Raw genomic sequence first — 60948 nt, forward strand, 5'->3', positions numbered from 1 at the left:
ACCAAGGAATGTCTTTCCATTTTCTGATATCATCTTCAATCTCCCTTTTCAGAGTGCTATAGTTTTCAGAGAAGAAGTCTTTGATTTCTTTTTTTAGGTTGGTTTCTCAGTATTTCAATTTTTTGAATGGTATTGTGAAAGGAATTGTTTTCCCTATTTCTCTTTCAGTGAGTCTGTTGTTCATGTAGAGGAAAGCTATTGAGTTTTGTGTGCTGACCTTGTATACAGCTACTTTACTGAATTTGGCTATTAAGTCTAGAAGACTTTTGGTAGAGTTCTTGGGGTCTTCTATATAGAGTATCATGTCATCTGCAAATAATGACAATTTGACTTCTTCATTTCCTATCTTTATTCCTTTTATTTCTTTCTCTTGTCTAATTGCTGTGGTTAATGGTTCCGAAACTATATTGAACAGGTGTGGTCATAGGGGACATCTTTGTCTTGTTCCTGCTTTTAATGTGAAGGATTTCCAGTTTTGACCATTTTAGTATGACATTGGCAGTTGGTTCTTCATAGATGGCTTTTATCAGATTGAGATAGAGACCATCTTTTCCAAATTTGTAGGGTTTTTATCATAAATGTGTGTTGGATTTTTGTCAAATGCTTTTTCTGCATCTATTGAGATGATCATGGGGTTTTTGTTTTGGCTCTATTGATATAGTGTATTGCATTGATTGATTTGCATTTGTTGAACCATCCCTGTACCCCTGGGATGAATCCCACTTGTTCAGGTTGTATGATCTTCTTGATGATCTTCTGCATTCTATTTGCCAGTATCTTATTGAGGAGTTTTGCATCTATGTTCATTAGTGAGATTGGCCTATAGTTCTCTTTTTTGGTTGTGTCTTTCTCTGCTTTGGGGATCAAGGTGATGCTTGCTTCCAGGAATGAATTTGGGAGTATTGCTTCCCTTTCAATTTCATTGAAGAGTTTAAAACAGTAGTGACAGTAGTTCCTCTCTAAATGTCTTGTAGAATTCAGCAGTGAAGCCATCAGGACCTGGGCTTTTCTTAGTTGATAAGTTTTTAATTACATTTTCAGTTTCATTGATTGATATTGGGTTGTTTAGAATTTTTAGGTCTTCTTCATTCAACTTTGGTAATTCATACATATCTAGGAATCTGTCCATTTCTTCTGTGTTTTCCCCCTTATTGGCGTATATGTTCTGGAAGTAGGTATTGATGATCCTCTGGATTTCTGCTGGGTCTGTTGTAATTTCACCTTTTTCATTCCTAATTGCATGGATTTGGGCCTTTTCTTTCCTTTTTCTGACAAGGTTGGCTAAAGGTTTGTCAATTTTGTTGATTCTTTCTAAGAACCAACTCTTGGCTTCACTGACTTTTTGTATCCTTCTCTTAGTCTCCATTGAATTAATTTCTGCTCTGATCTTTATAATGTCCTCCCTTGCATGAGCTTTGGGTTTCTCCTGCTCTTCCTTTTCCAGAAGCTTAAGGTTCAGCATCAGGTTGCTTAATTAGACTTGCTCTGTTTTCCTAATATTAGTATTCACTGCTATGAATTTCCCTTGTAAGACTGCTTTCACTGTCTCCCATAGATTCTGATATGTTGTATTGTCATTGCCATTTAATTGAAGGAACTGTCTGATTTCTGTAATTTCCTCTGTGACCCATTGGTTATTCAGAAGTGTGTTGTTCAATTTCCATGTGTTTATGAAATTTTTGCAGTTTCTTTTGCTATTGATGTGCAATTTCATCACACTATGGTCTGATAATATACAGGGGATAACTTTAATTCCTTTGCACTTACTTAAATATGTTCTATGAGTGAGTACGTGGTCTGTTTTGGAGAATGACCCATGTGCAGCTGAGAAGAATGTGTATTCTGATTTTGTGGGGTGGAACACTCTAAATATCTGTTAAATTTATTTGTTCAAGAGTTCGATTGCATTCTAGTATTTCATTACTTATTTTTTTGTCTAGTTGATCTATCTATTTGTGACAGTGGGGTACTGAGGTCTCCCACTACTATTGTAGAAGTGCATATATGACTTTTCACATACATAAGTATTTTTTTCATATAGTTGGGCACACTAGCATTTGGTGCATACATATTTATGATTGTCATCTCTTTCTCTTGGATTGTTCCCTTTCTTAGGATGTAGTGTTCTTCTTTGTTGCTCTTAATCAGTGTTGGTTTGAACTCCACTTGATCTGCAAAGAGGATAGCTACCCCTGCTTTTTTGGGGGGTTCCTGTTGCATGGAGTATTGTTTTCCACCCTATAACTTTCAGTCTATGAATTTCTTTTTCAATTAAGTGTGTTTCTTATATGCAGCATATTGTTGGATCTTGATTCTTGACCCATTTTGCCAGTCTATTTCTTTTGATTGTTGAATTGAGACCATTATCATTGATCCTTATAGCTGATACATATTGACTTATCATTGTCATGACTTTTTCTTCTTGTTGGATTCTCCCCCTTTGCATTTAATTTCTTGTCATGCCCACTGGATTCATTCTGCTGGGCTTCCTGGGGTTGTAATCCTCCTTGTCTTTTCCTAGGGTATTGTCTAAAATTTTTTGGAGTGCTGGTTTGGTATTTATGAATTTCCTAAGGTGCTCTTTGTCATGAAAGTATCTTATTTCTCCAACAATTTTGAAAGATAGTTTTGCAGGGTACATCAGTCTGGGTTGGAGGTTGTTTTCCTTTAGGGCTTGAAATATATCACTCCAAGCTCTTCTTCCCTTGAAGGTTTGCATTGAGAAGTCTACTGTGATTCTGATGTGCTTTCCTTTGTATGTGATTTGTTTCTTTTCTCTCACTGTTTGTAGAATTTTTTTTTGCTTAAATTATTTTATTGGGACATTTTAGGTATACAATACATTTACATTTATCATCAGGTGCTTGTACCTGTACATGATGTATCTTGGTTGTTATTTTTTCCCTGTTACATGTGCGCCCCTCACCCCTCCACCCTTCCCTATTTACATACTTTGTTTCCATTTTTTTTTTACTTTTCTCATAATTTTTCCTTTCCATGCTTTCCTTTCCCCATCTCCGCCCACCACCTCTATCCCTTTGGACCTTTTCCTATTTCAAAGTATCAGTTATTAGTTATTAGTCCTTTTAGTCCTTATTTACACTCTCAGATTCTCACACCAGAGAAACTATTCGGTATTTACATATGTGTGTCCTATTTATTTCACTTAAGAGTATGGCCTCAATATGCATATAAATGACTCTAGTTTCTCATTCTTTATGGCTAAGTAGTACTCCATTTTATAAAAAAAAAAATCTTCTTTATCCAGTTTCCTGTCGATGGGCACTTGGGCTGTTTCCAAGCTTTAGCTATTACAAAGTATGCCACAATAAACATGGGTACACATATATCTCTGTGGTATGATTCTTTTAATTGTTTTGGGAAAATGCCCAGCAGAGGGATAGCTGGGTCAAATGGTACCTCCACCCCTATTTCTTTGAGATATCTCCACACTGATTTCCATAGTGGTCGCACCAGTCTGCACTCCCACCAACAATGGAGAAGGGTTCCTTTCTCTCCACAACCCCGCCAGCATTTGTTATTGGTTGATTTCTTGATAGCAGCCATTCTTTGTGGAGTGAGGTGGAATCTCAGTGTTGTTTTCATCTGCATCTGTTGAATGACCAGTGATATTGAACATTTTTTCATATATTAATTTGCTGCTTTTACTTCTTTGTCTGAGAAATGTCTGTTCATTTCAGATGCCCATTTTTGAGTTGGGTCTTTGAATTTGGGGGGTCTGAATTTTTTCAGTTCTTTATATATTCTAGATAGTAACTGTTTGTCTGAGTTACAGCTGCTAAAAATTTTTTCCCATATTGTAGGTTGTCTCTTAGCTCTGTTGGTGGTTTCTCCTGCAGTGCAGAAGCTTTTTAATAAGATGTAGTCCCAGTTGTTGATTCTTTCTGCTAGTTCCTGTGCTACTGAGGTTTTGTTCATAAAGTCTTTTCCTATGCCAATATCTTCAAGAGTTCTACCTAACTTGTCTTCCAGCAAATTTAGTGTTTCTGTCTTAATATTTAGATCTTTAATCCACTTCGATCTTAGTTTAGTGCATGGTGAAAGATATGGGTCTAGTTTTAATCTTTGGCAGGTTGAAATCCAGTTTTTCCAACACCATTTATTAAATAGGCTCTATTTCCTCCAATGATGGTGGTTGGCTCCTTTGTCAAAGATGAGGTGGCTGAGTATGTCTGAAGTTGTTTCTGCATCTTCTAATCTATTCCACTGATCCTCGCACCTGTTTCTTTGCCAGTACCATGCTGTTTTTATCACAGTAGCTTTGTAGTACAGCTTCAAGTTGAGTATTGTCATACCCCCAGCTATGTCTCTGTTGCTTAGAATTGCTTTTGCTATTCTAGGTCTCTTCTTGTTCCAAATGAATTTTTGGATTGTTTTCTCCAGCTCTGTGAAGTATATTGTTGGAATTTCAATTGACATTGCATTAAATCTATATAGTAGTCATGGAAGTATGGCCATTTTCACTATATTGATTCTTCCTACCCAGGAACAAGGGATGTCTTTCCATTTTCTTATATTCTCCTAGATCTCGTTTTTAAGGGTGCTGTAGTTTTCAGTGTAGAGGTCTTTTGCTTCCTTTGTTAGACTGATTCCTAGATACTTCATTTGTTTGGATGCTATTGTAAAAGGAATTGTTTCCCTAATTTCTCTCTCAATGAGTCTGCTATTTGTGTATAAGAAGGCTATTATTTTTTGAGTGTGGACCTTATATCCAGCTACCCTACTGAATCTGTCAATTAAGTCTAGAAGTCTTTTGGTAGAGGTTTTTGGGTCTTCTATGTAAAGTATCATATCATCAGCAAATAATGAGAGTTTATCTTCTTCCTTTCCTATCTTTATTCCTTTTATTTCTTTCTCTTTTTTAATTGCTGTGGCTAATGTTTCCAGAACTATATTGAACAAGAGTGGTGATAGTGGGCATCCTTATCTTGTTCCTGATTTTCAAGTGAAAGTGTTCAATTTTTTACCATTTAGTATGATGTTGGCTGTTGGTTTTTCATAGATAGCCTTAATCAAGTTGAGATAAAGACCTTCTATTCCAATTTTCTGTAGGGTTTTTTTATCACAAATGGGTGTTGGATTTTGTCAAATTCCTTTTCTGCATCTATTGAGATGATCATATGGATTTTGTCCTTGACTCTGTTAATATAGTGCATTACATTTATTGATTTACGAATGTTGAACGATCCTTGCATCCCTGGGATAAATCCAACTTGGTCAGGGTGTATGATCTTCTTGGTGACCCTCTGTATTCTGTTTGCCAGTATCTTGTTGAGAATTTTTGCATCTATGTTCATTAGGGAGATTGGCCTGTAGTTCTCTTTTTGGATTGGGTCTTTCCCTAGTTTTGAAATCAAAGTCACACTTGCTTCCAGCAATGAGTTTGGAAGCCTTATATACCTTTCAAATTCCTTGATGAATTTAATGAGTAATGGCAATAGTCCTTCTTTAAATATCTTGTAGAATTCAGCAGTGAATCCATCAGGACCTGGGCTTTTCTTTGTTGGTAAATTTAAATCTTTTATTGCATTTTCAATTTCACTCACTGTAATTTGGGTGTTTAGAATTTCTATACCTTCTTCATTTAACATTAGCAATTCATATGTATCTAGAAATCTGTCCATTTCTTCTGTGTTTTCCATTTTATTAGAATACAGGTTCTCGAATTAGGTATTGATGATCCTCTGGATTTCTGCTGGTTCTGTTGTGACTACCCCTTTTTCGTTCTTAATTGCATGGGTTTGAGCCTTTTCTTTCCTTTTTTTGATAAGTTTGGCTATAGGTTTATTGATTTTATTTATTCTTTCAAAAAAACAACTCTTTGATTCATTGACTTTTTGTATCATTCTCTTAGTCTCCATTGCATTGATTTCTGCTCTGATCTTTATAATTTCCTCTCTTGTGTGAGCTTTGGGGTTGTCATTCTCTTCTTTTTCTAGGAGTTTGAGGTTCTGCATTAGGTTATTTATCTGAGTTCTCTCTGTTTTTCTTATATGGGCATTCACTGCTATGAATTTTCAACATAGAAGTGATTTCATTGTGTCCCACAGATTCCTGTATGTTGTACTGGCATTATCATTTACTTGTAGAAATGGTCTACTTTCTTCTTTAATTTCCTCTGTGACCCATTGGTTGTTCAGGAGGGTGTTATTCAATTTCCAGGTGTTTGCTGGAGTTTTGTAGTTTCTCATGTTATTGACCTCCAATTTTATTGCACTATGGTCTGATAATATATAGGGGGTAATTTCAATTCTTTTACATTGACTTAGACATGTCCTGTGAGATAGTATGTGGTCTATTTTGGAGAATGACCTGTGTGCAGCTGAAAAGAATGTGTATTCTGATTTCGTGGGGTGGAACACTCTGTATATATCTATGAAGTCCATTTGTTCAATAGCTTGGTTCAGTTCTAGAATTTCGTTGTTAATTTTTTGTCTAGATGATCTGTCTATTTGTGATAGTGGGGTATTGAGGTTCCCCACTACAACTGTATTAGTGCTTATTTGGTTTTTCATGTCCATTAATATTTGTTTTGTATAGTTCTGGGGATTTGTATTTGGTGCATATATGTTTAGGATTGTCATCTCTTCTTCTTGGATTGTTCCCTTCACAAGGATGTAATGACGATCTTTGTCTCTCTTAAATAGTTTTGGTTTGAAATCTACTTTGTCTACAAATAAGATTGCTACCCCTGCTTTTTTCTGGGTGCCTGTGGCATGGCAAGCCATTTTCCATCCTTTTACTTTCAATCTATGAATTTCTTTTTGAGTTAGGTGTGTTTCTTGTATACAGCATATTGCTGGATTTTGCTTCTTAATCCATTCTGTCAGTCTACTTCTCTTGATTGGTGAATTGAGGCCATTAACATTGATACTTATAATTGATAGATATTGACTCATCCTTGTCATGATGATTTACTGTTGTTGGCTCTTATTTCTTTTTCCCCCTTTCCCTTTAGTTTCTTACCTTGTCTGGTGGCTTCCCTCTATTGAGCCTCATGGAGTTGTGACCTTCATTGCCTTTTTCTAGGTATTGCTTAGAATTGTTTGGAGTGCTGGTGTGGTGTTCATGAAATTTCTCAGGTGTTCTTTGTCATGGACGTATCAAATTTCCCCATCGATTTTGAAAGATAGTTTTGCAGGATACAACAGTCTAGGTTGGAAGTTATTTTCTTTTAGGGCTTGAAATACTTCACTCCAGGCTCTTCTTGATTGGAGAGTTTGTGTTGAGAAGTCTGCCATGATTCTGATGGGCTTTCCTTCATAGGTGATTTGTTTCTTTTCTCTAACTGCCAATAGGAGTTTGTTCTTCTGTTGGGTTTCTGGTATCTTGACTATTATACGTCTAGGTGTAGACTTTTTTTTATCATGGATGGGTGGAGTTCTATATGCCTCACTTATCTGTATGTCCAATTCTCCACCTCTGTCTGGGAAGTTTTCTACTATTACTTCTGTGAACAGATTTTTTTATGTCAATTGTACTTTCTCCTATTTTTCCGTGGACTCCTATCAGTCTTATATTATTCTTCTTTGCATCATCTAGCAACTGCTGGATTGATTTCTCATGGTCCCTTACTATTTCTAAGAAATCTCTGTTTTCATGGTCCTTCACCACAATCCTGTCTTCTATACCTGATATTCTATCTCCAGATTCTCTTAATCTGCTCTGCATGCTTTCAATGGAGTTTTTAATCTCCTGAATATCTGTTTGAATCTGTTTCATGGATTCCATTTCTTTCTTATGCTGGGTATTCCTGACTTCCAGCATGTTTCTGAGCTCATCTATTTTTTTTTATCAGTTTCTGTGCTAGAGCCTCTAATCATGTCTTTCACTCTGCTCACCATCTCTGTAGTTATCTGGGAGCTTATTTCTGCTTTGAATTTTTCTAGAGCCTCATTCATCTGTTTTGTTACTTCCTGTGCTATCAGTTCAGGGTGTCCAGGTGGTTGATTATCAGACTTTTGCACCTCATCTCCCCCCAAAATTGCCTTTTGTGGGGTGGAAGTCTGGATTTGTGACTTGCTTAAATGCCTTCTCATTTTTATTTTTGTTACTGTCCTTGGTTTAGTTCCTGGGTTGATATTTTGAAGTTGTTTATTGTAAGTATCTTTGCTGATCTATTTAAAACCCTTATGGAATGATTGCTTCTCAGAGGTGTCTTCCAGATATAGCTGGTCTTTATGTTTTGAGTCTCCAATGACTCTGAGGCTATCTCATTTTTATTATACCAGGAAGGAAAACTGTTTAGATCAATCACAATACCTTAGCCCAAGTCATACAATCAGCAACACCCTAGCATCAAATATTTCTTAGAGAATGACAATTTGTGGTAGTTATTAATCTATCACCTTTAAAAAATAAAGGGCCTCCTTCAGGGTGTGTCTCTGCTGTCACAATAGACAACGTGGGCAGCAGTGTGCAATTATATGTCAATGAGTCTCAGTAAGCTAGTCCCGGACCTGTGAGATTCAGGCAGATTTCTGGTTGCAAGTCCCAAGTTGAGCTCCCTGTCCTCCTGCAGGGATGCACTCTGCAAGTTTCTACTGCAGGTTTCAGCTGCTTTTCCCCTGATGAAAGTCCAGTTTCCAATGGGAGCTAATGATCCCTCCAACTTACCAATCACGGTGGTCTGGTGTGCCTTTATTGCAGAGATTCCCTTCACTTTTCCAGTGGGCTTGTTTTCATCAGGGAGCCTGAGATAGGCGCTCTCTCTGTTGTTCACTTTTGGTGCTCAGGACAGTGGCTTTTATGTCCCCCTGCGCTTCTGCAGTGTGTAACCAAGTAGCTGCACAGCCAAAAGGCCAGAGGTTGGGATGTGGGGGAGTGTTCTTGGAGGCACCCGCGCAGCCAAGCTGTCAGCTAGTGGGCCTGCCCGGGGGGCGGGGGGTACTCCTCACCCTGTCCTGGTGGCAAGCTGGTGGAGCAAGCTGGAGCAAGTAGGTCCCGGTCAGCCTGCAACCCCTCGGCCCCACTCCCCCCCACCCAGCTCCATTTGGCCAAGCCATCAGCTGGTCTGCTTGTAGAATTTTGTTCTTCTGTTGGGTTTCTGGAATCTTAACAATTATATGCCTATGTAGAGATTTTTTTTTATCCAGGCTATTTGGAGTCCTATATGCCTCACTTATCTGTTTGTCAAGTTCTTTTCCCCTGCTTAGGAACTTTTCTACCATCACTTCTGTGACCAGTTTTTTTATGTCATCTGCACTCTCTCCTGTTTCTTCATTGACTCCAATCAGTCTTATGTTATTCTTCTTTGCATCATCTGGCAGCTGCTGGATTGATTTCTTATGTTCCCTTACTATTTTAAGGCAATATTTTTTCTTTTCCAGGTCACTAATTGCAATCTTATCTGCTATATCTGAAGTTCTGTCCGCACATTGGCTCATTCTGCTGTGTAGACTTTCAGTGGAGTTTTTAATCTCCTGGAAATCTGTTTGCATCTGTTTTATGGATTCCATTTGTTTCCTATGTTGAGATTCCATCATGTTCCTCAGCTCCTGTCTAGATTTATTAATCATGTCATGCACTATGAGCACAATCTCTGCTGTTATCTGAGAAATTATTTCTGATTTCATTTTTTCCAGATCCTCTTTTGTTGCCAGTTCAGGGTGTCCAGGTGGTTTAGTATCAGATTGATCCATCTCATTTCCCTTTGGGGTTGCTGTAGGTGATCTGAAAGTCTGGTTTTGAGACTTGCTTACCTGTCTTCTCATTTCAGTGCTGGGGGGGTGTTCCTGGCACCTGTGTGGCTCACCTCCTCTGTGCTGGGAGTGCTGGTAAGGCAGCCTGGAAGCCTCCTCCTCTGCAGTGGAAGTGGTACTATGGCAGCCCAGAAGCCTCATCCTCTGGGCCTACTTTTTATTTTCTTAACAGTGTCTCCTAAAATTCTAAACTTTGATGGAATCTCATTTATCAGTTTTTTTCTTTTACACATCATGTTTCTTGTATCCTAGGAAATTCTTGCCTAGCCTAAATTCATGAACATTTTCCCTTATAATTTCTTCTTAAAGTTTTATAGATTTAGCCTTTCATGTTTAGGTTCATAGATCCTTTGAAGTTATTTTTATGTATGGAAATAAATGGTTGAGGTTAATTTTTACATACAGATACCATGTGTTCTAGTACCATTTGTTGAAAACATTATCTTTTACTCTGCTCTTGAGTGAGTTATGCTCTATAAAATGCTAATGTTAAATAATCTTTCAAAAATCAGTGGACAAAAAAAAATCAGTGAACCATATATGTGTGGTTCTATTTCTAGATTCTCTGTTTTATTCCAATGATCTATATGTCTTTCCTTAGGCCAACATTGCCTTGATTACTGTAGCTTTAGAAGAAGTCTTAAAATTAGGTAATAAATGTCTTCCAACACTGTTATTATTTTTCCTTTTTCTTTTCCAGGTCCTTTCTACTCCTACACAACTTTTAAATTTCAATATCCAATTCTTCATTTATAGCAAGTATACATAGATCTGAACTTTTATATATACCTTGTGTTTTCTAATCCTACTAAATTCAAATACAAGTTCTAGGGGCTCCTCGAGATTTCCTAGTATTTTCTCTGTAGATGATCATTTCATCTACATATAAAGATTTTGCTTTGACCTTGCCAATCCTATGCTATTTGTGTATTTTTAGTCCCAGACCATTTTGGTTTGACCCTATGTTTCAAAGTTTAATGCACAGATGAAAAGTAGGCATATCTGCCCTTGTTTCCCACCTTAGGAGGAAAGCATTCTATCTTTTCCATTCATATAAGGTGTTCTCACTGGAAGTATGGAGTACATGTCTTTAATCTGTTGAGAAGGTTCTGTTCTACTTCTGGTCTCCTGATAGCTTTTACCATGAACAGCTATAGAATTACTCCAGTACTTTTTCTCCAACTAGTGACAGGATCATATGGCTTTTTCCTTTCCTCTGTTAGAATGGTGACTTTGGGGGTGGATCTTCCAATGCTGAACCAACACTGCCATACCTATAACAAAACCACTTTCTACATCCTGCCAGATCTGACTTCTAATAGTTTGTTTTGTTAAACAGATTTCTATCTATGTTCATACATTTTTCTTCTATTATCTTTATCCAATTTTAGGATTAGCACAATGTTGAGTTCCTAAAATGAGGGGAGAAGTGTTCCTTCTTTTTTCTGCTTTAAATGTTTGATGTAATTTATCAGTTAAAATGTTTATGAGCCTGCTGTTGTCATATAGGTAGGTTTTCAAGCTAGGAATATACTTTCTTTAATAGGTGCTCTTCAAATTTTATATTTCGTCTAGAGTCAGTTTCATTAATTTGTCTTCCAAGGTACTTCTTAGAAGTTGTCAAATTTATTTCAAAAAAGATTTTTGAAATATGCTTTCTATATCCTTTTAAATTCTGTAAAATCTGTGGTAATGTCCTCTAAATCTTGATATTGTAATTTTAAAAATGTATAATTGATATTGTGTAATAGGAAGAAGAGGTCTAAAGGTGTAGGGGAAGTGGGAGGGTAGGGGAAAGGAAAGAAGGGAATAGAAAAAATATGAGAAAAGGAAAAATTGGAAGCAAAGTCATTGTAAATAGAGAAGGGTAGAGGGGGTGAAGGTAGGGCAGGGGAATGGGAAAAAAATATGAACCAAGATACATCATGTAAAGGTACAAGATCCTAATGATGAATGTAAATGCATTGTATACCTAAAATGTACCAATAAACTTAATGGAAAAAAAAGATAAAATATCCTCTGGGGTGAAAAAAAAAGAAAAAGAAAATAAGATGATATGATCGACAACTTTATGCAAAAAAGACATTCTGGATAAAATGGACAAATTTCTTGAAATCATCACTTATAGAATATCAGAAGTTTCTACGAAAGAAGTGTTACAAAATCTAAATAAAAATGCTTCCTCCTCCAGAGGTAATTCAGTGTAGATAGTTTAATCAAAACAAGTCTTGATCAAGAGTCTTGGGGGAAGGCCTGCGAGTTAGCTCAGTGGTTCCACCGCCTGCCTCACAAGCACAAAGTCCCAAGTTCGATCTCCGGTACCAAAAAAAAAAAAGAGTCTTGGTGGAAAGGGTAGGAGAGAAAAAAACGCTACAAAGTATGTGGGGAACATGGCCTGAGGCCAGAATACTGAGGAATCCAGGAGTACAACATCTTTTATTTTTACACCTATGCCAGGTTCACTGAACCAAAATTTCAGGCAACTGCAAAGATCAGAGAGCTTCTTTTGATATTCCTTAAAACTTCTGTATGGAATGATTATATTCCTGTTGTTAAAGGTTGAATTGTTTCACCTCAAATTCATATGTTGAAGTCCTAACCCCCAGTACCCCAGAATGTGACTCTATTTGGAGTTAGGACTTTTAAAGAAATAATGGAGATCATGGGGGTGGGCCTGACTCATGACTTGTGTCCTTGTAAGCAGACATTAGGATGCAAATACATGCATAGAGAAGACACAGGGGAAAGACACCCCTCTGGAAGCCAAGGAGAGAGGCCTTAGGAGAGAGTGATCTTGCTGACACCTTCATTGTGAGATTCAAGTCTCAACAGTGAGGAAATTGATTCCATTGTTCAAGCCACCCAGTCTGCAATGCTTTGTTCAGGAACTCTAGCAAATTGATACACCTTAGATTCCGTAGTCAACACAGGAAGAAGGGAAGCAAGATCACCTGAGTATCCTTGGATTCAGGGTGTTCTTGCTTTCCTGCCTAAGCCATTTCTACCCCTGATTTATGATAGAAATTAAAGGTGATGTCCTTGCTCAGAGGCCATCTAGTCCGGTGATGGCAAATCTTTCAGAGTTGTCAATGATACAAACAGCCCACTGTGGCACGAGTGCCATACGTTCACCACCACTGACCTAGTCTCTGGAGATTGTGGAGCCAGGCTCCATGTGAAGATGGATTGTCATGAGACTTGGACCATCCAGCAAGATGCTAGTACAGCCTGTATTAACTTCCCCCAGCCCCTACTAAGAACACTAGTACCTGAGAAAGATTTGAGGATATGACTTGGGACCCTTTCTTTTCATTACACCCTCTTCTCCCTTGCTTCAGTGCCCTAGCCCCAAAATTAAATTCAATTCCTTGTCCTTAAAGCAAAGCCCTTTCCTAGACCTCTAGAATGTAATCCAAAGTTGTTTGTATGGATCCTCTTAAATGTCACTTAATAGCGATAAGCAAGGAACTTATGGGTCTCTTCACTACTGTTCAGGTTCTGTAACACTCCACCCCTCTGTCCCCCAGAAACTCCTCCATTATCACCAGTGTGAAGCAGAAGTTATCACGTGGGACAATCCCTATTGTTGTCTTCAAAAAATCCCTTGGAAAAAGTGCACCTTGCCTTGAAACAGACCCTAGTCTGTGCAGTCACTCAGACTCTGACAAAGGCCCCCTTACCTCTAGACCAAATGGAAAACTTTCTTGGATTTTGTTTTTTGTTTTGTTTTGTTGGTTTTTTTTGGGGGGGGGGGTTCTGTTTGTTTGTTTTTTGAGACAGGGTCTCACTATGTAGTTCAGGCTGGCCTTGAACTCCCTATGTAGTCTTGGCTATCCTCAAACTTAGAACTATCCTCCTGCCACAGCCTGCCAAGTGCTGGCAATACAGGCCTGTGCCACCGTGCCCAGCTGGAAGACTTTCTTTGATAAGAACTACGCCTAAAGTTATGTGTGTTATCTTTTGAGTTGTTCATGAGATTTCCTTGAAGAAACCCTTACTAAAGAATGAAAAGCAAATGGACCCCTTGCCTTTACCATAGCTCAGGTCATCCTGTTCCAGACCAGAATGATAGGGTTACATATTCTAATATATACACAAGAAGCATTCAGGTAAAAAATAAAAATGAAATTCTCAATAATAATATGTATAGTAGCACAAAGAGCTATCAAATACCCAGAAATAAGCCTTTTAAAAAAGTATAAGACCTTGCTGGGCATAGTGGCACATGACTGTAGTCCAAGCACTAAGGAGGCTGAGGCAGGAGGATTGCCATGAGTTCAAGGCCAGCCTAGGCTACATAGTTCCAGGACAGCCTGAACTGTACAGCAAGACCCTGTCTCAAAAAACAAATATATATATATCCTCACTCTGAAAACTGCAAAATATTGCTGAAATTAAATGAGTATATATCAATCATGTCTTTTTAATCTATATTTTTGGTGCATTGACACCTGGAACCTTACTGACACTGGAGGTATAACCCCTCCCACAGCTGGCCGATTTCTAAAGAGTAAAAGCCTCACCTGTGAGCATGCTTTTCAAGTGCAAATCATCCATTTCAGAGCTCACAGGCCCAACCACCAACCACCTGTCCAAATCACCCAGGGGCCAGGTACCAAACAACTGGGGACAGCCTTTCTGTCCCAAAACCCACTGGAATTATTCGAACCAGTCAGTCCTAAACCCGGTTACTATTCCTTGCCCATTCTTCCCTATGGCAACCACTCTAAAGGCTCTTGCCTACCATTTACCCCTCTTCTACCTCCTGACCATCCTAGTCCTTCCTGGTGTGTTGCCCACTCCCCTAGTGAGGCATGCCTCCTCCTCTTAGGAATTATAACCAACTCTCTTTTCAATGGCAGTCATCTTATAATCTGTTGGCCCCGCTATGCTCAATAATAAAATCGACTGGTAAATAGAAACATAAATATGGTGGCTCACGCCTGTAGTCCCAGCACTCAGGAGACTGAGGCAGGAGGATCTCTGTAAGTTCGAGGCCAGCCTGGGCTACATAGTGCTCTCAAGGCCAGCCTAAACTACATAGCAAGACCTTGTCTCAAAAAAAATAATACATACATACATACATACATACATACATACATAAGTAAATAAATAGAAACATATGCCAGAATCATGAACTGGAAGGCTCAATGTTTATAAAAGTGTATGTCTCCCAAAACAGATATATAGAAGCAACACAATCTCAACAAAAACCTCTGCAGTGTGTGTGTGAGAATTAATATGCTTTTTCTAAAATTTATGGAGAAAGTCAAAGGGCCAGAAATAGCCGAGGAAATCTTGTCTTGGAGGACTTATGCCAGCAGATATCAAGACCTGCTATACAGCTACAATAAACTCAATGTAATATTTATATAAAGATAGACAAATTGACCAATAAAACTGAACAGAGATTCTAGAAACAAACCCATATAGAGTAACCAAATTTATGACAATGCAATGACATACTAGTGAACTAAGAAAGGGATATCTTTTTATTAAATGGTGCTGCAGTTAGATGTACAAATTGGGCAAAAGTGAACCTTAACTCCTATCTTACTTGACACATAAAAATTAATTCCAGATAAATTCATGACAGAAATGTCAAATTTAAACAGTAGAGCTTTTAGGTAAATATAGTCATAATCATGATCATGAAGTGAACAAAAATTTCTTAAACAAAATGCACTACCCTTGAAGGAGGCTGAGGCAGAAGGATCATTATGAGTTTGGGGCCAGCCTGAACTACCATAGCAAGACCTTATCTCCATAAATAAATGAATACCGTATGAGATAAGCATCTGTTGTCAAAAAACTTCATTAGTAAAGCCAATTCACAAAATAAGAGAAGATATTTTAAATATATATATATCCAACAAAGGATTTGTATCCAATATATATAAAGATTGCTTGAAAATAACTGTAAATTGTCCTGAGTCACACAGAACACACCGAATCAGCCCACTGCAGACAAGCGGGTCTGTGCACGCCCTGCTGAGGTCCCGGGTCACGCGGAAGATGCCGAGTCACCCCGCTGCAGATAGGCAGCCACCTGGTTCCACACTACAAAGACGCAGAGGACACCAGACGACCAGACCAAGGTACTGAGTCCCGCTGATCCCGGCCCACAGGGAGGGGCTTCTGAGCCGCCAACCCACTGCTCCTGGTCCAGAGGAAGGGGCTTCCAGGCCACCATCCCTCCCCCTGCTCCCAGCACACAGGAAAGGGCTTTTGGGTCACCATCCCTACCGCTGCTCCCGGCCGCTGTCCCACCTCTCCCAGCTAAGAGGAGGTAATCAGTGCAGGTGCTAACAGCCCCCCGCCACAGTCGAAATGAGAAAACACGTAAATAAGTCTCAAAACCAGACTTCCAGATCATCTACAGCAACCCCAAAGGGAAATGAGATGGAACACTCTGATACTCAGCCACCTGGACCCACTGAACTGGCAACAAAAGGGGATCTGGAAAAAATGAAATCAGAAATAATTTCTCAGATAACAGGAGAAATTGTGCCCCTAGTGCAAGACATGATTAATAAATCTAGAGAGGAGCTCGGGAACAGGATGGAATCCCAACATAAGAAACAAATGGAATCCATAAAACAGATGCAAATAGATTTCCAGGACATGAAAAACTCCACTGAAAGTCTACACAGCAGAATGAGCCAATGTGAGGACAGAATTTCAGATATAGAAGATAAGATTGCAATTAGTGACCAGGGAAAGAAAAATTGCTTCAAAATTATAAGGGAACATGAGAAATCAATCCAGCAGCTGCCAGATGATGCAAAGAAGAGTAACATAAGACTGATTGGAGTCAATGAAGAAACAGGAGAGAGTGCAGATGGCATAAAAAAATCTCTTCACAGAAATAATGGCAGAAAACTTCCCAAGCAGGGGAAAACAGCTTGACATACAGATAAGTGAGGCATATAGGATTCCAAATAGCCTTGATCAAAAAAAACCTACACATAGGCATATAATTGTTAAGATTCCAGAAACACAACAGAAGAACAAAGTTCTCCAAGCAGTCAGAGAAAAGAAACAAATCACAAACAAAGGAAAGCCCATCAGAATCACAGCAGACTTCTCAACACAAACCATCAAGGCAAGAAGATCTTGGAGTGACATATTCCAAGCCCTAAAAGAAAACAGCCTCCAATCCAGATTGATGTACTCTGCAAAACTATCTTTCAAAATGGATGGAGAAATAAGATACTTTCATGACAAAGAGCACCTTAGGAACTTCATGAATACCAAACCAGCACTCCAAATAATTTTACACAATAGCCTAGGAACAGACATTGAGGATCACAACCCCAGGAAGCAAAGCAGAATGAACCCATCTGGCATGACAAGAAATTAAATGGAAAGGGGGAGAACCAAACAAAAAGAAAAAGTCATGGCAATGACAAATCAATACTTTTCAGTTATAACCATCAATGTTAATGGTTTCAATTCACCAATCAAAAGAAATAGACTGGCAGAATGGGTCAAGAAGCAAAATCCAACAATATGCTGCATACAAGAAACACACTTATTTCAAAAGGAAACTCATAGACTGAAAGTTAAAGGGTGGAAAACAATACTCCATGCGACAGGAACCCGAAAAAAAGCAGGAGTAGCTATCCTCTTGGCAGATCAAGTAGATTTCAAACCAACACTAATTAAGAGAGACGAAGAAGAACACTACATCCTTGCAAAGGGAAGAATCCAAGAGGAGAGATGACAATCATAAATATCTATGCACCAAACACTAGTGCACCCAACTATATAAAACAAATACTAATGGACATGAAAAGTCATATATGCACTAAAATAATTGTACTGGGGGACCTCAACACCCCACTGTCACAAATAGATAGATCAACTAGACTAAAAATAAGTAATGAAATACTAGAACTCAATCGAACTCTTGAACAAATGAACTTAACAGATGTTGACAGAGTCTTCCACCCCACAAAATCAGAATACACATTCTTCTCAGCTGCACATGGGTCATTCTCCAAAATGGACCACATACTCACACATAGAACCTGTTTAAGTAAGTGCAAAGGAACTGAAGTTATCCCCTGTGTATTATCAGACCATAGTGCGATGAAATTGGAGATCCGTAGCAAAAGAAACTCAAAAAATTTGATAAACACGTGTAAATTGAACAACACACTTCTGAATAACCAATGGGTCACAGAGGAAATTAAAGAAGAAATCAGACAGTTCCTTCAATTAAATGACAATGACAATACAACATATCAGAATCTATGGGACACAATGAAAGCAGTCTTACGAGGGAAATTCATAGCAGTGAATATGCATATTAGGAAAACAGAACAAGCCCAATTAAACAACCTGATGCTGAACCTCAAGCTTCTAGAAAAAGATGAGCAGGACAACCCCAAAGCTCATACAAGGGAGAAAATTATAAAGATCAGAGGAGAAATCAATACAATGGAGACTAAGAGAATGATACAAAAAATCAATGAAGCCAAGAGTTAGTTCTTCGAAAGAATCGACAAAATTGACAAACCTTTAGCCAACCTTGTCAGAAAAAAGAAAGAAAAGGCCCAAATCCATGCAATTAGGAATGAAAAGGGTGAAATTACAACACATCCAGTACACATCCAGAGGATCATCAATACCTACTTCCAGAACCTATAAGCCAATAAGATGGAAAACACAGAAGAAATGGACAGATTCCTAGATACATATGAATTACCAAAGTCGATCGAAGAAGACCTAAACATTCTGAACAGCCCAATATCAACCAATGAAATTGAAAATGTAATTAAAAGCTTATCAACTAAGAAAAGCCCAGGCCCTGATGGCTTCACTGCTGAATTCTACAAGACATTTAGAGAGGAACTGCTGCCACTACTGTTTAAACTCTTCAATGAAACTGAAAGGGAAGCAATACTCCCAAATTCATTCCTGGAAGCAAGCATCACCTTGATCCCCAAAGCAGAGAAAGACCCAACTGAAAAAGAGAACTACAGGCCAATCTCACTAATGAACATAGATGCAAAAATCCTTAATAAGATACTGGCAAATAGAATGCAGAAGATCCTCAAGAAGATCACACAGCCTGACCAACTGGGATTCATCCCAGGGATGCAGGGATGGTTCAACATACAAAAATCAATCAATGTAATACACTACATCAATAGAGCCAAGGACAAAAACCATATGATTATCTCCATACATGCAGAAAAAGCATTTGACAAGATTCAACATGCATTTATGATTAAAACCCTAGCAAAAATTGGAATAGATGGTCTCTATCTCAAACTGATGAAAGCCATGTATGAACAACCAACAGCCAATATCATACTAAATGGTCAAAACTGAAATCCTTCACACTAAAATCAGGAACAAGACAAGGATGTCCACTATCACCACTCTTGTTCAATATAGTTCTAGAAACATTAGCCATGGCAATTAGACAAGAGAAAGAAAGAAAAGGAATAAAGATAGGAAATGAAGAAGTCAAACTGTCATTATTTGCAGATGACATGATACTCTATATAGAAGACCCCAAGAACTCCACCAAAAGTCTTCTAGACTTAATAACCAAATTCAGTCAAGTAGCTGGTTACAAGGTCAACACACAAAAATCAATAGCTTTCCTCTACACCAATGACAGACTCACTGAGAGAGAAACAGGGCAAATAATTCCTTTCACAATAGCATCCAAAAAACTGAAATACCTAGGAATCATCCTAATGAAAGAAATCAAAGACCTGTTCTCTGAAAACTATGGCACTCTGAAAAAGAGATTGAAGATGATACCAGAAAATGGAGAGACATCCCCTGCTCCTGGGTAGGAAGGATTAATATAGTGAAAATGGCCATACTTCCAACACTGCTATATAGATATAATGCAATTCCAATTGAGATCCCAGTGGCATACTTCATGGACCTTGAGAAAGCAATCCAAAAATTCATTTGGAACAAGAAGAGACCCAGAATAGCAAAAGCAATTCTAGGTAACAGAGACATGGCAGGGGATATCACAATCCCCAACCTGCAACTCTACTACAAAGCTACTGTGATCAAAACAGCATGGTACTGGCAAAGAAACAGACTTGAGGACCAGTGGAACCGATTAGAAGATGCAGAAACAACGCCAGACACACTCAGCCATCTCATGTTTGATAAAGGAGCCAAACACCCTCACTGGAGGAAAGATAGCCTCTTTAATAAATGGTGCTGGAAAAATTGGGCTTCAACTTGCCAAAGATTAAAACTAGACCTATATCTCTCACCATGCACTAAACTAAAATCAAAATGGATTAAAGATCTAAATAATAAAATAGAAACTCTGAACCAGTTGGAACAGAGGTTAGGTAGAACCCTTCAAGACATCAATGTAGGAAAAGATTTTATGAACAAAACCTCAGTTGCCCATGAACTAGCACAAACAATCAACAAGTGGGATCTCTTCTTATTAAAAGGCTTCTGCACAGCAAGAGAAACCACCAACAGTGTGAAGAGACAACCCACAATGTGGGAAAAAATCTTCACCTGCTCTTCCTCAGACAAAGGTCTACTATCTCAAATCTATGAAGAACTTAAAAAAATCAGACCTCCCAAATTTAAAGACCCAATCTGAAAACGGGCATCTGAAATGTACAGACATTTCTCAGACAAAGAAGTAGAAATAGCAAATGAATACATGAAAAAATGTTCAACATCACTGGTCATTCGAGAGATGCAAATGAAAACAATGCTGAGATTCCACTTCACTCCAGAAAGAATGGCTACTATCATGAAATCAACCAATAACAAATGCTGGTGGGGCTGTGGGGAAAGAGGAACCCTGCTCCACTGCTGGTGGGAGTGTAGACTGGTGCAAGCACTGTAGAAATCCATATGGAGATACCTCAAAGAACTAGGACTGGAAGTCCCATTTGACCCCCTATTCCACTGCTGGGGATCTTCCCCAAAGAATTAAAAGAATCATACCACAGTGATATATGTGCGCCCATGTTCATAGCAGTGCAGTTTGTAATAGCTAAAACTTGGAAACAGCCCAAATGCCCATCAACTGGAGACTGGATAAAGAAAATGTGGTTTTTTTATAAAATGGAGTACTACTCAGCCATTAAAAATGAGAAATTAGAGACATTTATAGCCAAGTGGATGCACATTGAGGGAATACTCCTCAGTGAAATAAATAGGACACACATGAATAAATTCCAAATAGTTTCTCTGGTGTGAGAAACTGAAAGTGTGAATAAGGACTAAATGTATAATAGGTAATGTGAAATAGGAAGAAAGGGGGCAAAGGGGAAGGAAGTGGGAGGGCTAGAGGAAAGGATAGAAGGGAATGGGATTAATATGAGCAAATGGAAAAATAGGAACAAAATCTTTGTAAATAGGGAGGAATGGAGGGGTTGAAGGGAGGGCTGGGCAAGGGTGAAAAATAAGAACCAAGAGAGACTATGTAAAGGTGCAAATTTCCAATGATGAATGTCATTATATTGTATACCTAAAATGTACCAATGATTAGAATGAATAATCGATAATGCAAAATAGGAAGAAAAGGTCCAAAGGGGTAGGGGAAGTGGGAGGGACAGGGGAAAGGAATGAAGGGAAAGGAAAAATGATGAGACATGGAAAAAATAGAAATAAAGTCTTTGTAAATAGGGAAGCGTGGAGGGGGTGAAGGGAGGGCTAGGAATGGGGAAAAAATAAGAACCAAGATGCATTATGTAAAGGTACAGTTCCCAATGAGAAATGTAATTGTGTTGTATACCTACAATGTACCAATAAAAGAATTTAATATCAAAAAAATACATATAAAAAAATAACTGTAAATAAGAACACTGGGGCTGGGACACATCTTAGTGATCCAGCATTTCCTCAGCATGTGTGAGCCCCTGGGTTCTATCTCCAGCACTGAAAGGCAAAAACAAAAACAAAACTGGCAAAAAGAGTAGACATATTTGCAGAAAACTTGAGCAAGTATTTCTAAATGACAAATAAACACATTAAAATGTACATTGTTTCATTACTCATCAGGAAAATGCAAATTAAATCCACAATGTGACATCACCACAAACCCACTGGAATGGCTGGTTTGTGAGATTGTGAGACAGCCAGGATTTTCATACTCTGGTGTTGAAAATATAAACCGGTTTCAACTACCTACAAAAATTGTTTGAAGAATCTGAATAAATTCATTTCCTATAACACAACGACACTATTCCAAAGTCTATACCTAACAGGAATTTATGCATATGTTTACCAATATACATATATGAGAATATTCAAAGCAACACATTGGTTTTTTTGGTACTGGGGATTAAAACCAGAGCTTCCAGTGAACTTCACCCATAATCCCATAGCAACACACTTTGTAATAGCCAATAACAGGATACTTACCCAAATGGTCATGAAAAGTAGAATGAACTACATATAATCACATAATGGAATAATAAATATGAAAATAAATGCACTACAGTTACACATATAGATATGGGTCAGTCTCAGAAACATAATATTGAACAAAGATGACAAAAACAAAAGAATACAGGTCTGGGGATATAGCTCAGTAGCAGAGCACTTGCTTAACAATCTCTAGCACTTCAAAAAAGAAAAAAAAAAGAAAGAAAAAATGCGGCAACAACAACCAAAAAAAAAACCTCTACGCTTGATTTGCTTTATATAAAAGCCAAAAACATCCAAAAGTATTGTGTTAGAAGTCAGAATACTAACAAATGCTGGAGGGGCTGTGGGGAAAAGGAACCCTTCTCTACTGTTGGTGGGCGTGTAGACTGTGGAAATTAGTGTGGAGATTCCTCAAAAAACTAAAACTAGGTTCCATTTGACCCAGCTGTTCTCCTTCCTGGTATCTTCCCAAAAGAATTAAAAGCATCATACCACAGTGATATATGCATACCCATGTTCATAGCAACACTGTTTGTAATAGCTGAATCTTGGAAATAGCCTTTGCTGGGGATTTAGCTCAGTGGTTTTGCTGCCTGCCTTGCAAGCGCAAGGACCCGAGTTCGATCCAAACTTTGGAAATAGCCCAAATGCCCATCAACTGAGGAGTGGATAAAGAAGACATATTTTTTATATAATGGAGTATTACACTGCCATAAAGGATGAGCTTCAGACATTTATAGCTAAATGGATGGACCTTGAAACCATTCTCTTAAGTAAAATAAATCAGACACACATGTTTAAATTGTTTCTCTGGTGTGAGAAACTGAAAATGGAAATAAGGACTAAAGTGTATAATAGATATTGGGAAATCGGGAAGGGGAACAAGGAAGGACAGAGAGAGAAAGGAAGGAAGGGACAAGAAAAGAAGAAAGTAGAAGGGAAAAATGGAAACAAAGCCTTTGTACATAGGGAGGGGAGGGAGTTGAGGGGAGGGGGGAATGGGAAAAAAGGGGCAAGATGTGTCATGTACAGGTGCAAATTCCCTATGATGCTTGTTGTCAATATGTAAGTCTAAAATGTACTAATAAATGTCTTGCTATTAAAAAAAAATCAAGATAATTATAATTTACTAAAACGAAATCGCTATTGCCCCCAGTGGCTCATTCCATATTTGCCTGGTTTAGGGTGAATAAATAAGGCAGCCCTCCACTCAAATTGCAGGGCAGGTACTATTGCAGTCTTAATCCCAGGGCCCAGAATGAGGTTCACCATATCTCTGGGTACAGCAAGGGTTGTAAATTCTAAATGTCCCTCATTTGATTATGTGACAGTATGATCTTAACTGCCTTAAAACCCAGAAACCAGCCCTGCAGGTAGAGGAAAACAGGCTCTACTGAGCCCTGGGGCAGGGCCTCTGCAGTCTGTGGGCTACAGAGGGCAGGGGATTGGGATTAGGGCAGGGTCCCAGGTGTGGAGAAGAGGGGACTCAATAAAGCAAGAGTCAAGTAAGGGGCAGAATGAATTAGGCAACTTGTCTGTAGGGACAGTAAGAGCGTGGCAATGAAGAGCATAGTGGGTAAGTGGCAGAAGGTGATACAACCACCAGAAAGGTCCATGGGGGCAGATCCAGGGAAGATCTGAGCTCTGGGCGGAATTAAGGTAGTCCTCCAAAGCCTTCTGTGTTAACCACAGTTTAGTCATAGTGATAAAAGATCTGAAATAAACAACTTAAAGAGAGAAAGATTTATTTTGGCTTACAGTTTCAGAGGTCCCAGTCCATTGCTTAGCTGGCTCCATTGCTTTCAGACCTGTAGAAAGGCAGAACATCATTGTGGCAGAGTGTAGTGCAGAATGGCTGCTCGTGTTGTGGCACCAAGGAAGCAGAGAGAGAGAGAGGAAGTAAGGGGCAGGGGACAAGGAACCTGCTTCCCCTGAATGGACCCTACCTCCTGAGAGCCCACTCAGCTGTGAGCCCATTGCCTCTCTAGGCTCTGAACATTGCTGTACCGGGAATCAATCCTTCAATACATGAAGGACACTTCACATTTAAGTGATAAAACCTTCTCATAGACTTGTCCTACCTCATCATGAAGCAAGAGATCATCCATCCCATCCTCGTGTTCTTCAGGGACCAAGATTTGCTCTTGAGAATCCCTGAGAATTCCTAGAATTTTCCATTAATACTATAGTGGTTTCCCAGCTGACTTTGCCATACTCACTGAGTATGGCAGAGAAGGAGCAGCACTCAGCCTGTAATTGAGGCCAAAACTGGGACTGGGACTGGGACTGCCCCTACATTAGGATTCTTAGCTTTTACCAAGAAGAGAAGAAGTGTGGACATAGGAACACTCTCCTATGACTAAGGTCTAATGGCCTGGTAAGGACCCATAGAACCAGTGCTACCACATTGCTAGATGGGTTTGAAGCTAGGGAATAGAGCAATGAGGAGAATAAACAGTGGCCTACAGATGAAGTGGGCATGCCAGAACTTACTAGACATTGGGAAAGGAGTCTGAAATTGCACAATGTCAGGGATGCAGCAATGTTAGGATGGAGTTATGATTAGATGAACTACCAACTGACCATGTTCCCTGGGAAAATTCTGAGCACATTTCCCTTCCCCAGGAATGCACTGGTGAGCAGCTTCACTTGCTTTTCTGGGATCAGTGGCTTGATGGGAAAGCACTTGTCTAACACATGCAAGCCCCGGGCAGTATTCCCACCCTACCCGCCCCCACACACACACACAAGGTTGTTTTCTGCAAAGCAGGATTGCCAGTAGGAGATGATGTGGTGAGATTGGAGGCCCTGGTATCAAGGGGTAGGTGGGATTCCAGAATACAGAAGCCAAATGATAATATTTAAATGGCCTAGGCAAGACTGAAGTAATTGCCATAATGGCTTTTGTTATGTGTTAAATTGCATCCTCCTCTAAATTTATATGTTGAAGTACTAACCTTCAAATTGGAGATAAAATCTTTTATTATGTTTAATTATTTTTTGGTACTATTTAGATATATACAATGAATAACATTCATCACAGGGAATTTGTACCTGTACATATCTTGATTCTTCTTTTTTCACCAATTCCCCTCCCCTCCCTTCAACCCCTCTTCCCCTCCTTATTTACAAAGCTTTGTTTCCCTTGTCTCGCTGTGAGAAACTGAAAATGTAAAGAAGGACTAAGATAAGGTCTTTTAAATCCCATGAGGTCATTAGGGTGGGCCCTAATCCAACAAGACTTGTGTCCTTATCAGAAATGTCTCCAAGGCTGAGGATTTAGCTCAGTGGTTTCACCACCTGCCGCACATGCGCAAGGACCTGAGTTCGATCCCGGTACCAAAAAAAAAAAAAATGTCTCCATCAGGCAAGGTAGAGCATGCCTGTAATCCCAGCACTTGGGAGGCTGAGGCAAGAGGATTATAATGAGTTCCAGGCCTGCCTGGGCTACATAGTGAGTTCAAGGCCAGCCTGAACTACATAGCAAGACTCTGTCTCAAAAAAAAAAAACAAAAAACTAAGAAATAAAAAGGTACTTTTCTCAGTTTCCAGATCTAAGTCAGTTCACTAATCCAAAGCACAGCAATTGAAGGTAAGGCTGGGTGGGTACTCTTGGGAAGAACTCCAAAATGCTACCTAAAGAATATATAATAAATATTCCCCAGTGCTTCCCCCAATGGTGCCAATGTCCATTTACCCTCAGTTATACTGTAAAGGAGATGAAGAAGCTTCATCAAGTTTAACACTCACAGCAATAGAGGACAAAGAAGCTAAAGATGAAGAAGATAGGACAGTACTATGTCAAAGTCAGTAAAAACATTAGTAGTATCTGGAAACCAGATGTCAAGATTAAGTAGTGAGTCAAAGCCTTTGTACTCAAGAGCATGGAAGCAAGTACAATTCTGGCTAATTTTACTTTACTATTTAAGCTCGACATGTGATCATTTAAAAACATATTCACATGCATTCATTGGTTACTGGGTAGACCACTAAAAGAATGTGAATATGTCTTGAACACTCTTATCATTTGGGTGCTAACACTAAAGGAAGACAGTTACCCCTTTCCGCACTGATTCTTTGCTTCCTCCCCACAAAAGAATCCTGGGCTGGACAAACATGAGTGTCGACCTCAATTGCACTCCCACCATGTTTACATTGCTTTGGAATGATGCCATGTTCTAAGGTGACCCAACTAGCTGGAAAGCATCACGATTTGATACAAAACCACCTTGTTTATTTAAAATACAAGAAGCTCCCTGAAACAAACCCCTTGCATTAAGAGGATTTGGGTTAGGCAATGTTTTCATCTAAGAAGAAGAGATTATAAATGATGGCTATGCTGTTTTTGCAAATTCATATCAACTTAACAAGGTTGCCTTGCTCTTCCTGCCACCCATCTTTCCGTACAGAAAATCCTCAGGCCTGGTGCATCCTGATGAGACCATTTTAGCATTGCTTTTGTAGCACTGTGAAACTGCACTGGGTTAAAGGATGGTGTTGCTCCTGGTTTGAAAATCTTCCTAAATGAACTCTTGAGTGTTTGGTTCTATTCATTGTGTGAATGTTCTTAAGAAAGAATTTTAGTGTCGACATTAACAGAATTCCTGTTACCAGTAAGTCATAAGCCATGCAGATACTTAGCAAGAAGCTTGGGGTAGAGATTCCTTTCTTGGCGAGGGCTACAGTTAACATCTGCATAAGATTAGATTTCTATCAGGGAAGCAAAGATTGTTCTGTATATAAACTGAGTCGAACATGATTCTTTTTTTTTTTTGACCTATAACTTATTCCCTCGTACTGAGATGATGCATGGTAGGAGGCATTTATGTAAGATCTCAGGTTAAAGCCCAATTTACTGCGGTAGGACCACACAAACTGAGGATCTGATAAGTGGGGCTACAGTCTTCCCATGAGGAATGAGAACAGGCATTGAGGGATGGATAGAATGTGTTGTTTGGCATCAAAGGCAACTGGGACAAAGAGTCTGCCTTGAATGTGAGGGTGTGGTCAGAAGGGCTTGAAGGGTTCCAGCTTGAAGTGACAATTCTCAGGATTGCAGGCATATGCCATGTATATCTTTCTCTTCACGAATCAAAAAGTTAGCCAGGCATGGCGGCACACGCAGGATGGATGTGAGTTTGAGGCCGGCCTGGGCTACATAGTGAGTTCAAGGCTGCGTGAACTACATAGCAAGACCCTGTTTCAAAAAAAAAAAATCAGGAAGTTGAAGCTGGGCATGGTAATACATGCCTGTAATCCCAATTTCTCAGGAGGCTGAAGCAGGAGAATCTCTGGACAATTTATTGAGATCCTATCTCAAAATTTTAAAAAAAGAAGGCTGGGGATGTAGCTCAGTACTCCGTGGGTTCAATCCCCACAAAGAGAAGTTGAGGAGGAGCTAGCTTGTCCCAGCCCCCTCCACACAACAGCCTCCAAGGCCCCTCTCCCTCCTAAAGTTGCCTTCTCTATGCCCTAGCAGTGTCAGACACAGTGCAGTGGCTTTGAAATCTTCAGGGAAAGAATTAGATATTGGTCATCATCTCAATAAGAAGGTGGATCATTTCCAACAACCCTTGTTTCTATGAGTGGCTCTCTTGGCTTGGGAGAAGGGAAATACTACACAGCCCCAAATCAGACCTCATACTGCAGCTGGGCCACTGGGGCAGAAAGCTGGGGACTCTACAGCAAGATCAGTGAGGTTGTGGCCCACCCTAACAGTTGCTAATCCTCAGAATTTAAAATATGAGGTACTAAGTGCCTTTTGTTTCAACTTTGGGGTCATTGTAAATGAGTTTTTATCCAGCATGGGGAAAGGGTCTGCGAAAGTCAGCTACTAACTGGGCTCAGTCTGTCCCTTGAGAGTTCCATGTAATTGGACTGATCCCCTGTCCCATGTCCCATAGGCCCCTGTCTGGCATTCTAAGGAGAACCTGTTTTTGTCCTAATCTCACACTTCTGGCTCCAAGTTCTTTTTTTAAAAAAATGTTTTTAAATTTGTTAGTGTATGTTTGTGATACATCATTTTGGGGAATATATACCGAGTCCCACCAAAAAATGTATACACACTTCAAGAAAAAGAAAAATAATATGATGCTTTTTCAACAGATGGTATTACTCTCGTATGGGGACCCTAGAGTATGTTGTATATTGCACAAACCCCACCACACTGCCAACCCTTAGAGAAGAAATTGAAAATGCATGTGCAGCAATCTCAATGACTAATGTTACCCAGCCAGCAGTTTGCCATACTAATAAATGTCTGGAAGCTACTGGCCACCACTTTGAGCACCTCTTGTAATTGTACAGCCCAAAGGTAACTTGTATGAATCTCATGATGTCTCAATGCATTTGTATTAAAATATGTATACAAGTTTTTCTTTTCCTGAAGTGTGTATACATTTTTTGGGAGACTGTGTATATGTATCCTCCTCCTGATTCTCTTCCCCATCTCCAAAAAGTCGGCTTCCCTGTTTCTTACAATCTCTCCATTATTTAACTTTTTAATTTATTTACATTTTGGGGTTCTCGTGTGACAGAGACCATGCAATATTTAACTTTCTGTGTCTGACTTATTTCAAGAAAAACATTATGGTCTGAAGATCCATCCACTTTCCTGAAAATGAAATCATTTTGTTATTCTTTATGGATTAATAATATTCCATGTGTATCTGTACCACATGTTCTTTATCTATTCGGGTGGTAATAGGCATCTAGGCTGTTTCCAGAGCTTAGCTACCGTGAATGGTGCCACTGTAAACATGGATATGCATGGATCACTATAGTATTATGTCTTTAACTCTTTTGGGAATATACTCAGGAGAAGTATAACTGAGTTTGATATTTCTAGTTTTAGTTTTTGGAGGAATCTCCATACTGATTTCCATAGTAGTTCTGAGTCCTTGCTTGGCTGATTTAGATCAGTAAATAGCTGTTCTCCCCATCTTAGCCTTCCTGACACTTTCCCCATCCTGGAGGCTGTGGAGTACAGAAGTTGGGAGCCCAGCCCTAGCTGCACGTTTGCCTCACCTGGGGAACTTTGAGAACTTCCAGTGTTCAGGCTGTACCTGTACTAATTATATCAGAGTCCTCAGGGATGGAACCCAAGCATCAGTATTTTTTGAAGTTCCCTAACTGATTGCGTTGTGCTGTCAAGGTGAAGAAACATTACTTTTCAAGTTCAGACAGACCAGAATTTAGTCCTGATCCTGCCGCTAACAGGCTGATGAACCTGGAATAAATCACCTAAGCTTTCTGAGTCCCAATTTCTTCATTTCTAAAAGGGTTGGGATGAGGATTCCCTGCACTAATCTAGGTGAAGTGAAGGTGCCTGGCAGAGTAAACACTTGATAAATGAAAGCTGTTAATGTATTTTTATAAGATAGCCCATTGCCATTATTTATGGCTGATGAATGGCATTTCATGGTCCTGAAACCACTAGCTGAGGAAACTAGAGCTCCAAATGGAAGAATACGAGAAGATAAATTCTAGCCAAAAATGTTTATTGAGATTCTAACTCCTGCTACACTCTGAGGGAATGAAGACAGATAATATGAGCGATGCCCTCCAGGGACTCACAAATCCAATTGTGGGAAAATAGATGTGTAGACAAAGAAAGATAAAAACTAACCTTAACTTATGCTACAGACAATAAATAAATTCACATTCTTGCTAGGATGACCAGGAGGGTTTTCAGAGAAGGATGACATTAGCATTGAAATATGGGTAGAATTTGGACTGACAGGAGTGGAGAGTGCTCCTCAAGGAGTACTTAGCTAAGTACTGTAGAGATCCAGGGGCTGGAATACAACTGGGTGGAATGGACTGAATCAAAGTCCTTTTTTTTTGGTACTGGGGATTGAACTCAGGACCTTGTGCTTGCGAGGCAGGTGTGGCACCACTGAGCCAAATCCCCAGCCCTCAGAATCCATTTTTGTTAAGAGAGGCAGTGGAGAATAAATGTGGAGTGGCATGTTTGTAAACTGGAATCCCAGATGAAGGCAGGACTTTATCCTATAAGTTCTTAGGTTAAGAGCGTGTGTGTGTGTGTGTGTGTGTGTGTGTGTGTGTGTGTGTGTTTTATAATGGGTCCCTTGAGCATTAAATAACAAACTACATGGTAGAGAAGAAGGGCAAGGAATGTAATTAACCACATCCTGAAACAATAGAAAAATGTCCACAGAATCAGATAGGAATCAAAGTATGAATTGTGTTAACATGAGGGAGGCTAATGTTGGAGAATGTACAATAGCCTCAAAGCCAAAATGGACTTCCTACCCCTTCCTCCTAAATTAGACATGTCAAAGGAAAAATTGACTGCAACTTAGTTTAATGATCTTAATTGGCCTTATTCTCAATTCTATAGAAAGTGGTTTTATAAACAAGGGAGGACTTGAAGATAACAAATAAAAACAAAAGAAAACAGACCATTTCAAAGTTACTTTTTTTTTTTGAGCCAGGTTCTCACTATTGGGTTCAGGGGCTAGCCTCAAACTCACTATGTGGTCTAGGTTGGCCTCGAACTGGAGGCGATCCTCCTGCCTCAGCCTCCTGAGTGCTAATACTATAGTTGTGTGCCACCAGGCCCAGCTCCTCAAAGTTACTTTCTTTGTAAGGGAGGGACAAAGAGAACAACAGGAAGATAACTGAGGGGTTAACATCAGGTATTTCAGGGGGTTTTTGTGCAAAGATTAAAGTAGAGGGAACTTCATTATCATGCCAATTGAGACTGAGCTGTTTTGAAGAGCTGGCTGTTATCTCTCTAATCCTGTTGTTTTTGAAGTTCAGATGAATAACTTGGTTTCAGCCTGGTGACCATGGAATTTTAGCATGAGTGAGCCCATTTTGATTTTTAGCCTGGTCTGTTAAGGAGCTTAGTCCAAAACAATGGCATCCTGAAATTTTTATTTAACAGACAGAATTAATCATTTAGTTACAGGTAGAAATCCTGATCTGGTTGCAGAAGCAGGAAACAGAATGTCACTTGCACAGAAAAAATGGAGCAACAGGTTAGGTCATTTATTTGCAGTAACCTTGAACATATTAACCTGGCTCAGAATTCAGATCAATGGAAATCAGGCTATCATAGTTTTAGTTATTATGCCTCATGTGGGGAGAGACAAATGAAGGATAGAGAGGAAGTAGAAATCTCCCAGAGTACTGAAGTGTCTCTCTCTGCCTATGGAAATATGAGTACAGTACTAGGACAATGAGAATCTCCTTCAGCAAAAGTAGTGGACCTGCTTCAAAGAAAAATGACAAAGTTTAAATATAATTTCAGGAAGTTAATAGACTCTCTAAAATAAAGATCCCTGATGCAAGCGATGATGCAAGTAACTTTTAAACATGTTTTCTTTCTTAGTAGGAAGTGAAGTGGAAGATTAACTTGGCACTAGTGTGCAAGATAGGTTGATAAGGAAATAGTCAAGAAGGGAAATTATGACTATTGTAAATTGGGCTGGGATGTAGCCCAATAGTAGAGCACTTGCCTAGCATGTACAAGGGCCTGGATTCCATTCCCAACACTGTAAAAACAAGTGTATATATAAACATGTGTGTGTGTGTGTCTGTGTGAGTGGAGAATAAATTTATTCCTATAGCTCATTTTTCCAGCACATACCAGCTCAGACCCTATCATCATTCTAGCAAAGAATTTCATTTGTACAATCTTCAGGTTGTTTCTTCTTAACAAATAACTTCCTTCTGGCCTATCGGTAAATTCCTAGAGTGGTCACGACAGCACAAGGCAGGCTCTGAATCACAAAATGGAATCACCACCATCAACTTTCACATATATTCAAGTGTTACTGGATCACGGGGGAGGGTGCTTGTTAATATACTCCCACTCCGTGAGTGATTGTTGAATAAATGAACAAGTAATTTGTGGGTAGTTGGAAAAGGCCTTGTAGAAATGGCGGCAGTTGAGCCCCAAGATCTGAAAGTACAGTGTTTAGTCAGGGATGACACTGCCACAGTTTCAGGCACTCATGCTTGGCAATGAGGCTCCAGCCTATCTAAGCTCCATTAAGGGGCCATCCCGCCAAGTGGACCAGTTCCATATTTCCTAGCAAACTTTCCCTAGCTTCAAGATTCTGCATGTCTCTCAAATATGCAGTTTCCACTTGTGTATGGCCTAGAAAAGTGAGAGACAAAGGGTAAAGACCAGAAGTCTTTACTTCAGGAGTATACAAAGTGTAATGTACTAGGTGAAAGGCTAAGCATGTTAATGGCTCTAGAATGTACAGAGCTTGCTATAATGGACTATGAATGAGGGCAAAATGCTAAAAAAAAAAAAAAGGTAGGGGATCTTATTCCCAAGAATATGTGAAAGACCCTTTAAACACTAACCAGCCAAACTGATTTCTGCGCATTACTCATCAGTCAATTTACTCTCTTATACTTTTGGCTGGACCTTACATTTTACAACGTAAACTTGTGGAGGACTCTAAACAGTGTTCATTGCCGTGGTTTGAAATTTAATCCCTATTGTAAGATACTCATCACGTGAAAACTTCATCTTCAAAATCATACATTTTGATTTTTGGAGATGAGGCTTTGAGAAAGGAATTAGGATCGGATGAGATCATGAAGGTGGGATCCTCATGATGGGATCAGTGCCTTTATAAGAAGGGGAAGAAGCTGGACGTGGTGACACACGCCTGTGGTCCCAGCACTCAGGAGGCTGAGGCAGGAAGATCACTGCAAGTTTGAGGCCAGCCTGGCTACACAGTGAGTTCAAGGCCAGCTTATACTACACAGTGAGACCCTGTCTCAAAGCAGCAACAATGACAAAAGGCAGGGGGACCTGGGCTAGCAAACTTGCTCTGTCTCACCACGTGATTCCCTGTGCTGCCTTAGGGCTCTGCAGAGTCCCCACCAGTGAGAAGAAAGCTCTCACAAGACGTGGCCCCTCTGCCTTGTACCTTCAGAACTGTGAGCTGAATAAACTTTTAGTTTTATAAATTACTCAGTCTGTGGTATTCAGCTATAACAACAAAAAATGGACTGAGTCACCCAGTAAAATTGTACATCCACATTCTCTTAATCCAGCAATTTCATTGCTAGGACTCTGTTGTACAGAATTACTTGTACACAAACATATGCAGTGTGTGTACAGGTGTGTACACATATGTATATACATGCAGGGAAGTTATAACATTTTTTCCAATAAGAAAATAGATCAAAGTGTTTGCCTAGCACGTACAAGTCCATGAGTTTTATCCCAGCATTGCCAAAAAAAAAGAAAGAAGAAAAATAAAGAAAAAACTGGAAACAAAACCATCAGTGGAGGAAAACCTAAATAAATCATGATATATCCATACTATGGATCCCCTTGCATCTTTTTAAAAGAGTAATATATATATATACACACACACACACACACACACACATATACACACACAAATATATATAAATGGAACGTCCTCAATGACCTATTTTTAAGTTTAAAAAAGGAAGTTTCTCTGGGATAAATGCCAAGAGTACAATTACTAAGTTGCAATGTAAACACATATTTAGTTTGGTACGAAGCCGCCATAGCCCTTTCTTTTCCAGAGTGGTTGTACCATTTTATATTGTCTCCAGCAATGCGTAAGTGATCCAGTTTCTCTGCAACCTCTCTAGTATTTATAGTTCCAATTGTTTATTTTTATTTTAGCCATTGAGTGGCTACATAGTAAATCTCATTGTGGTTTAATGCTCATTTTCCTAGTAGCTAATTATGTTGAATATCATTTCATGTGCTCATTGGCTGTCTGTACAAACTCTTCAGTGAAGTGTCTCTTCAAGCCTTTTGTTCATTTTTCTACTTGGGTTGTTTGATTTTTTACTGTTGCCTTTTGTGAACTCATATATTCTAAATATGAGCCCTTTTTTTGGATCTACATTTTGCAAATATTCTCTCCCTCTCTATACCTTGTATTTTCATCCTTCTCACATGGCTGTTTGCAAAGCAAAAGTTCTGTGCCTTGGGTGTCAAGTTTAAGAATTTTGAAAACTTAGATTCACATGAAAATCTAAACATGAATACTCTCTCAAAAATGCAGTGGATCTAGGCATGGTGGAGCACAGCTGCAATTTCAGCACTTGGGAGGCTGAGGCAAGAGGAACACTGTGAGTTCAAGGCCAGCCTGTGCTACATAGTGAGTTCAAGGCCAACCTGGGCTACATAGTGAATTCAAGACCAGCTTGGACTACAGAGAGACCATGTCTCAAACAAATCCAAACTCTTTACAGAAAATGACACATTTTAAATGTAATTTAAGAAAGTTAAATGATTCTTTAAGAGTTCATAAAGTACCACGCTTGCCTGGCAAGTGCAAGGTCCTGAGTTCAATTCCCACTACCAAAAAAAAAAGGGTTCATAGAACCCGAAATAAAGGTCCTTGACATAGATCACAATACACAGTTTTTTTTCAGTAGGGAAATTAAATACATAATAGGTTTGTTCATATTAGATGAAAATTGAAAGCAACCAAAATGTACTTCCATTTTTTGTTTGTTCTTTGTTATAGAGTCTTGCTATGTAGTTCAGGTTGGCTTTGAACTCACTACATAGCACAGGCTGGACTTGAACTCACAGTGATCCTCCTGCCTCAGCATCCTGAGTGTTGGGATTACAGGGGTGCACCACCACACCCATGTTCTTCGTACACGTTAAGAGTGACACCTAGGTCCGTCCCACCACTCCCGGCCCAGAGGAAGAGGCTTCTGGGCTGCTCATAGCTCAGAGGAAGGGGCTTCTGAGCAGCCTTCCCACTGCTCCCAGCTCAGAGGAGGTGAGCCCCACCCAGGCACCAATAGCACCCCCCTCCCAGGTCAAAATGAGAAGACTCATAAACAAGTCTCAAAACCAGACTACCAGATCACCTACAGCAACCCCAAAGGGAAATGAGATGGAACATTCTGATACTCAACAACTTGGATGCCCTGAACTGGCAACAAAAGAGGATATGGAAAAAATGAAATCAGAAATAATTTCTCAGATAACAGCAAAGATTGTGCTTCTAGTACAAGACATGATTAATAAATCTAGAGAGGAGCTCAGGAACATGATGAAATCCCAACATAGGAAGCAAATGGAATCCATAAAACAGATGCAAACAGATTTCCAGGAAATCAAAAACTCTATTGAAAGTCTACACAGCAGAATGAGCCAATGTGAGGACAGAATTTCAGATATGGAAGATAAGATTGCAACTAGTGACCAGGAAAAGAAAAATTGCTTCAAAATTGGAAGGGACCATGAGAAATCAATCCAGCAGCTGCCAGATGATGCAAAGAAGAATAACATAAGACTGACTGGAGTCAAAGAAGAGGAGAGAGTGGAGAAGATGTAAAAAAAACTGTTCACAGAAGTAATGGCAGAAAACTTCCTAAGCAGGGGAAAAGAACTTAACATACAGATAAGTGAGGCATATAGGATTCCAAATAGCCTTGATCAAAAAAACTCTACACATAGGCATAAAATTGTTGAGATTCCAGAACTCAACAGAAGAACAAAGTTCTAAAATCAGTTCAAGAAAAGAAACAAATCACATACAAATGAAAGCCCATCAGAATCGCTTCTGACTTCTCAACGCAAACACGCAAGGCAAGAAGAGCTTGGAGGGACATATTCCAAGCCCTAAAGGAAAATAGCCTCCAACCCAGATTGATGTACCCTACAAAACTATTTTTCAAAACTGATGGAGAAATAAGATACTTTCATGACAAAGAGCACCTTAGGAACTTCATGAATACCAAACCAGCACTCCAAAAAATTTTAAACAATATCCTAGGAACAGACAATGAGTATCACAACCCCAGGAAGCACAGCAGAATGAACCCATTGGGCGTGACCAGAAATTAAAAGCAAAAGGGGAGGATCAAACAAAAAGAAAAAGTCATGACAATGATAAGTCAATATGTATCAGTTATAACCATCAATGTTAATGGTCTCAATTCAGCAATCAAAATAAAGAGACTGGCAGAATGGGTCAAGAAGCAAAATCCAACAATATGCTGCATACAAGAAACACACTTAATTCAAATTAAACTCATACACTGAAAGTTAAAGGGTGGAAAACAATACTCCATGACAGGAACCCCCAAAAAAGCAGGAGTCGCTATCCTCTTTGCAGATCAAGTGGATTTCAAACCAACACTGATTAAGAGAGACAAAGAAGGACACTACATCCTTGTAAAGAGAATAATCCAACGGGAAGAGATAACAATCACAAATGTCTATGCACCAAACACTAGTGTGCTCAACTATATAAAACAAATATTCACGGATATGAAAAGTCATATATGCACTACTGCAATTGTAGTGGGGGACCTCAATACCCCACTGTCACAAATAGATAGATCAATTAGACAAAAAATAAGTAATGAAATACTAGAACTCAATCGAACTCTTGAACAAATAAACTTAACAGATGTTTACAGAGTCTTCCACCCCACAAAATCAGAATACACATTCTTCTCAGCTGCACATGGGTCATTCTCCAAAATAGACCACATACTCACACATAGAACATGTTTGAGTAAGTGCAAAGGAATTGAAGTTATCCCCTGTATATTATCAGACCATAGTGTGAGGAAATTGGAGATCCATGGCAAATAAACCACAAAAATTTCATAAACACATGGAAATTGAACAACACATTTCTGAATAACCAATGAGTCACAGACAAAATTAAAAAAGAAATCAGACAGTTCCTTCAATTAAATGACAATGACAATACAACATATCAAAATCTATGAGACACAATGAAAACAGTCTTAAGAGGGAAATTCATAGCAGTGAATATGCATATTAGGAAAACAGAATGAGGCCAATTAAACAACCTGATGCTAAACCTCAAGCTTCTGGAAAAAGAAGAGCAGGACAAACACAAAGCTCATACAAGGGAAGAAATTATAAAGATCAGAGGAGAAATCAATGCAATTGAGACTAAGAGAATGATACAAAAAATTAATGAAGTCAAGAGTTGATTCTTAGAAAGAATAAGCCAAATTGACAAACCCTTAGCCAATCTTATCAGAAAAAGGAAAGAAAAGGCCCAAATCCATGCAATTAGGAATGAAAAGGGTGAAATGACAACAGACCCAGCAGAAATCCGAGGATCATCAATACCTACTTCCAGAACCTATATGCCAATAAGATGGAAAACACAGAAGAAATGGACAGATTCCTAGATACATATGAATTAAAAAAGTTGAACGAAGAAGACCTAAACATTCTGAACAACCCAATATCAACCAATGAAACCGAAAACGTAATTAAAAACTTACCAACTAAGAAAAGCCAGGTCCTGATGAATTCACTGCTGAATTCAACAAGACATTTAGAGAGGAACTACTGCCACTACTGTTTAAACTCTTCAATGAAACTGAAAGGGAAGCAATACTCCCAAATTCATTCCTGGAAGCAAGCATCACCTTGATCCCCAAAGCAGAGAAAGACCCAACCAAAACAGAGAGCTATAAGCCAATCTCACTAATGAACATAGATGCAAAAATCCTTAATAAGATACTGGCAAATAGAATGCAGAAGATCATCAAGAAGATCACACACCCTGAACAAGTGGGATTCATCCCAGGGGTACAGGGATGGTTCAACATACGCAAATCAATCAATGTAATACACTACATCAACAGAGCCAAGGACAAAAACCATATGATTATTTCCTTAGATGCAGAAAAAGCATTTGACAAAATCCAGCACACATTTATGATAAAAACCCTACAAAAAATTGGAATAGGCTGTCTCTACCTTAATCTGATAAAAGCCATCAATAAAAAACCAATAGCCAATATCATACTAAATGGTCAAAACCTGAAATCCTTCACACTCAAATCAGGAACAAGACAAGGATGTCCACTATCACCACTCTTGTTCAAAATAGTTTTGGAAACATCAGCCACAGCAATTAGACAAGAGAAAGAAAGAAAAGGAATAAAGATAGGAAATGAAGAAGTCAAATTGTTATTATTTGTATATGACATGACACTCTATATAGAAGACCCCAAGAACTCTACCAAAAGTCATCTAGGCTTAATAACCAAATTCAGTAGAGTAGATGGATACAAGGTCAACACACACACAAAAAATAACTTTCCTCTACACAAATGACAGACTCACTGAGAGACAAATAGGGCAAACAATTCCTTTCACAATAGGATCCAAAAAACTGAAATACCTAGGAATCAACCTAACAAAACAAATCAAAGACCTTTTCCCTGCAAACTATAGAACTCTGAAAAGAGAGATTGAAGATGATATCAGAAAATGGAAAGACATGCCTTGCTCCTGGGTAGGAAGGATCAACATGGTGAAAATGGCCATACTTCCAAAACTGCTATATATATTCAATGCAATCCCAATTGAAATCCCAGCAGCATACTTCACAGACCTTGACAATACAATCCAAAAATTCATTTGGAACAAGAAGAGACCCAGAATAACAAAAGCAATTCTAGGTAACAGAGACATGGCAGGGGGGATCACAATCCCCAACTTAAAAGTATACTACAAAGCTACTGTGATAAAAACAGCATGCTACTAGCAAAGAAACAGACTGGAGGACCAATGGAAGCGTTTAGAAGATGCAGAAACAACTTGAGACACACTCAGCCATCTCATCTTCGACAAAGGAGCCAAACACCCTCACTGGAGGAAAGATAGATAGCCTCTTTGATAAATGGTGCTGGAAAAATTGGGTTTCAACTTCCCAAACATTAAAACTAGACCTGTATCTTTCACCATGCATTGAACTAAAATCAAAATGGATTAAAGATCTAAATATTAAAATAGAAACACTGAACTGGCTGGAAGAGTGGTTAGGTAGAACACTTGAAGAAATTGGTGTAGGAAAAGATTTTATGAACAAAACCTCAGTTGCCCGTGAACTAGCACACACAATCAACAAGTGGATCTCTTCTTATTAAAAAGCTTCTGCACAGCAAGAGAAACCACCAGCAATGTGAAGAGTCAACCCACAATGTGGGAAAAAATCTTCACCTGCTTTTCCTCAGACAAAGGCCTACTATCTCGAATCTATAAAGAACTTAAAAAGATCAGACCTCCCAAATTTAAAGACCCAATCCAAAAATGGGCATCTGAAATGAACAGACATTTCTCAGACAAAGAAGTAGAAATAGCAAATAAACATATGAAAAAGTATTCAACATCACTGGTCATTCAAGAGATGCAAATGAAAACAATGCTGAGATTCCAACTCATTCCAGAAATAATGGGTGCTATCATGAAATCAACCAAGAACAAATGCTGGTGGGGCTGTGGGGAAAGAGGGATTCTGCTCCACTGCTGGTGGGACTGTAGACTGGTGCAACCATTGTGGAAATCAGTGTGGAGATAACTCATAGAACTAGGACTGGAAGTCCCATTTGACCCAGCTCTTCCCCTGCTAGGTATCTTCCCCAGAAAATTAAAAGAATCATACCAGAGTGATATATGTGCACCCATGTTCATAGCAGCTCAATTTGTAACAGCTAAAACTTGGTAGCAGCCTAAATGCCCATCAACTGGAGACTGGATCAAGAAAATGTGGAATTTTTTTATAAAATGGAGTAATACTCATCCATAAAAAATGAGAAATTAGAGACATTTATAGCTAAATGGATGCACATTGAGGCCATACTCTTAAGTGAAATAAACAGGACACACATGTGTAAATATGGAATAGTTTCTCTAGTGTGAGAAACTGAAAGTGTAAATAAGGACTAAAAGGTATAATAGATAGTGTGAAATAGGAAGAAAAGGGGCAAAGGGGAGGGGGAAGTGGGAGGGGTAGGGGAAAGGAAAGAAGGGAATGGAATTACTATGAAAATGAAGAAAAAGGAAACAAAGTCTTTGTAAATAGTGAGGAATGGAGGGGTTGAAAGGAGGGCAGGAGAATGGGGAAAAATAATCAAGAGAGATTATGTAAAGGTGTAAATTTCCATTGATGAATGTCATTATATTGTATTACTAAAATGTACCAATGATTAAAATGAATACTTGATAATGCAAAATAGGAAGAAAAGGTCCAAAGGGGTAGAGAAAGTGGGAGGCGTAGGGGAACAGAAAGAAAGGAAAGAAAAATTATGAGAAACAGAAAAAAAGGAAACAAAGTCTTTATAAATAGGGCAGGGTGCAGGGGGTGAAGGGAGAGCAGGAAATGGGGAAAAATAAGAACCAAAATACATCAAGTTCCCAATGATAAATGTAAATGTATTGTATACCTGAAATGTACCAATAAAAGAATTTAAGGGGAAAAAAAAGTGACACCTGGCTTGAGACCTCCATGGGGTTAAGGATTTTGGACATGTGAGGGAGGTGCCTATAGCTACAAGAGGGTACCATGAGCTGAGTACAATGGTGCACACCTATAATCCCAGCTACTCAGGGGGCTGAGGCAGGAAAATCACAGTTCAAGGACAGCAATTTGGGGCAATTTATGGAGATTCTGTGTCAAGATAAAAAGTTTAAAAAGGGCTAAGAAGAGTGTAGCTCAGTAGTAGGGCACTTGATATATGCATAAATCATTTCTAGGTGATCACACAAGATACAATTAGCAGTAGTTGTTTCATGGATCTGTGATAAGAAAGAGACCTACTTTTCACTGTACATCCTTTTATGCTTTGAACTATTTTATGTATGTTATAGTTTATATTTAGATGTGCCCCTTAAGTGTCATTCAATTGGCAGTGGGGCTTTGGTTAGCTGACTTTATTATGAGAATATTACAGCTCACTTGCTTTTAAGAGGTGGAGTCTTACCAGGTGCAGCATCGCACACCTGTGATCCCAGCACTGAGGAGGATCGGAATGAGTTTGAGGCTAGCCTGGGCCACATAGTGAGTTCAAGGCCAGCCTGAAGTACATAGTGAGACCCTGCCTCTAAAAAACAAAGTGGGGGAAAAAGAAACAAAATGGGGGGGATAAAAAGAGAGATGAGGTCTGGTCAGAAGAGGCAAGTCTTTGTGGGCCTGACTTGGAAGGGTGTATCTCCTGTCCCAGCTTCTCCCTTGATTCTCTCTGCGCCCCTGTCACCATGACATGAGCAGCTCTTCTTCCGTGCCCCTTTGCCATGCCATCTTGTCTTGGTACCAGCTGACTATGGACTGAAACAGGAGCCAAAATAAACCTTTCCTTCCTTAAATTGTGGATGTTGGGCTGTATCTGAGCAAGGAGAAAGTAACTAAGACAATGCGCCTACTTTCTTTTTAAATTTTAAGAAAACTCAGTTGAAGAAAAAAAGTCATTGCTGTCACTGGAATCAGAGGTGCTACTTTATTGTCAGTGTTACAAGATGACCTGCTTCTAAAAGGGGCTCAGATTCTGGATTAAAATGTTACCGGATTCTGGGTTACTCTCCGCTCTGGGGTTACGATTCCAGGTTCTTCCTGTCTCGAACAAGAATTGAACAACATGAGGAAAAAAAACAGTGACAAAGTTTATTTGAGAAAGTAAAGGTGAAGAGTGGGGAAGAAAATGGCTCTGCAGGGCGAGCTTGGGCTGAGTGAAAAAGGAAAAAAGCGAGATAAATAGCTTTTCATGGCTTACCTGTCCTCGTATGCTATCCAGTACTCTAGGAAATCCACAAGAACTTGTGCATACAGGTCCTGAGAGGCGGTGTTGGGAACCCACGCCTCAGGCTGATGTCAGGTCTAGGCCATCCTATTGACCTAGGAGGTCTCCCAAGAAGTCCCTGGGGAAAGGCTTTGGGAACTGTTCTGCGCATGTGTGTGAGATCTCCTAACAGGTCATGCCCACTTCCTCAGCGGGCTTTGCCACGCCCTACTCTCCTGTCTCAAGAGGACTGGCCCCAGATTTCTCTTCCTTGGTTGCACTCCGAGGAATCACTCTCCTCATTTCATTGTTGGGTGAGACTAATGGCCTTTTAAGGCAATCACAAGGTTTGGGAAAAAAACAAAAACAAAAACAAGTCGAGGGCCGCGGATTTAGCTCAGGGGTTCCACCCCCTGCCTTGCAAGCGTGAGGTCCTGAGTTCCATCCCTGGTCCCCAAAAAAGAAAAAAAGACTGTCAATAAGGTGGGACTCATCTTGATGAACCTTGTTACTGTAACAAATCTCCTTTAAGGCTAAAAGTAATAATTCTTGAGGTGAACATAGTGACTCACACCTGTAATCCCAGCTCTCCAGGAAGCTGTGGCAGGAGAATTGTGACTTTGAGCCCAGCCTGGGCAATTTAGTGCCTTAGTAAGGCCCTGTCTCAAAACAAAAAAGGTGAGTGAGGATATATTCTCCTATGAAGGCCCTATGTTCGATCCTCAGCCCCACAAAAAAGTAATAATTCTCTTGTTTATATGAAAAAAATTAGGAGACTCTATAGGGGATCATATAGAAAAATTCAAAATGTATTTTGTTTAAAGGAAAAGAAAATTATGGAACAATATTGCACCTAAAAACATCTGCATGGTAGCTCAGTGGCACAGCACCTGCCTGGCAAGTGTGAGGCCCTGAGTTCTATTCCTGGTACCAAAAAACAAAACATCTATATGCATGCTTGAGTGTGTTGCACATGAATGAATACTTGTATATACATGGGTTATTTCTGGAATAAACTATTAATAGTGACCATCATTAAGGATTGGTATAGCAGGCAAAATAATGCCCCCCCCAATATAGAGACATCTCAATCCCCAGAACCAGTGACTACGTTATGGCACATGGCAAGGGGGGATTAAGGTTACAGGTGGAATTAGTGTTGGTAACCATCTGATCTTGACACCAGGAGATTATCCTGGATTTTTCGGGTACGTGCAATATAATCATAAGAGTCCTATAAGAGAAGGGGGGTTCAAAAGAGTAAAGAGTCATAATTGGAAAGAGATTTGAAGATGGTATACTGCTTAGCTTTGAAGATGAAGAAAGAGGTCATGACCAAGGGATGAGGAAGGTGACCTCCAGAAGCAGAAAAGCCAAGAGAATAGATTCTCCCCGGAGCCTCCAGGAAGAACATTGCCCTGCAGACACTTGGATTGCACCCTAGCCAGACCCATTTTTAAACTCTGACTTACATAGCTGAAGATAATAAAGCTATTGTTTTAAGCTACTGATTTTGTGATGATTTGTCACAGTAGCAATAGGAAACTGATGTAAGTGGGTATGAAGATAACAGTAAGCTGAAATACATGTGCTTTCCAATTTACACTGTGAAGAGAAAAAGAAACAAACTCATCACGTATAAGAGCTAAGTGGTGACTATAGATGGTTTTCACCAAAGGTCTGGAGCTCAGAGGTAGAGAGGCTCAGAATGGATGGGGCTTCAGGCCTTCCCAATGCTGTGACAGCTGAAGCATCTTCACTTTTATCTATTATCCATATTGGGCTCGCGGGCTGTATTATAAGTCAGAGTTCTCCAGAGAAACAAAAAAAGGCTATAAATATATAAAGAAAAATATTTATCATAGTGAATTGGCTTGTGCGATTTTGAGACTGATGAGCTTCAAGATCTGCAGGGTGAGTTGGCAAGCTGGGACCCAGGAATATGTTTCAGTTTGAGTTCAAAGGCAGGAAAAAAAGCCAATCTACCAGGTCACCGACCACCAACCAAGAGGAATTCTCTTACTCCTGGGGAGGGGCAGCTTTCTTGTTCTATTTAGGCCTTTAACTGATTGGATGAGACCCACCCACGTTAGCAAAGGCTGTCTGCTTTCCTCAATCCACTAATTTAAATACTAATCCCATGCCAAAAATATCCTCCCAGGCACATTCATAACAATGCTTCATCAAGCATCCTTGACCCTGTGGCCCAGGCAACTCAACACATAAAATTTACCTTTGCAAGGACTAAAAAATGTTTTGCTAAAAAAAAAAAAATTCTGCTGACCATCAACCTAATAAACAGCCATCATTTTCTTGATGAGTAATGTGAAGCCAGAGAGAGGAAGGCTTTTGATCTTCTGACCATCCTTACTATATTTATGCTCGCTAGTCTGTCTCAAGGTGCAAGGCTTCACTGCCCTGTAAAGGTGCCAGGAGAGAATCCATTTCGGTGCTTTGTCCACCTTCTAGAGGCCACCACATTCCACATTCCTGTCTCATGACCCTCTTCTCCTGTCTTCAAAGGTTCAGGTCAAGCCTTTCACACATCAAATCACTGACACAGACTCTCCTGCTTCTTTCTTTTACTTACAAGGACACTTGTGATTATATTGGGCTCATCCCCATCTGAATAACCCCAGATAATTTCCTAATCTCAACAATAGCTGATTAGCAGTTTTAATTCCATCTACAACCCTGATTCCCCCTTGCCATGTACTATGACATATTTACAGATGTCATAAGGGACTATGGTTCTGCCTACCACAATATGACTGAAACATCTGAAAGAACGTCTGTCTTCAAAATGGGGATCTTTGTCCAGACCGACACTGTCTCCCATATTTAGCTGAACTCCTCCCACTTTCTGGCCTCTGGGCCCCTTTGCAGGTGTGTCTTACTCTCCTTGGTCTGCATTATCTTCTTGGAATTTCTTCTTGTATTGATTGCCCTGCCTTGAAAGAAGTCATTTCTGTTAAAGGTCAGTTCAGATTCTAGAACCAACCAACCAGCCAATTTGAGATCACCTGTTTATTACTGAATGGTACACTGAATCTAAATTCTAGCCGGGTCTGGTGGCACACTCCTGTAGTCCCAGCACTCGGGAGGCAGAGGCAGGAGGATTGCCCTGAGTTCGAGGCCAGCGTGGGATACATATCAAGACCCTGTCTCAAAAAACTAGAACAAATAAATAAATTCTAAATAGTTTCGACATGTTAGAGAGAAGCCTTTGTACTTACTGTTCTCTCTGCTTGGAATGCTCTTCTCTCAGGTTTTCTTTTAACTATCTCATTGCTTCACTACTTTATAGAACACCTAATCAAAAATAGTATTTCTCAAGCTGGGGATGGTGAGATACACCTGTAATCCCAGCACTCTGGGAGACTGAGGCAGAAGGATTACAAATTTGAGCCCAGCCTGGGCAATTTAGCAACCTAGCAAGACCCTGTCTCAAAATAACAACAAAATAAAAAAGGGCAAGCCGGGAGAGGTGGCACATGCCTGTAATCCCAGCCTGAGGCAGGAGGATGGCTGAGAGTTTGAGGCCAGCCTGAGCTACATAGTGAGTTCAAGGCCAGCCTGAACTACATAGCAAGACCCTGTTTCAAAAGAAAGAAAGAAAGAAAGAAAGAAAGAAAGAAAAAAAAAAATATGTCTCTGACCCATACCATTTCACTTTGCCTATCTCTTTATTCTGCTTTGTTAGCATTTACCATGACATCACGTAGATCACACATGAAATTGTTTTATTTCCTTTTCCTCCTTCCACCACCAGAATGTGAGGTCCATGAGACTAAAACTTTGTTTTATTCACTACGGTATCTCTAGCATCTAGGATGAAGCTTGCTAACTACTGCTCCAAGTACTCAATAAATATCTTTTCTGAATTAATCCCCTTGTCTGTATCACCATTGTGACACATTGAGCTTAAGTATTTATCATCCTGTCTCATTTGGATAATTTCTCAGTTGAAAATCTACCTAGTCTGGGCCAAGGATGTAGCTCAGTGGTACCATACCTCCCTGGCAAGTATAAGGTCCTGAGTTCGATTCCCGGTACCAAAACAAAAAAAAATAAGAAAGAAAGAAAATCTAATCAGTCTCCAGCTTCACAATTCCCCATTCTGCAGTCAAAACAAACTTTCAAAGCTCCAAAGCCTCTGCTCAAAAACATCTTCACTAACTCTTCCTTTTCCATACGATAAAATAAGTTGGCACCAAGGCCTTTCATAATTTGGTTCCCATTAGGAAATAAGTACTTTGTGCCCAATACTGTTCTAGATTCTGGAGACACCACATTGAGCAAGGCCCTCCACTCGCCTCAGTAAGCTCGTGAGACTGGCTCATAGGCCTTGAAGTGAACAGGTAGCAAGAGCAGAGTGGGTTGAGGGACAGAAGTCAGGGTGGAATAGCCGGGACAGAAAGCGCCCCCCCCCCTCGTTTCCTAGGTATATAAAAGCAACATTTATAACCAGCTCCCATCCTAGTCACTGCCTCCTTTATAGGGTAGATAATTTGCCTTGGACCACACTGAGAAATTGGTACCTGGACAAGGAAGAAATACAGAGAGCTTGGCATTCCTTCCAACCTCCACAGCAGGCTTGGAGGGCCAAAAAGAAAAGACCGAGCACCCAGGGGTAAAATACACTGAAAATAAAGTCTTCCTTGTTTTGGGCATAGGAGGGGCTAGGAGGCCTGAGCTGGTTCCTCTGGAACCCATTGCTTATACAGAGGTTGGCAGTAGTTTCATGGAAGGCAATGCTGGGGCTGGAGTAACTAGAGACAGAGACAACTGCCCCCCCGCCCAAACCCTGGGCCTCACACATGCCAGACAAGTGCTCTGTCACTGGACTACATCCCCAGCCCCCAAAGCTATTCTTGTATTCACCAAAGTCCTCCAATCATAAACATCAATGGTTATCCAAGGAACAAGTATTTCAGGGAAAACAACATAAAAGAAGTTCAAGATGAAAAAAGAAATATCTGATCCTGAAGCAAGCGGACAATGAAAAGATCAAAAGGGACCCCCAGAAAGATTAGGAAATATATTACATACAGAAAACAAGAAAAAGCTCTCACAAAAATAAAGATGTGATTGGAAAGCACAACAAATATGAAGGAAATGGCACAAAAGTGAGGCTCTGGGCGTCTTAGTTACTTTCTCATCCCTGAGACAAAAAACCTGATACCCAAAGTTAAAGGAGGAAAAGTTAGTTTATTTCAGCTCAGTTTGTAGAGGTTTCAGCCCATAGTCGCCAAGGCAGGGTGAAATGGCAGAGGGGCATGGCAGAAGAGATACAGTTCATGTTGTGGGGGGCAGCAAGCAGCAAGCCTACCTTCCCTCTCTCCATTTGTATTCTATCCAGGCTATCAGCCTATTGACTGGTGCTACCCACACCCAGGGTGGGGCTTCCATTACCCACAACCACAGCTATGCTAATTCCAATCCCTGGACTAATTTAGTACCACACACCCTTAATCCCAGAATCACACACCCTAGATCCAGCCAATTTGGAAAAGCCCCACCTAGAGTACATGAGGCTTTGGGGGCACATCTAGATACAAGCCATAACACTCAGGAAGTCGAAGAAAGTATGAAATAGATTTCATCTTTAATGTCAAGCTTGTTAAAGGGAAAACAGTTTTAAAGTAGTTTTCACAGTTGTTCAAAAAAGTCCCTACATTTTTGTATTCAATAGAAATGGGCTCTTGCAGGTAGAACTGTGTCTCCATAGTAATCCTCCAGCCTCAGCCTCCCAAGTCCTGGGATTACAACCATGCACTGCCATGACGTGCAAAAAATTACAGTTATTAGTATTATTGTTACCATAACCAACCAGTGTTATAAATTCCCACTTATGATGGGAATAATGAAGTGCCTACATCATAGGACTATTATGGTAAATAAGATAACACAATTTTAAAAGCCCTTAGCACTTTGGCACATAGTAATTGCTCAGTGAATGGTAGCTATTAGCAGTAGTGGTAACTTTAGTGGTATTGCAGGGTTACAGCTAATGTAAAGGAAGGTTGGCCTATCTACCTCATACATATTCTTTTATTTTTCTTCAGATATGAGTTCATTACTTGGCCACTGAATCCATGAATATTTCCAAATGAGTGCTAAACAGTTTCATTCCTCTAACCCAGATCTATGCCCTGATTGAGCAGGAAGTAGCCAGATTAGTCACTGCCCAAATTCCCTTAAGATTGAGGAAGGCACAAAATGAAGGGGGACTAAAACCAGGCTCTATGGGCCACAACCTACCTGCTGGCATTTACCAAAGTAAAAGTTTATGATTGTATCTTTTACAGCTCAGAAGCACCTGAGAGGATTCTCAGCAGTGTAACCATCAAAAGAGTAAGATCTCAGTCTCCAAGACTCCAAGGGAGGGCAGAATCCTAACCATGGTCATTACCAGCCAGCAGACACAGCTGGCCTGGTCTCATTTACACTAACCGACCCTTGTGCTTCCTCCTCCTGTGACTCGGAGCCCCCGTGCTTCCCCGTAGTTAGTTACTGCTTTTAGTCGCCTTCACAAATCACTAATTCTGGAGGCCACACCACTGAGCTATCAGTCTCCTACTAGCTTCATTTATACCTTGGCTCTAGATAACAGAACAGCTCTGATGTCTGAGTTATGATGCAAACTCCACCCTCAGATCAAGAAAACACCACCATTTTCTTTTCTTTGTTTCTTTCCTTGAAAGAAACTATATGGTCTTGCCATATACTACAGGCTGCCCTTAAACTCAATATGTAGCCCAGGCTGGACTCAAACTCGTGAACCTCTTTCCTCCGCCTTCTGAGCACTGGAATTGTGAGTATGCACCACTACTCTCACCTACCACCCTGCTTCTTCATTCCATAAATATCCTGAAGGCCTGTCCTCAGCTAGATGGATTTGAGATCTGGGTCTCCTAACTCCACTCAGCTGCCTTGCAAATAAACTCTCCTTTGCAAAGTTCATTGCTTCAATGATGGACAAACTACTGTATGCATCAGGCATGACAGGACTGGTTTTGCACACCTGTGATCCCAGCACTCGGAAGGCTGAGGCAGGAGGATCACCGAGAGTTCCAGGTCAGCCTGGGCTATATAGTGAAGTCAAGGCTAGCCAAGACTACATAGCAAGACCCTATCTCAAAACAAAACAAAATAAAACAAACACATAAAAATAAAACAGGGCTGGTTCACTAACGCTGGATCCCTTTAGTGTCATCTAGTGTAAACCCTACCCTTTGCTACTTTCTTGTTCTCTGAGATAAAACAGGCTGCAAGTTTTTCCAAGGCTGACCATGAGAGTCCTTTAAATAGTAACCACTGGACTTTAGTGTTAAAAAGAATTCTGAAGGTGTCAGTCAATGCAATGGACACAGAATATCAGAGTTCCAGATGTGACTGTGCAACTTACAAACCAGATGGGCCATTTCACCCTTCTGCCTTTCCATATTTTCACAGGTAAAATGACAGAAAGGGCTGGGGATTTAGCTCAGTGGCACTGCGCCTGCCTCACAAGCACAAGGTCCTGAGTTCGATCCCCAGTACCAAAAAAATAAATAAATGAAATAAAATAAAATAAAATAAAATGACAGAAAGACCTGTGCTGCCTGCCTGCCAAGTTTATGGAGAAGATCCATGACTTAGTGAGTATTACAACAAAGATAGTAGGCTGGGTGTGATGGCGGCTCATGGCCATAATCCCAGCACGTGGGAAGTTGAGGCAGGAGGATCACTGAGAGTTCAAGGCCAGTTTGAACTACATAGTGAGACCCTGTTACAAAAAAAAAAAAGTCATCGAAGGTTGAGTTAATTAATCTAATTCTTAACAACACCCTTGAACGAGGTAGTTCCCATAGTTACCTCCAGTTTGCACGTGGTGAATTTGAGAAACTAGAAGGTGTGTCAAATCTCTGAAAACTCAAAACACTGGGATAAGAATATTGAGGCATAAAAATACAAACATGACTTTGAGCAAGTCACATCCCCACACTGGGCCTAGTTTCCTCATGAAAAGGTTGAGCTATTTCAAAGTACATCTAAGACTTCAAGAGTTTAAATACAAAAGCTTAGAGTATGGCCCATTGTCTATATACTAAAACTAAATTGTATCAAGAACAAATTCTAATAAATTCACTTATCAAGCTCTCCACAACAGCTGTATTAGGTTCACTTGTTGAAGCATGCATATGACATTTCACCCATTGCCAAATTGTTCCTTTATTTTATGGTTATTTGACAAGCAAGAATGCTTCAAAGTGTTCTGGATATTTCTTCTTTAGAGTATAATAAAAAGACCATGGAACATGCCCAGTAAAGCCTGCTTAATTCAGATTATAATCTAATAATACATTTGTGGCTCCTTTGGTCTGAAATATGCGTACTTTTCTGTAAGGTAAACAAAATGCATTTATTTTTCCATGTTTTAATTGTGAAAGCTTTCAGAAAGAGAGAAGGAAAGAAAGGAGGTGAGAAAGGAAGAGTCACCCATAGGCCTTTGCTCTAACTCAATTCAATGGTTTTCGCTTTTGGATGCTTGCTTCAGTCCTTGGTCAGCTGTGTCCAGACTCTCACAGCTCCTTCATTCAAGCTACGGGTATTTTTTGTCATACTACATATCAGGGCACTCATTGTTTGGGCACTGAATATGCAGCAGTGAATAAGACAAAGGTCCCGGCCCTGGTTACAAGCTCCTGGCAACCACACTTTTATTTCGCTTCTTTTCTTTTTTTTGGCTTAATATTATATCTTCAGCATTTTCCACATGTCTACTTTGAAAGAATGAGGACAAAAAGAATAAAATAGCCTTGATCAGAGGGAAATAGCAAGTTAATGAAACATTGTGCAGTGCTAAGGGAGAGATTTGAAGATGATAATGATGTCTTTTTTGAGTATTGTGTTTGTGATAGGCAGACTACATGATTTACCCACATTATTTCATTTACTTTCATCTTCAGTACACCTCTGAAATAAAAAAATATCATCTCACCCTCATTTTGGATATAAGGAAGCTGACGTTCAGATCAAATAGCTTGTACATGGAAAAGCCAGACTTGGAGTCGAAACACTTTCCTTTACACTTGAGATAGAGTGAGTAGTTTTGATTTCATTCCATTTCTTTATTTTTGGAAGGATAGAAAATGGAGAATATTTCTGAACCACCTTTGCTTAATGTCATAATGACATTTAGGTTTGAAAGGAGACAAATACATAAAAAGGAAATGACAGGCAATTTAGAGGAAAAAGAAAATAGAAAGTGTCCCTTTCTTCTCCTTCCTCACCTTAAGTACTCCCACTGCTTCAGAAACAACAAAGAAAATGATGCAAGCTATTACCAACAGCAGAAAACACAAATGACTAAGATACAGTAACTAGATTGAATAGTCAAGGAATGCCAAAGATTCATACCCTTATTGCATACATGCTCCACTGGTTGAAGGGAAGCCAGGGTCACCTTGAACCGTGAGGTATCACCAAGGTAATAACAACAACAACAAAAAGATTCTAATAATAAGCGTTTCTGGACAGCCATGCAGCTCTTTACAGTCTTCCATGCCCTGTACAGCAACTTCCCAAATATAAGCAATGTGTGGTCACTTACTATCAGAGAAGAATTCCTTCAGACCCTCAATGTTGACGTTGTGTTTTAGCGTTACTTAAATATATGACAACATAAAATGAGAAATAAACTGCTTATGCTTACAGCAGTTAAATAGCTATAATGCCAGAATAAGTTTGCATATTAAATGTAAATAAAACCCAAAAGTCAATACAACTCAAATTACTTAGACTATTTTAATATGATGGATGGTGTTTTTTTCCTGAAACAAAACCACTTTCCTCACTGGGAATATCAGTATGTGCCTTATTAAAACACTGCCTCTGTATTAACTGTGATATTATCTGACTTTGTTTGGAGCAGATATTCATTTAAGCATTAGGTCAACCTCTGCTCTTTTCTCTTGGATCAATAACAATTAAAATAACAATTAAAAGCTCTGGTATATTAGGATTGTAAACAGTGATGCCAATTCTGAAATTGCGTGACAGTATGTGGTTACAAGGTGGTCGTCCACTTAATGCCACCCTGGGAGACAACTTGAGAAGCACAGATTCAGAGATACTAGTAACTAAGATCATAAGCTTTGGGACCTGTCAGATCTGAGAATGCATCCTGGCTCCACCTTTTCCACTTTCTAGTTGAATGAGCTTGGGTAAATTATTTAACATGTCCCTTCCTCAGGTTACCTCCTTCATAAAATGGGAATGATAATAATAGTACTTGAATTTTTCTAGTAGAAACAGGCACCATGACCCACTTTCTATACATGTATGATGTTTAAGCCTGAAACTATAGAGAAAGCAGGAGTCTCTCAGGGCCACTTCATAGCTCCTGTCACTCCAGAATTATATGGAATTGGGAAATTTGGAGGAAAAAAAAGTTCTCCTGGCTCCTTGTTCTAGCCTCACAATAGCGTCACGTGCCATTCCAGGTTCACTGGAAAATGTCATTAAGCCTAAAAAGTGAAACAGTAACAAGGCAACGCCAGTGAATGGACACTTGAAAATCGCCTGTTTTTATCTGAAGCCCCTCAGTAAGGGCTTGCTTTTTGCCTTCCAGCCTGGCATGAATCTGTTGATTCCTGAGGCCCCCAAGGTTGAAAATAGCCCAGCCACTTGCCAATGGTTGGTATATTTTTAGGACCAGCAGGATTGTATGCCTAGAACTTGAGCCAGGCGGCTGGGTAGGACTCTCACCTCCATTTCGTAGCCAGGTCCTGGGCCGCTTGGTACAGTGGCCAGTCACAGAGGAAGAGAGGGTTGTGAGAGCAACAGATAGAAGTAGTGGGAGAAGGAGGAGGAGGTGGATGCAAGAACAGTGGGACGGACGAGTAGAAAGTCATAGCTACTTAATATTTGGTTAAAGTGTAGGAAAGTTGCCGGATGTGGTGGTGCATCCCTGTAATCTTAGCACCTGGGAGGCTGAGGCAGGACAATCACTGAGAGTTCGAAGCCAGCATGAGCTACACAGTGAGTTCAAGGCGAGACTGAACTACAGAACAAGTCCTTGTCTCAAAAATAAATAATATAAAGTATAGGAAAGTTGCATAAATGGTAGAACTCCACAACAAGCAGAAATCATACTAGTAGACCCTTTATTTTAAAAACCATTTAAACAGGATCTGGTAGTACACACCTGTAATCTTAGCATTCAGGCAGCTGAGATAGGAGGATCTTGAGCTCAAGGCCAGCTCTAGGCAATTTATCACGACCCTGTCTAAAAACAGAAAGAAAGGCAAAGAAAAAAATCAGTGAGCTAGAGTTGTAGCTCTGTGGTAGAACATTTACCTACCATGCACAAGGCTCTGGGTTCTATCCTCAGCACCACAAAAAACAATGTAGTTAAAATTGATCTTATTATGTCCTACCAATCTCTAGCAAAAAGCCCAATACACTTGAACCAATAGGGTTTTTTTCTTTATAGTGCTGGAGGTTGAACCCAGGGCAAGTGCTCTACCAGCCAGCCCAATGCACTTAAAATTGTCCACATACCATGTATTTGTCAAATTATACTATAAATGTCCAAATATTTTGCTTTGTCTTACCTCTTATCCCCATCCTACTCAAGAAAAAAAAAATTTCCCCTTGTCTCACTGTGGATCTCTCTATTCTGAGTGATTTATCTGAGACTTTCTTCCAAGCCAACACAATATTCCTTCTAAGCAGAACAGACGCATCCAGATAGGAAGAGATGAATAGATGAGAGAGCAGAACAAGGGAATCTAACCTAATATGGAAGCCAAAAATATTTCCCTGAAGAAATAATAGGATTAAAGTTGATTGTACATAAAAGGTCATAGAAGTTTTATTTGTAATAGTCATAAACTATAAATAGCACAAATGCCCACCAACTGGTAAGTGGATAAGCTGGTATAGCTCTACAATGGAATACTGCTCAGTGGTAAAAGGAAATGAACTTCTGATACACACGACATAGATGAACTTCAAAATACTTGTGCTAAGTCAAAGAAATCAGAACAAAATTCAAAGTATATAGTATATTATTCATTCCATTATGTGAAGCTCTAGGAAATGCAATTTAAACTATAGTCACCGAAAGCAGATCAGTATCTTCCTGCATGAGAGTAGGAGAGGGGAGTGAAGGGAAGGGATGATAAAGAGGCACTGGGAAAGTTTTGGGGGTGATGGAACCGTTCGCTATCTTGATTGTGGTGATGGCTTCATGATGTATGCATATGTCAGAACGTAAATTGCACACTTTAAATAAGTACGGTTTATAGTATGTGCATTACACGTCAATTAGCATATTTGAAAAAGTATTGTTTGAATTTAATTTGAAACCTGAAGGGTGAATAGTAGGTAATTGTGGTGCTGGAATTGAAGGAGAGGTTGAGACAAGGGGAGCAGGTCCCGGGCAGAGAGAACAGTATGCAAAATCTTGAGAAGGGAAAGAGTAGGACATATTCCAGGAGGTCAGAAAAGTCCTGTTTGGATAGAGTTGAAAGATCAAACAGAAAAACTGCAAGGGATGAGGTCAGAGAGGGCAGCGGGGCCCAAAACACGCAGGGCCCCACACTGGTCTATTCTTTTGCCAAATATTTACTAAGTCCTCATGATGCATCAGGAGCCAGTCCGGGTATTTGGGATTCTGTTCGTTTCTAGGGCTGCCCAATAACAAGATACCACACACTGAGTGGCTGAAACAATAGCGATTGATTTTCTTATAGGCTGGGCAGTCTGAGGTCAACAGTGAGCCGCCAGGTTTCTCCAGAGCTCTCTCTGCTTGTCTTGCAGACAGCCATGTTTTCTTACTTTCCATGCCCCTTCTCTGTATGTCTGCGTCCTAATCTCCTCTTCTCATGAGGACACCGGTCAGATGGGATTAGATTCTGAGGTATTAGGGGTTAGGACTTCTTCAACATACAGAGAGGGCCAATTCGCCCTCAAATAGAGATATAGTTACATAAATAACAATGATCCATTGTCTCATGGAACTTGCATCTAGAAGGGGAAGTCAGAAAATAAATAATAATCAGAGTGAAATATATAGACTGTTGGAAGATGAAAAGTAAAAAACAAAAAAGTAAGGGAGAATGGGCAGGATTGGGAATAAGAGCTTTGTGGCAAAAGGTGGAGTAAAATAGAAGGAAAGGGGAAGAGCTATAGATTTTGTTCTTTACCCTAAGGTCACTGAAAGGCCTTTGAAGGTCATTAGAGTTATGACATATTTACTTTTGAAAAATTGCTCAGGTTTGAGGATGTAGGTCAGTGGTACAGAGCTTTCCTAGCATGTGCAAGGCCCTGGGTTCAACCCCCAGCACCCCAAGATCCCTTATGGAAAATGGAATATAGAATGAGAGAGGAAGGCAGGAGGTAGTGCAGGTCAGGGGCTGGAACAAAATGAAACATAACACTGGCTCTGAACTAAGCACCATCGAGGAATGGAATGATGCAGATAGATTTAAGATATGTTAAGGAGCCAGATGTGGTGGTGCACACCTGTGCTTGGGAGGCTGAGGTAGGAGGATCGCTGTGAGTTCAAGGCTAGCCTGGACTACAAAGTGAGGCCCTGTCTCAAAAAAGCAAAACAAAACAAAACAAAAAGATATGTTAAGGAAATAAAATCAAGATGAATTGGTGATTGATTGAATATAGACCGTGGAGAAAATGGACAAGACAAAGATGACTCCTCTAGGGTGCTGTCTTGCATGATAAAATGCATAATGGTGTCATTCCCTGGGATAAGGGAGGACCTGGTTTGGGAGAGAAGATCATGACTTTGACTTTGGATGTGGTGAGGGAAATGCCCGTGTGACACTCAGGTGGTCAGTTAGATGTGTGCGTCTGGAGGGCAGAGGAAGTCCATGGACTGGAGGCAAAGACAGAGTTGAGAACTAGCAATTCTATTAGAGACAGTGTCTTGCTGTGTCATCTAAGTTGGCCTTGAATTCACTAATTTTCTCAGGTTGGCCTTGAACTTACCATCCTCCTGCCTCAGCCTCCTGAGTACCAGGATTACAGCTGTGGGCCATGCTTAGCTTGGAACTACAGTTTATAGATGGTAGAAGCAATGGGAATGCCTGAGTTCAAGACTGCCTGACAAGGCTATTCTGTTTCCCTGGTGTGTTTGATTTCCCACTTTGAAACAACTTCACACATTTCTGCCCCTTAACCAAACCACAAACATGTACATCCAGGGCCGGGATTTAGCTCAATGGTTCCACCGCCTGCCTTGCAAGTGCAGGGTCCGGAGTTCAGGACCCATATATGTCCACTACCATCAGTAGCAGTTGAGCTCCAGATCCCAAACTCTTCTGAATCTTGCCCATTATTCTCTCTTGAGTACCCTCGGCCACTCCTCTATACTTTCTCTGTCCCACAATCACTTACACAGGCTCAAGTCTCTTGTATCTTTAAAATAATTTTCCTTGACCCCTCTCCCCTCTCCAACTATCATTCTTTCCCCCCCCCTCATTATTGAACTTCTTCAGGGGCCAGGGATTTAGCTCAGTGGTTCTGCTGCCTGCCTTGCAAGCTCGAGCTCCCGAGTTTCGTCCCTGGTGCCAAAAAAAACAAAACAAAACAAAAAAGACAAAAAATAAAAAAATAAACTTCTCCAAAGTGTTCTATATTCTTACTGCCTCATTTTTCACTTCCCACTCTTTTCTCAATCTACCTTCATCTGTATTCCACCCCCACCACCCACTGAAAGCTTTTGAGAAGGTCAGCAGGATCTTCATGTCCTCAAATCTAATGGGAATTTTTTGATTCTCATCTTTTTTGCTAGACAACAATGGAAACAAAGATTGTTCTCTTAAAGTGACAAGCTCACTTCATTCTCTTATGAAAAGAATCTGTCAAATCTCTTCTGAATAACCACCGTTTGCTACTTATTCTTCACTGCAAAATGGACTTCCATGAAAAACGAGTTCAGTTTAGTTTGCAACTCAACTAAGCAAATTGGTTTTTAAGACAGCCATTATACCTTTGTATGCAGAGTGCTCTAGGCCTATTTCCTATTTTGCCACACAGCATAGTAATAAGACCTATATTCAAGGGTTGAGATATAATAGTTAAATCTTTTTACTGCTTGATCGGGTAAATTTGGATGTTTTTCTTTTTTTCACTTATTAGTACGCGTTTGCAGTACATAATGATTACATTTACTGTAGGGAACTGGTACACATACATGACACATTTCAATTCCTTGTTTCCCCTTCCCTCCATCCCCCAAATTTTTCTTTTTTCTTTCTTCAAGTGTGTGGTAATGAAAAATACAATGATCATTAGTATAATTCAGGGCCACTGCTATTGGTTTTGTACTGTCAGTAAAAATGTCCACATAAGGAAAAAAGGGCAACCAGTCATGGGATCATATACCTGGGTGAGGCAGAAAGGTTGCTTGAGACCAGGAGTTTGGAGCTAGCCTGGACAGCAGAGCAAGATCTTGTCTCTTAAAAAGAATAATAAATTATTAAGAATACAAAAAGGCAGTTAATGACTATTACTATGCAAATACTTTTGACTTTGTGAGACTTTGGGAAAGGACCTTCATGGACCACAAGAGGCTGTGGAAGGAAGATCTCTAGTTCCAGGTCAGTCTGGGCAATATGATGAGATCCCATTTCAAAAATTTAGAAAAAAAAAAAGGAAGAAGAAAGAAAGTAGAATTTGGAATTATAATAAAAATGTTAAGTAAATTAGGATAAGTTTCTCCTGATTACAAGGTCTGGTGTGTAACTGTTGGAGTGGGTGGCTGTATGGAGAAGAAGCTCACAGGAAATAAGTAGGTTAAGCGATAGGATATCCAGGGAAATGGGGGAGCTGACCAGGTAGACACTGACATTCCCAGAATGATGGCAGCAGGCTCCCAGTATTTGAAATTGTAGTGGTGTTTTCTGGAATACCTATGCTGTTACAACAAATCACTATTCAGTACTATAAAGAACAGAAATTTATTTTCAAAAAAAGCTATTGGATTACTATTATCAATAAAGGCCTCAAACTCACGGCAATCCTCCTGCCTCAGCCTCCCAAGTGCTGGGACTACAGGCATACACCACCATTCCCAGCTTCTACAGTTTTAATCTGAAGAAGATCTCTTGGCTTGTCGTGCAGTATTTCAGCCAATATGGCTGCCAAAATCACTTTCACTGTGGTCAACTTTACCAAAAATGCTGCAGCTATAGCAGATGACTGAAGGTACAGAAGTGGTTTGGGTTGCTGGTGGTTAAATTGTAACAGTTTTTTCTCACCTATTTTCAGAGCCTTGCTAATGCTGGGGCTACAAGAGTACTACTGGACCTGAAACTCACTGGTCCTTTACAATCACAAGGGGACAGATGTCCAGTGTGGTGGCATACATCTGTAATTCCAGCACCCTGGGAGGCTGAGGCAGGAGGATCAAAAACTTGAGTCCAGCCTGGGCAACTCAGTGCCTCAGTGAGATCCTGAATGAATGAGAGAGAGAAGGGGGGGGCTAGGAATGTAGCTCAGTCCTGGGTTCAATTTCCAGTACTTCCAAAAAGAAAAACGTTTTATGGAGTGATGCAGAGAACCACAATGTTTTCACAATCGCCACTATTTTACAAATAAGAAAACTATGGGGACACATAGCAAACTTGCCCAAGGCCACACACAGCTAGGAAGTGTCAAGATGAGATTTTTACTCAGATCTGAATGCCTCCTATACATGCTCTTAATCACTGCACAGCAGTACCGGATACCTGCCTCTTGCTGTGCACATTTTGAAAAATACTTTCGACTGGATTATAGGTCCTGTCATGTTTGAAGTACAAAATCACATGGACTGAAGTGGAAGATAATTATATACAAGCTATGTCCTAAGTATGTGTTATTGCGGGATTTCCCTGGCATGGTTTACTCATCCCAATCAGTGAAATCATCTACGCCATGGTGAAGAAACATTCCCAAGTGTGCTGTGGCATCCACGCTTACTTTAAAAACATGGGGTTTTTTCAGGGATATTTGTTCCACCTGCCTTCCAAATTTGCCCAAGAAGAGAGAAGATAAGTAAGTTGGTGATTGTGATATGTCTTTGAGGTTTAAAGAAATATTAGTGTTGCTCTTTGGCACACTTCCCCAACAGGGGAAAAGAGCAAAAATCACTGGAGTTTGATGCAGGACGGAAGCAAAATGGCATACACAAATATCCAAGAGCAAGGAGGTTCAGAGATATGAGGAAGTACAGTCTAGAAATCCTCTGTAGGCTCCTGAGATATGAGCTGGAATTTCTTGGGGGGGCGGTGGCTCAAGCCAGTATTTTTCTTAAATATTTTGTTTTTGTTAGAGTACTTTTAGTTTCATAGAAAAACTGAGAACAAGATACAAAGATATGCCATCTAGCCTTTATCCCCCCACATGCACAGACCCCCTGCCAATGTGCCCTTGAAATTTTCCCACCCGGCTGACTCAGTGGCCTTTGACCTTTTTTTCTCTCATATCCTCGATTCTTTGTGTGTGTGTGAGAGACAGGGTCTTGCTATGTAGTTCATCCTGGCCTCGAACTCACAGCAATCCTCCTGCCTCAGCCTCCTGAGTGCTGGAATTATGTGCATGCTCCACCACTCCTGGCTACATCCTGGATTCTTTATAATAGTGACTAACATCTATGATTGCCTACTATGTTCTAGTCTCTTTACAAACTTGCTTTATTTCCTCTATTCAAGCCACCATAGGGAGGAAGGTTTTACAGTTGAAGGAGCTGAGCTCAGAGAAGTTAAGCAACTTACCCCAGTTTCCATAGCTCATGACTCCATGTTCCTCCAGTAAACCGCACTGTCTCACATGCCTCATTCCATGACCATCTTCTGTAGTCACAAACAATTCCTGACTTTCCTTTTTACCCCCTTCATACTATGCCTAAGACCCTTCCTTTGCCTTGATCAAGTTTTTTCTAGCTTGTTGACCAGACTGCCTTTGTAACAGTGTTGTAACCTGACAGGTGCAAAGAGAACAGGTGCCCTGGTTGCTACAACAGAAAGTCAAAACCATCCTTGGCTCTGCCCGAAGGCTCACTAAGTCAGAGGCCCCTTGTGGCATTCCTGAGGCCGCCCCCAGCTCCTGAGGCATGGAAAATGTACCCGCTATTTAAATAGTTAAACAAAATCATTCATGCGCGGTGTTAACATCTAGCAGGCAACTGAATAAAGTGCTTGTTTAGTGATTTTTTGAAAAATTAATATGATCATAAGATGGAGAGGATGAGGAATTACAGGGCAATTTCTCTGTAGTTTGATTCTGTAAGTTTAGACCAGGAATTGGGGCAGGAGAAAGTCTAGGTTCAGGTCCCTGAACAGAAATTTCTGGCCAGGCCTGCCACAGACTCAGTCTAGTCCAGCACCTTATTGTATAGATGAATGAATTTCAAAGGGCAGGAAGAAGAAAGCACTTGCCCAGAGTCTAGTTAGTGTGGCAATGGGGATAGGTTCCTACTCCTGCAGAAAGTACTCCAGGCAATTAAAATGATATCTATTCTCTGCTCTACCGCCAAATGACTGCAGTTATGCTTCGTACTCCTTACTTTTTCCAAAACAAGCCATGGCAAGAATGAACAAGAGAGGACATCACTCCAAAGGCTACCAAAACGAACGAACTACGCCACATGTCTGAATGGGAATGTTGAGAGTATACGGCTGAAGGGACTATAGGTCTAGACTGTCAGTAAATGAGAATGTAGCTGAAGTCTTGCTGATAACGAATCCTGGGATTTGCCACATCCTCCAGTCCCCAGCTCTTGCCTCAAGTTAATGGGAGAACTAGACAGTGTTCTCTACTCACCTCATAAGATGCTTCTCAAGCCAACCTCAGTTAAAATCAGTACACCTATATAGAGACTATGCACAACAGTCAGTCCTAATCCCATGATTGTCAGTGGCATTGCCTAGTGAACTCTGCAGTTTTCCTGAAGTGGCTGACACAGATTTTACCAAAGGGGGGACTGTTTACTCAACAGACATTTCCTGAATGATGGCATTTGCACAGCATGAGGCTAGGACATGAGAATACAGAAGTACAAAGTTGACTGTGGCTGTCCCCAATAAGCTCCCAGTCAAGTGGGCAAAGCAGATAGTGAGCAGACAACTCTAAAGGTCAACATGAGTATCCACAATATATCAGGCACATTGCAAACCTCAGGGATGCCAAGGTGGATGAGACCAACTCCAGCCCTTACCACCTAAGAGACAGAGGAAAACAGTGACAGCACAGTATTTCCGCTATGAAAGAAGTCTGGAAAGAGGAATCT

The 60948-nt window shown here is 40.0% G+C and overlaps 1 long non-coding RNA gene across 1 annotated transcript; it reads right to left on the minus strand.

Moving 5' to 3' along the window:
• Positions 1-23860: 23860 nt before the first annotated feature.
• LOC147821566 (uncharacterized) lies at positions 23861-59634 on the minus strand. The gene is made up of 3 exons (XR_015446834.1): positions 59435-59634; positions 52858-52938; positions 23861-23917 (listed from the first exon to the last, which is right to left on the minus strand). It is a non-coding gene; the product is annotated as an uncharacterized LOC147821566 (long non-coding RNA).
• Between the last annotated feature and the right edge of the window lie 1314 nt (positions 59635-60948).

This window comes from Heterocephalus glaber, unplaced genomic scaffold, assembly GCF_053883595.1.
Source record: "Heterocephalus glaber isolate CG9 unplaced genomic scaffold, H.glaber_assembly_v1.0 deba00001729, whole genome shotgun sequence".
In the NCBI taxonomy this organism is placed as follows: domain Eukaryota; kingdom Metazoa; phylum Chordata; class Mammalia; order Rodentia; family Bathyergidae; genus Heterocephalus; species Heterocephalus glaber.